Source organism: Pteronotus mesoamericanus, unplaced genomic scaffold (assembly GCF_021234165.1).
Source record: "Pteronotus mesoamericanus isolate MK-2021 breed Mesoamerican mustached bat unplaced genomic scaffold, CSHL_Meso_final scaffold_174, whole genome shotgun sequence".
Lineage (NCBI taxonomy): Eukaryota > Metazoa > Chordata > Mammalia > Chiroptera > Mormoopidae > Pteronotus > Pteronotus mesoamericanus.
In genome coordinates this window covers 656787-728875 of record NW_026555309.1, presented here as the reverse complement: position 1 = coordinate 728875, position 72089 = coordinate 656787, and the positions used below count along the sequence as shown (strand labels likewise).

General features: G+C 38.0%; 1 protein-coding gene and 1 pseudogene across 1 annotated transcript; one reads left to right on the top strand and one right to left on the bottom strand.

Moving 5' to 3' along the window:
- Nucleotides 1-1450: 1450 nt before the first annotated feature.
- Nucleotides 1451-7547, bottom strand: LOC129084114 (S1 RNA-binding domain-containing protein 1-like; annotated as a pseudogene).
- Nucleotides 7548-20445: 12898 nt separating this feature from the next.
- Nucleotides 20446-55779, top strand: BPNT2 (3'(2'), 5'-bisphosphate nucleotidase 2). The gene is made up of 5 exons (XM_054590147.1): nucleotides 20446-21077; nucleotides 33090-33252; nucleotides 34566-34661; nucleotides 48055-48216; nucleotides 49769-55779. The coding sequence occupies exons 1-5, from the start codon at nucleotides 20694-20696 to the stop codon at nucleotides 50035-50037; spliced, it is 1074 nt and encodes a 357-aa protein (XP_054446122.1). The 5' UTR covers nucleotides 20446-20693; the 3' UTR covers nucleotides 50038-55779.
- The last annotated feature ends 16310 nt before the right edge of the window (nucleotides 55780-72089 follow it).

Genomic DNA, 72089 nt, shown 5'->3' with positions numbered 1-72089 from the left:
ATGTCAAGAATGGTGAAGGGTCTCAAGTGTCACTCTACTTGCAAGCTACCAAGTAAGCCTGACGCAGTGTCGTGGATTCTGCCGGAAGCCTGAGGTTCCTGGAGCAGAGACAACGGAGCTTGTTACCCAAGCCACAGCAAGCAGCCAAAGCTCCACATTCCTGTTGTTTCCATGTGCCCCTCATGTCCCACGAGGACAGTGCGGAATGGCACATGTGGATGTCTAGAACTCAGTGATTTGCCTCACAGATGAGAAACCCTGGGCATAAAAATCCCTCGATCTTTTGTAATGGACTGCAAGCAAATTTACCAATTTTTCCCCTACAGGGTGATATTATCTTTACTATCTGGACAGCAAACAAATCTTCCCTCTGCTCCAGTAGAGTCACTATCCCTGTTTCCTAGGCTGTTCAACATACAAACTTCATTGAAAAATAAATCTAAAACAAAAGCTTTCAGTGCCTATGCTCTGAGGATGTGAAGTACAAGAAACCCACAGAGAATCGTCTCCCAGTAGACCATAATTTCTTATACAATACATAGGATCTTATTAGGTGGAATACTTAATATCTCTAGAACATTAAACGAATGAATAAGTATTTGTGGAATGAACACTGTGTGCTGAGAACTTCTGTAGGTATTATGGAGGATGAAAAGTCCATGGTTTCCAGATTCAAGAAACTTAGAATTTACAGGGACTACTTGATCCAAAACAATAGGGAACAATACAGGATAAGCTAAAGTTAAATTAGGAATAATTTACCCATTCACACACAGAAGTATTAAATTCTTAGTATAAACACTAAAATCTACCTAGTGCTGACTGTATGGCGGGCACTGATCAAAGCCATTTGCACCTGTTATTTTCACTAGGCACACAACTTTATTGAAGTGATCAATACATATATCCTCCTGAGTGATGTTTTGAGCCATCCACTTGATGGTTACAAGCACATCAGGATCTGTTTTATTGGTATATTTTTGGTTTGCTCGACAAGGGAAAATCAAGAATCAAATCCAAAAGGCCTGTTTTTAAAAATCTATGAAAAGGGAGAATTAAATGCTTCACAATTCAAATCAAGAAGACAATTCCATACAAGTCCAGTAAGACAAGCTGGCAAGTACAAGTAAAATAATTTTTTATACAAAATGCAAAAGGAGTAGTTACAAAAGATAAAACTCTGGTCAGAAAATCATTACTACATAAAACTACATAAAGATGCCTATTAGTTGCTTTCTTTAAGAGGAAAAGAAATCAAATTATTAGCTTTCTATTTATTTAGAAAGAAAAACTAGGAGAGTGTCCAGAAAATACTTCTGATAGTAAGTGAATTCTTTCTCATCTGCTATCATCTGACATATTCTTGCCCATCTGTAGAGATGAGGAAATAACATAAGTGTTTGGCCTTCAGTGGGTCACTTGCAAAACCCAGATGATTTCCTGACTAATCCTAGATCCAGTCACGGGGCGGGCGGCGGGGCGCGTCAATGTTGAGCACTTGGACTTCCACTCTTTCTCCAGGGCCCAGTCCAAGATTCCTTCTCTTCTTCATTTTAGGAAGTTTTGCTTCTGTCATATTTCTTATGGGAATCAGCCCTACTTTCCTCACTTCTATATCCACAAAAATTCCAAAGTGGTGTTCTCAACTGTGTCTGTAAGAATTGTCCCAACCTGCAAATCTTACAAACTATGCTTTTCTCAAAATCAAGTTTATAAAAATCTGTTTGAAAGTCAAAGCTTCCAGGCTGGCGAAGACCATCTAAGATGATCTGTAAGGTATGTGCTGTTGTTTGTAATTTTCCTGGAGTTTTCTCTATTCCTTCCGTTTGAAGGAATGACTTTACTGTTTGTTGCATTTCAGACTTTCCAGTCTCACACAGTGTTTGTTCCTTCAATGAATGATAAAAACCTTGTTGCTGTACCATACTATTCCAGGTGAATACAGGCTGGATCCGAAGGCTCTGGCTTCAGCAGAGCATTCGCCGCGGGTTTGCTCTCCTTGCCCTGCTTCTCATTCGTGACCTCCATACCTGCTGGGGATGTCACGGCAACTCCCTGACTGGGGTCTGCAGATTCAGGTGCTGACTACTGCAAATTTTTTTAATACAATGCTGGTTACTTCTGATGAAACCAGAACTGGTGGAAAGATTTTGAACCCAGTCCTTTCACTTTCTTCAGCTGTTCTCGGTTGATGAAGGGCCCATTTTTCTCTCGCCATTCAATACTACTAGTATTTTTGGCTCAGAAGGCACCAAGTCTTGTAATATGCCTTAACAGAACTCCTGAACAGATGTTAATATCCACTCCCACAAAGGTGACACATTCTTCTACAATACTGTCCAGTGTTGGCCTGAGTAATGTCTGGGATGTATCATGCTGGTATATTCCAACTCCAACATATTTCGCTCAATTTTCACCAGCTCAGCTAATGGATCTTGTACACATCTTGCTGTGGAAAGTACACCTCTCAAATTAGAGTCCAGTCCTGGCATCTCTTTGTGAGCTCCAGGGCCGACACTGTAGGCTAAAGCTCCTGCTTCACTGGTGATGCACTAAACAACATCCAGTATTACAAAGTAATTTTTCATTACCGTATCAGCAAAGTAAGCTTGCATTCCCCAGCAGGCAGATTCATTTCCAACCACCACTGTGCTGCAGTTGAAATCCAGCAAAAGCCATTTTTATTTTCTTTGCCTCTTGGAAGCCTTGCCCACAATGCAAGCAAACCACATCAATATGAAGTATCTGACTGGTAAGAGAAATTATAGCTCATTTGCAACTATGTAAACAGGATCCACAAGCCCCAAAACAAGGCCTGTTAAAAGGAGCTAACAAAGTTTCCATCCAAACATCATTACTGACTCCTCTGCATCTTATGTTAGTTTGGCTCTGAACTCTCTACAGAGGAGAGGATAAATAAGGCATTTAAAAGAGTCATCCATCGACTTGTGTGAGATCTTCATTAACTCCTGCCTTGCAAAGAGACATGGTCTCCACCTGTTTTGGATGAATCACCTACAGAATTCACTCTTTTAAAAAATATTTTATTGATTTATTTTTAGAGAGAGGGGAAGGGAGGGAAAAAGAAAAGGAAACATGGATCAGTTCCCCTTATATGCACCCCAATGGGGGACTGAACCTGCAACCCTGCATGTGCTCTGATGGAAATCGAACCAGCGACCTTTCGGTTTGCAGGATGACATCCAACCAACTAAGCCACACTGGTCATGGAAGAATTCATTCTTACCTCCATCAAGAATGTTGACCTTGACTGTAGTATCTTCAAATTTTCTCCACAGTTAATTGCCAGAATCTGGTGATGTTGGACGTTTCTTATGTTGCATGAAAAAATTCCGGTAGAGATGACACTTATCAACATCTTTCTTATTTCCTTTTTTAAAGAACACTTTGCCAGAGATGCTGGAATAGAAATATATATATATATTTGGGCACAATTTCCCTTTGAAGCCATGTGTGTACCTCTCTTTAGCAATAATGTCTGCTAAAGTAGGGTGCACTCCTGTAGCAATGCCCTAGAGTGCAAGGCCCTTTTACAGTGGGTTGAATGCAGGACAGCAGGCTGAGCGTCCCTGGATTCTCAAGCAGGGTCATGGCTGCTTCCTCTAACCTAAACTGCCTTTCTTTCTGGGCTTTGGTTCCTTTGGTCTTGGTTTACAAGAGGGGCATCTAAAAAAAAATTATTTATAAAAAAAAGTGTATTTAGTCTTACATGTTTAAACTTCAGTCACTTTCAAAATACTCTCCATTTGATGCAATACACCTATCGAGATGTTTTTTCCACTGCTCAGAGTTTTTGAACTTGTCGCTTTTGATGCCATCGAGCTGCTTCTGCCAGATTTTGTTTAACCTCTTCCGCATAAGCAAAATGTTTCCCTTTGAGGACTTTTTTTTTAATCTGGGGAAACAAGCAAAAAAAAAAAAGTCACTTGGGATGAAATCTGGTGAATAGGGAAGGTGGGGCATGGGGGTCATGCCGTTTTTGGTCAAAAACTGCTGAACACTCACTGCGGTGTGGGCAGATGCACCAGTAAATCACCGATCATGAAATGGGCAAATGCATTGAAAAGGTCTTAAAAAAAATTCACTGAAGCCGAACACAGCCTCTCACAGCAACGCCAGCTGTACCATGATACAGATGGGTTCCTAGAACACTCACTTAGTGGGGGAAGCCTGTACCACAAGGAGTCTGCCCTCCAGAAGATAATTTTGGGTTCTGAGAGTTACCCCCTCATCTATGGAGGTGACACTTTCTAGTTCTTCAAAAGTTTTACAGTTCAGTAAAGCTGTTAACAAGCATTCAGACATCTGCCCTTTCTTCTTAATTTTCTGGATTGTACTACAAACCTTCTTTGCAACAGCCCATAGCTTTTCTAGGGTTTGTTGAACTTCTCTCAAATAATCAGTATCAAGATTATTAATGAGCTCTTTCCAATAATGTACAATGAAGGGAATTCTGTTATCATCATTAAGGAGATGAATGATGGCGCACACACCAAAAGATTCAATATGTTCTCTCAGATAAAACCTGTACTATGTCCCAGATCATTTCCACCTTTATAATATTGTTGGCATTTGCCAGAAGACTGACAGGTTTCTTAGGACATGTTTCAGTCTTCATTTGCTTTAAAGGGAGCTGATCAGATGGACAAGCATCCTCATTCCCCTCCCTCTTGCTCATCCCTTCCCACAGGGTGCTTGTGGATAGTGTCTCTGTATTATGACTCTTTGAAATTGCTGGCTTTGTTGGTTTCTTCATCACCTGTCAGCTTTTTGGTCCTCTGAGCTGAAGGTGAATGAGAATAAAAATGATTAGAAATGCTCCTTGCTTCACAATTTTAGAAGACATACTTTCATTTTTAAAGCTTGATAGTTAATTCACATTTGCATACCAAAAACATTGTTTCTCCTTTAGAAAAAAAAAATCCTATATATTTCAAAATCACTAGTCAGGCATTTTTGTCCTGACCAGTTAAAGCAATCCCTTCATTTAAAAAAAAATGCTATTAAAAATTGATTAGGGCAGCATAGTTATCTACTAGTCTTACTAAATTTACTACTTAAAACTACCAAAAGAGAGAAGCAATATTTATTTTAACAACTACTGGGAGATTATTTGATTCTAATACAGCACTCATTTAAAAAGTATACGGGTAGATGTGGATGCACATAAGGGTGTTTGTGTACACAATCTGAGTTAGTGGCCTGATTAGAGGTCACACCTCTAAATGTAGGGAGCTCTTCAAGGTCTTCCATGGCCCTTCTGCCCCTGTTAGCCTCTGCATAGAAAGAATCCACTGATTGCATAGCCAGTCAGAAATAAGAATGATTTCCCTATAGTGGGCAAATGAGCATCAGTAAAACAAAAATAATAATATCAACTATTAAGATAACTGTTACAGCATGCTTAATATTAAAAATTAGTTTCTGGACCCCATACTAACAACAACAATATTATTTACTCACTCTAGAGTCAGCACATTTCAATAAACAGCAATGATAAGATAGTATTATAATCATGTCCTAGTAATGAATACATGAATAATGCTGCTAAAATCCTCCATTTTTATTTAAGTCCTCTGTAAATAAGAACTGAATTAATTCCACTCTTAGCCATGAATTTCCTACATAAGAATGAATTATCAAAACATTGTGGTAATAATAGAGAATCTTTGGTTATTTTTAAGAAAATGTTAAATTCTTTGAAGATAGAACAATTCCTTACAAATTCTGACAGCAGAATTTCACAATGCTGTGATTTGAAGGGTACCTCTTTGATAAAGGCCATCCCGGATGTCTTTACATACCTCCTTCTACATGTGGGTTGTAGTCAGTGGTGCTGAAGCACCGATATTGGGCTTTACTAAATATTTAGCTCGCTCAGACTACCTTTGTGTACCTGGCAGTGGGAAAATGGCTCCTCAGTCTCCTTTTCCTGCCAGCCAAAGCTCTACCAATTGACCATTCTACCAACTGTGCCAAGATAAGTTGTAAATTTACCCCTGAGCTTAGCAGATGTTTACTGATGGCAAACGAATAGAAAGGCATCTCAAATAATGCTGGCTCAGCTGCTATTCTGGCATCTTCTCCTAAACACACTTCATAGAATTTTTTCTCTATACATGTCTTTATTTGAGTATCCCATTTTTGTTTAAACTGCTGTAACTTGACAAGAACTTGGAAGAGGGCTACAAGACTACACCAGAACAGAAATTTGAATGTTTTGGTTTTTGTCCTCAAGAAAGAACAATTGTATAGATTCACTTGCTTGCCTCTATAAAGAGACTAGCTATTTCACTGCTATGAAATGAGAGTGCCTGCAGCTAACACCACATTAGCACAGCTACCGCAACACTGCAGATGCAGGCCTGGGGTGTGCCGATGGGGCAGCACTGGTCAGCGAGTTCTATCCGCAAGTAAAGGACTAGCCTGGCCTGATGTACCCTCTTAAAACTATCTTACACCTCTATGTCTGTTAATTCTGTTTTGCCTTCTTTAAAGGTCAGATTTGAATGTAGGCCAGAAAAATGTTTGTGAATAACAAATAACAGGATGTATCAGAAAGCTATTTTTAAATTATGTTCTTTTAAGAGTTACAACATCTATAATGTGTCTTTGTTAAAATGCAGTGAACTGAGAAGCAACAGAGAAAAGTGGTGAAGAGTATGTGTTTTGTATCACATGCGTGAGCTTTGTGACCCTGGATAATTGGATAAAAGGCTCAGATTCCTCAGATGTAAAATAGGTAGAAGAAGAAGAAGAATGCTTTGTTCATAGTTTTGTTTGCACATTATGATGCCTGGCAAGGAGTAGTACTCAATGAGAGTTAATTGTGATTATTATATTTATTCAATATTTAAGGAACATTCATTTATTTTAAAAACATTGACCAGGCATCTACTGTGTGGCAGGCACTCTCCCAGGGGCTGATGACATGGCAGTGAATGAAACAATCGCCAGGTTACCATGGTTTGACCATGTGCCAGGCACTGTGCTTAGTGCACTGCGTGCATTGACACACTTCAAGCTCACAATTCATTAGTATGAGCATTATCATTTTATAGATGAAGAAACTGAGAAAAAAGCCAGACAGCAGTAAGGGTGGAGCCAAGATTTGAATGTAGGTGCTCCAGCTCGAGAGCTTAACCATCATACAAGTTCTAGCGTGTGAGTCACATCCTAAACAGTAAATGAACGAGTGAACTGAGAGACTAATTATAGCTAGCAACAAAATAAACCTTTACATGTTACAACTCAGTATTTCGGAGTCTAGATAAAAATAGAAACACGTTTAAATGAATAGATAAGCACAATATGGTTATTGTTTGCAAAGTGGCCACCATGTCTGTGGATAAGCCCACAGGTTGGGCCTCCCACACTGATTCCAAGAGGATTTCCATTTTTTTTTAATTCTTGGAACCCTTTTACCCCATGTGCATAAGCATGAGCTCACTTCCTGATGGAGAATTCCAGTCTTCTAAGTTTTCCCACCATCCTGGATTAGGTTTCAGATCCCTAAGTGAAGCCATCCTGGACTCTCCAGCTATAGCCAAGCTGAACCAGACAAAAGCACTGTTTATCCAGTATATAAAACAGTGAGAAATAATAAATGTTGGTTTTATGTCACTGAGTTTTGGCATGGTCTTCTATACAGCAAAAGTTAATTGAGAAAAGTAATAGCATTTTCTTCAGGTAAAATGCTTGAAAGTAAATATACTGTCATAATCAACATTATAAGAGTATTCTTGATAAACTAGTTTTTCACTAATGTAACTGGTTCATAATTTTATTAATAAATTTTCCTCAGAGTATAGAAGGATGCTTATTAAGTGTGAACAGGGCAGGAAATTGAAAATGATAAAATTAAGATGAGATATATATTTGAAAAGCCTAAAACATAAGATATATACAAGCGAAAATTTATTAATATAAAATATGGCATCATGTGTTTTGTTGTATAATATCTTTAGCATACATATAGCATGGCTTCCTGTGTCTTGACTGATATATTTGAGAGTAAACATTTAGGGCAAATTCTCTTCCTTGGTACAGAGGAGATGAGGAAAAAAAACACAAGAAAATACCAAGGTTACCCAGAAAACATTACTGAATATTACATTAAGTTAACTAACTGATCTAATAAATAGATCCCAAAATATGTAATTGCTGACACACAAGAAGGGACTATTTTTTGTTTATGTAGCAGTGTTAGGCAAGTGAGTAGATTTGGTGGAGTGGCCTTCCTCCATACAGTCCTTCAGGAATTGAAGCTGGCTGACCAAGCTCTTCCATCTTCAGCATGTGGCTTATAGTACCCCTTGTCCCCAATATACAATTCAACCCAATATCCCTTTTCCATTTCAGCTGCTAGAGTGGGAAGGAATCATGAAGGATCCTGTATGAGAGGCTTTGCAATAGCCAGCATTTCTCTCTTTTCCATGGGCTAGAACTCAAGTTATACGATTATCCAGCTATAAGAGAGGTGGAAACTCTAGTCTAGTGATGTGTTAGGAAGAAGGGAACAAGGGATTTTGCAAAAGGTCAGCCTTTTGCACCCCAGCATTTTATAAGTATGCACACCAAACCACTATTCCTTCTCATCCTAATCTTCGGATGAACACACCCTTCCCTGCCACAACTATGCACCTTGAGTGAGCCACCACCATTAATAAGCTCAGGGCTACATTACCCAAGGGAGTTGCAGAGAAAAAAAAAACTATTAATATCACATTAACTTAGAGAGCTTTATTCAGTACAAATCAATAGTGGATATGACCGCAAACAAGCAAAAAGTTCACTAATATCAATATAGCATCCAGAATGAGAGAGGTGAACAATTTTCTTTTCAATAATTATCTCAGACATAAAGTATTTTATTCAGTTGTTTATATCATCCCTGCAAAGGATAAGGTAGGTCAGAAAACCAAACCACAGGAAGAGGGGTTAAAAGAACTGGAGATATTCAGATAGAAGACCAAAGAAGGATCAATGCAGAGGCCATGCCTGCTTTTTCTGACTATGCAATTGCACAAGAGAAAAAAAGAAACGTTAGCCATATTTCTACTACCTAAAGACAAGCACTGTTAACATAACTTTACTTGCAGTTTCTTCTGGACTATTTCCATGCATGGTCTTTTAAGATATTCTTTCATTTGATCAATTTTTCTAATTTTTGTGTGCTTTCATCATTTATAGGGGCATATACATTTGCTCATATTTTTAAAAGGTCATTATAAACACCATTTCCCAAGAACAGAATACATACAATTTTATAGGGAAGATATATCATAGCCCTCACTTAACTGCTGAAGATTTAGAATGTTTTCAATGTTGTAAATATCATTGGGATATATATTCATGTGCAGAAGCCTTTTTTCAATTCATTTAATCAAAGTGTTGTCTATATGCATAAAGTCTTTTCGTACATATGCTAACTAGTTTTTTAATATTTTTTTTGCCACTGGGAAATGCCTAAGAACCCATGTTTTATCAAACCTTTAGCATTTGGTATCTTGTTTTGTTTAATCTGTATTATCTTCAATTATTAGTGAGGTTGAACATTTTTCCAAGTTTATTAGCCACTTATTTCCACATTTGTGAATTCTTATTTACATAATTTGGCCAATTTGTCTTAGTGTTTTCCTTATTGGTTTGCATGACATAATTATGCCAAATTTTTTCAGTTTCTTTGATTTTGTTATTATTCATTATCTGTCAATAGGAGCTTTAAGTTTTAGTGTATTTAAAAATTTTAAACTCTTCTATTTTTCCAATGTGTTTTAACCTAAGAAAATTATTTCTAATTTAAAAGATTAATAAGTATACATTAATTCTTTCTTCTATTTTTTGGAGTTTTGGGGGTTTTGTACATTTAATTTCCTAATAAGCTATAAAAGTATTTTCAAAATCTTAGGTTACCTAAAGCTTTATTTCAAGCTTAGCAGTAATTTCACCAAATAGTCATCTTCAAATATTTAAATGGATGCTATGTGTGCATAATGTGTTGGAGAATTAAATTGGCCTCGCATAGTTCAGAGAAGGAGGATTAGAACCAATGAGTTAAGTTATAAATTTTGGTTTCATAAAGAAAGAACATTCTAAATGGCAATGATATTTAAAATATTTAACAACTGATATGCCATGTGCTCCAAACATCCAAGTAGATTCCAGCTGTAGAAAACTGGTAATAGCATTTAAGTGTGACAGGATGAACATCAAGCCTGATTAAAATTACCTCACTACAAAATGGATCACCTTGGGGTTAAAGGTACAATCACACATGCCTCAGCTTGGGGGTTTTGGTTTATGACTGTTTATGCTTGTACGACTTTTTAATTTTTTTAACATTGTCCCAGTTTAAATGGCCTTGTTACATACGTTAATGCAACGGGGCATTGCCCCTCTCTTTTTTTCCCAGGCATAAGGCATCATGTAATCAATCATCTGGCCAAGTCTGTGCCAGGTGCTGAGGAAGTTATAAAGACTAGATTACAAGCTTTTGAGAACTAACTAATCATTCCAATAAAGAAAACAAATAAAACACGTTTAATGAAAAGTTAACCTGTGCCAGCCGGCACTGCCCAGTTAGGCTGGTCAGGCCAGGCAATGTAAACAGCAGCGGAGAGCTGGCTTTGAGGCCAGGGCCCCTGCAGGGAAGTGGTAGAAGGTGATGTCATCCTTGGTCATCGAGAATTCCCCAACAACCACAGGACAGTGGGCCAGAGGCCAAGAGCAAAAGCCTTGCAAAGGGAGAGGGCATGAGGAAGGGAAGCAGGGGGCAGCCTGCCCCTCCTCCCCGCAGGATGACATGGAGCGTGCAAATCCAGGGAGCCTCCCAGTCTCAGTCTGTCCAGGGTCCAATGGATCACGACAGCCTGACCCGGGGTCCCTTGTCCTTAAAAAAGGGCCTTCCTCAACCAAACTAGCCTAGGGCATGCAATAGGTACCAAGTGTTTGAGGAAAGTAGATAGAAAAGTGTGGCCTTTATGGTGTATGAGAAATACAAGTAAAGAATGAGCATTTGAAGAAAACAAGCTTTTGGCTGCTGGACTGTGTTTCTTTGATTGTGTGAGACTAGGTCTTGTCGGTGGAGTGTAATGAATTCTGTCCGTAAATAATTAGGAAGACAATGCAGTGCCAAACTGAACAGTAAATGTTCGGAGCACAGTAGGCATTGAGCGAATGGGCTGGTGAGAGTAGGCTGGCGTGGGAAGAGGGCCAACTCCATGGGCTCAGAGGACTGCTTAGGCTTGGCCAGGCAGAGGAGGGCAGGAGAGTGCATAGCAGAAGGGAAAACAGCTTCAGCAACCAGAAGAAGCACCCATTGTTTACAATCTCAAACAGTTACTGGGGGAAAACAGAACACTTTTCTTTTGCATCTTTGTTCTTTCTTTGGCTGCAGCCTCAGGACCCCTTTCCTGGACATCGAAGTTTTGACTGAAGCCTACCTTAAGTGCTCTAGCAAGTGTGCATCTATCTCTCCTCCTGTTGCAACCTTGCTGTGATTGATGTCCACATGTGGCTTCACTTTAAGATGTCACTCTAGTTTTCCTTATCGAGGTCAATCTTCGAAGGACCTTAGGTCACAGGTCCAGCCAGGCTAGGAACTTAGTTGATCCTTAGTTGCTCATTTGCCGTGTATTGCTTCAAGAGGAACATCATTTGCCCAATCCCTAGTCATCTACATTCTCGCTGGCCTAGTGGAAGGGTTAGTTGTCTTTTCTCCCTTATTTGGCATTTATTTCTACCTTTACATTAGTGGGGAGAATGGGCCTGCAGACTGTGCTAGACAGGAATGGAAGGCATTTCATACCTTCTTAAAACATTACACTGTGATCATCTTGTTGGGACATACAGTTATAGCATATCATGATCTTGGCAGAAATGCAGAGTCAGCTCTGCCCCTCTGCTTGGTTTTGTCCCTGAGAGCTTTATTAACATTACGTGTGGAATCTATTTCTTCACTTAGTTTTCCCCCCTCCCTCCCTCCCTTCTTTCCTTCCATCCTTCCAAAAAACCAGTTTGAGTTATATTCTATATATAGTAAAATTTACAAGTTTTAACTTTTCTATTTGCTGAATTTTAGCTGATATATAGTCAGGTCAGCAGTCCCACGATCATACTATAGAACACTTTCATCACTCCAGGTGTTCCCTGAGGGTGTCTTGCAATCAGCTCCCTCCTCCTAGCCCTGCCCTCCATACACTTTGTCCTTTTCTGCAAGATAAAGAGGGATGTCAGCATAGACATATAAATGCTCCCAAGGGTTTCTTGTTCTTAATCTACAGTAATTGCACTTTTCTGATCATTTCCTAATAGGTATCCTGAAGAATCAGGAATCATTAAAATCCACCTACCTTTTGTCCACTTACTAGGAGCCATCAGTTGGACTCACCCTCTTTGTTGACTTGCTCTATGTATATCAAATATATGTTTGCTCCATATTTCCAAAGATATGTCACTATCATTGACATCTTTCCAAAGGCTGAATGACAGAAGGCCGAGCTTAAAGAAGAAGAAATGCACAACTGAAACTAAATGTACATAGTAATCTCTAGCTCCTACTTTTCTTCCTACCACCTTTAGCTAGCTAGATTTTGATAAGGTTTTGTGTCTGAAAGGTTGTTATACTTATTCTATTAACCTATGGGAGTAATAAAAGATAAGAAGTAATGAACGAGGTTCAGAAAAGAGTATGGGGATAGGCAATGGCATTGTAAATATGGTGGGGTGAAAAAAAATGCATTATAAACCACTTTTTGAACATGAGTTAAGAGTAGTGCTCGGTTCTGGGGTACCACACCACAATAAGCTGTGGGTCTTGTCCATAAGGAGCTCACAAGCCCAGTGTGGGAGGCAGCCAGATAATCAGGCAGTGACAATATCATGGGATACACACAAGGACTTTTTGCTATGGGAGCATACGCAAAAACGCAGGAGGTCTATTCTTTGGTCAGGCAGTCTCCTGGAGACAGTGATCTGAGACCAGGACTGAAAAACATCCAGGGTATAAAACCTGAGAATTTATTTCTCATGGTCGTGCATGAAGTAGAAATTAGAGAACACTGAAAATTAAAAAGTATCATTCAGAAGCATTCAAGAGGTGAGGAAAACTAAAACTGCAATGTGAATCAGATCATATGCAAATCTAAAGTGATTCAATTGAGAGAGAGAGAGAGAGAGAGAGAGAGAGAAAGTGCCGTGCCATGGAACAGACATGTGGCAGGAGCTGAAAGCCCAAGTCAGTGCTCTTGCTGCCTTCCCAAGGAGGGTTCTCTTGCCCATATCTAAGCATGAGGTGGGAATTATGCTGAGCAGAAAGTGGGAGACCATGATTCCTGATCCAGCTTTGGGGAACTCAGTTTACTCACCTATAAATTCAAGAAATGGAGCTGAAGTATCTCTCTCGTGCTTTAACCTCTAGAGTTTTCTGATTTGATGTTCACCTCGCAGGTGTTGTAGCTTTGCCATTAGGTACAAGGATGTTAAGATGTTACCTGAGGGACTTTAATACTTGGGGCAGTGATGGTTATATCTGCCCTGGAGCTCTTCAAAGGGAAACAACATCAGGCTCTTCTTCCTCAAGCAGCTATGGCTTTTACCATGTGTAGGGAATTCAAATGAAAGTAACCCTGTTACCCTGGCTGAAATGACTCATCCAGAGCCAAAAACACCCACGTAGACATATGTAAGAACTACAGCACGACACAAATAACTCGGAGTGAAACACTGCCGGTGTGAGTGACCCAATCAGAACTCCTAGTGGTGGTGTGAACATGGGACACAAAAGAAAAAGTGGGTCACTGGAGCTGCTTTATACACTGTATGACTATGAGTCATCTTGAAGTACTTTTATGATCTGCTGAACATTACAGTTTTGGAAGCATTGAGACACAGATGACTCTAAGTTGCTGAGTAGGTTCCTAAGGTTCCTCATTACTGCCTGTACTCTTAAATAAACTCGCATCATCTAGAGTAATCTGGGTGTATTTTGTCTTTTCTAACTATAAATAATACCTCAAGGACAGGCAGGAAGCTCTCTGACTGAATGATGTTCATGGGTAAAGACAGAAGAGTAAAAGACTTCATTCTGCTAAATGAATATGTGCTTCTAGAAGTCCTGGTTGCATAATAAAGTATTAGTAAGTTGAAACTGCCAAAAAATATGATTTCTATTTGCTTTGCAATGAAGATGAAGAAATAAATTGCGAAAGTTGGCTTTATGACTTGATTGATGCTATGGGAATTGAGACTAACGAGAGCCCTGAAGGGTCTGAGATTTTACCCTACTTACAACTAACTTGTTAGCCTGTCAGTTTCCTTGATGCCGGCAGAAGAACACCAGTATCCTGGCTCAGAGACAAAGGGATTGTGACATTCAGGATGTCAGCATTTGCATCGGGTTCTCCAGCCCCAAATCCCACAGGGTGTTAAAGTGTTGAGACTCATGCATGCAGTGGGTTGCATTACAGGAGAAGAACTTTGAGCACAGGGACCTTGGATCTTTTATAATTGATGGTAAGCTTGCCTGAAATACCTGAAACATGTGTCCCTTCCTCTGGAGTGAGATACCATCTCTGTCATTGAAGGGTGTTTTTATAGCAAACATTCTTGAAAATATAACATCCTTGAAAAGGGAATCAGTGTCTATGCTGGAAAGGAAGGCAGAAACAGACTCACAGAGAACTCTCTCTCAAGTGACCCATTAATAGAATAATGAAATCAACTTGGAGAGCTTAAAATATAAAAGGGTATTTCATGTTGTAAGGGTAAGCATTGTTTACTGAAGTTTTTCTTTGTTATGCCTACATGTAAAAAATTTTTTTTATCTTTTTCATCGGCAAAAATTTGAGAAACACTTACTAGGATATTACTAAATATATTTGGTTCTTATATTCTGGGTGAAATGATATGGCTTACATAATACCCAAATCTGTGCAATGGCAGTATGTATTATGTTGGAGTCCTTCCATAATATACAATTGACCTTTGAACAACCCCCAGACAGTTAAAAATCCACTTTTGACTCTCCAAAAACTTTTCTAAGCCTACTGTTGACTGGAAGTCTTACTGATAACATATGACAGTAGATTAACACATATTTTGTATGTTATATGTATCATATACTTTATTCTTATAATAAAGTAAGCTAGAGAAAAGAAAATGTTATTAAGAAAATAAGATTCATCTGCCAGTTTTTTTAATTGTCACAAATCCCCCATCAAAAAAATTTCCAATATATGTGTTGAAAAAATCCACATATAAATGAACACACATAGTTCAAACCCATGTTGTTCAGGTGTCAACTTTAAATTATGAACATAATTTCATAGACTACCTACTCTGCTCATGGTTGATGAATCAATTCGAATGTTATTCTTTGCAGACTAGAAAATTTTAGATACTATGCACTATTTTTTTTAACCTAGTGGAGTTTTAAGAAGATCATTTTAACTTGGGTTTAAGGTAGATAGTGTGCGAAGTATGCAGTATGAATTCATACCATTGAGAGAATAAAATGTGGAAAGTTTTACATTACTGACTGAATTGAATCTTTGTCAAGCATTGCATTGAATAAAAAGCACACACACAAATTAATAAATATTTGACATATTCACAGCTACAATGCAAATATTTATTTCAGCTGACTTACATGTTTGTGAAACAAATGTTTTGAACACACAAAATAAATGTTGGGTCTTTAATGTACTTGTTAAGTTCAATATTTTTTAAAACCCTTTATATGATATACAAAATTTTGTTAAAAATAAAAATTTTGTTAAAAAACTAGAAGTCCAGTTCAATAAGTATTTACTGAGTTTGTATATGAAAAAGGATCTGAGTTATGTCAGAGGATATAAAAGTATGTAAAATACCTACCTGACTTCATGTTCATATAGCTTAGAGTGATTATAATTTTAAAGGGTAAAAGTTATAGTAATTTTCTATTGTGTGTACCTACAACATTGCCTCTAATTAATAAGTATTCACTATTATCGTTGCTAAGACCAGGACCACAGTAAAAGTTTATAATGCTAAAATAATTATTTTATATTAATTGAAAAAAGTTACCCATTTAGTTGAGTATTTCTAAATCTTGGGGGAAAACAATTTTAAGTATGAATGTAGATCATGTATTAGAAATAGACCACCCACAACCCTAACATATGAAAACCATTGCCCCCAAAATTGTATATGCTGCCAAAGATACAACCATAATAACAAAACCAAATACCATAACACTGGTCTATTAAAATACAGAATTATTGTGTTTATAGGATTGAATCATTTAAGGGAAGACTACAAGTAATACTCTTCTTGGATTTTTGGTATTTAAACATGAAAAAATGCCATCAGTTCATTGAAACTTTAATTAATTATATTATCCCCCTAAAGCACTTTGGAAAAAAAATACAAGGAAACTAACTGGCAAATACCTTCTTCTCTCTCTCTTTCTCTCTCTCATACACACCACACACACACACACACACACACACAGTTTCCCCAAGGTAACTTTTGGGGTCAGGAGTCATACAGACAAACTGAAATATCCTCATCATTTAAGATGTTAATAATTCCATTAATGTGTATTATTTACTTTACAAATAATGGAGAGCATAAGGAAAGATGGTATTTGCAGAAAGGTAGCAAAACCCATTTAGGAAAGGTCCTTTGTTAGGTGCAATCAAGACTGGAGTGGGTCAGTTAATTGAGAAAACAATTAATGTGGGAATTTATAGGAAACCTAGACATGTTAAACATGTAAAAGATGTCCATATATTATCACTTGCCTATCTTTTAATATAAGGCAAGGACTTTCTCTGAGTATATTCACTACTTGCAGTTCATTTTTTTTTTTCATAAACACTGTCTATTTTCAGAACACTTCATCATCTCACAAAGAAGCTCTGGGTTATTAGCAATCACTCCTGATTCCTTCCCACCCACCAGCCCCTTGCAGCCACTAGTCAACTCTTTTTCTCTGTAAATTTACCTATTCTAGATGTTAATATAAATGGAATTATAAATATTTGACTTTTAAAAAATTTTTATTCCCATTCTCCACCTTCCCACTTGACAATCATCAGCTGGTTCACTATAACTATGGGTCTATATCTATTTTGTTTTATTAATTTATTTTGTTTTTCTAGTGTCCATTTAATAAGTGAGATTATATGGTGTTTGCCCTTCTCTGCCTCATTGTTTATTCCCTTAGCATAATGACCTCAAGGTCCACTCATGTCCTCGCAAACAGCAAGGTTTCGTTCATTTTTTATGGCTGAATAATATCTCGTTGTGTACATACCCCGCCCTTCTTTATCTTTTTATTCATTCATCTATTTCAACCATATAATACAGTAGTTAGGATGACAGCTTGGGTTGTTTTAAGTCAAGCAATCCTCTTTCAGCACCTGTTTGAACTTTTGATTCTTTTTATTCACAATCAGCAACAATTTTTGCTCCAAATCTAATTTGATGACAATTTTTGTTTTTAGCAACTTGCCTTTATCAAGACATCCAAAGCTTTCAGCTTTATATTTACACTCATGCTTAGTTGTTTTACATGCTGTTTAACTTATATGTATTTATAATAATAACCACAATGGCAAAATGAGGCTGAAATAAAACTAACTCTAGAAGTATATAAAGCTTGACTAGTGACAGCGGAAGGGGGCGGGTGTTCGAAGGGCACCTGACCTTACGAGGCGCGAGCACACAAATGGTGGGGGCAGTGTCTGGCGAGCCAGTGCAGTGGAAAGTGATTAAAGAAATTTCTATTGTATGTCAGCTTTTGTTGCTATCAGTACTTACATGGAAGAAATATTAGGTTGTCCTCATTTTCCTCAACAACTAGAGAAAGATTTTTGAAAGACCAGTTTACTTCAATTCATGAACCATACATTCACAAATTATTTTACATTTACTTTCATATAATTTTCATTATTATAAATACATTTTTAAGGTTCTAACAACTTGTTACTGAAAAAGCAAATTTCTTCCAAATTCCTATGGAGATTTTAAGACAGTATCACTGTCCCACATGTAATTAATTCAACTTTTTCTTCTTGTCATGAACTTGTTAATAATTACATGTTATCTTTATTTTTTAATCCTCACCTGAGGACAAGCTTATTGATCATAAAGAGAGGGCAATGCAGAGAGAGAGAGGAGAAGAAACATTGATGTGAGAGAGAAACATAGATCTGTTGCCTCTCGTATGCATCCCAACCATGGACCAAACCTGCAACCTAGGTGTGTGCCCTGGCCAGCAATTGAACCTAAGACCTGTGGTTTACAGGACGATGCTCCAAGCAATTGAGCCGCACCAACTAGGGCTACATGTTATCTTTTATCAATTATCACCTGAGTACTAGAGCATCTCTCAAAACTCTGATCTTTAAACCCACTCTCATTCTTTTTACATGCCTTGGCATTTTCTCCTTCAACTCTTAAATCCCGTTCTTGTAGTGTTAATGCTCCAGAGCTTTTAGTATCTCTCTAGTTGTCTCCCTGATGCTTTGTATAGTGTCACAGAGACCTTGGCTTAGTATTTCTTTCCAATATCCCTGGAAAACAATATTCATTTTTACAAACCTCAGCCAGGTTTTCCAATGATGCTTTTAATAGTTTCATAACTACTACGCAACCCATACATTTTGTTTGTATCATAGTGTGGCTTCAGGTGCTTCTTTGGAATTTACGCCTTTATACTTCAACCCTTAACCTTTATATTTATCCTTGGATTTGGTGACTTTTGCTTTCAGATTTCTTCTTAAAGGAGCTTTGTTTAATTTGGAAAATGCTCCCAAAACTGGCAAGGACAGAGCCAGTTCCCTAAGATCTGGTGCTGCCAACATTCCAGGAGCTGTTTTTTCATTGATTTGTATTTGTACTGGATTTTGTGCTGTGATCATTTTTAAGCTTGTTACAGATTGCTGACAGGGAATCCAAGCAATCAATAGTCTTTGTTTATTGTATCTGTATAACCATATGTTTATTTATCTGTATAACCCTCTGCAAACTATACAGATGCCCTGAATTCTAAGGAAATGGCAAAGGTCAGGCTATCTCTAATCACTTGTTTAGCAATAGAAGTTCAGAATCTATTCTGTATACTTGCAGTTTTTAAGGTCGTTAACATTAAAGCCACTTCAATGACTTCTGGCTATGAACAGTAAAAGAGGCTGCATTTTAAATTCATTTTATATAACTATTCTAACATTTTAGAATGATACTGCACATCTTAATATTCACTTTTAAGATGGAAGATAAACTTGTCAATACTAATTATAATACTAATTAAAATTTAAGTATTCACTATTCTTGCTACTATTCTGGCATAGTAGAAGGGAATTATTTCTATTAAATGCTTCTGTAAGTACATTTGGAAGGCCTATGTTGACTCAAAGATTATGTATTCTAGCTTGACTGAACATTCTGGGACAACCTTTACAGCAAGCGTTCTTGCTCAGGCAATTCCTCTCCTTCCTCAAACTCTGGGAGGAAAATATAAGTATCCTTGGAAGAGAGAAGAGGCTGGAATGCTTTTTTCATTATGAAAGCCCAGCATCGAGGCATGTTTTTCAGCTACATAGAGCAGTGATTTTCACCTGGTGTGACCCAGAACTGGTGGGCTGCAAATATTTTTAAAACGTGCAGTACTCAAGTAGTCAAGGGCACTGAACTCTTTTCCCTTAGATTATCAAATTAAAAAAAACAAAATGACAACAGCCAACAACACAGTGATAACCGTCCGATGTGAATGAATCAAATTCATACTTTTTTTTGGTCAGGTCGGCAAAAGTATATATTTTTTGGTGTACCACAGAATGAAAAAGGGTGAAAATCGCTGACATTGAGGATGGGTTATATCGTCAGGTGGAGGAAACGTGCGGTATCTATGCCTACCGATATACAGCATAAGCTTTTAGATTACAAGAGATGCCAGCAGAATAGAGAAAGCAGCAAGTAAAATTCCTCCTGTCACTGCTTACCTCCTGTTCTGCCCGCAAGAGCGCAGAGGCGTTTTAAAAAGGCAATCGCTGAAGGAAAAAGTACACAGATCTCTCTTAAAATGACCTATTTTCCTTCATCCCTCAAGAGTCAGGACTGTCAATATGGCTTTATTTCAGCCATCCATTGACCTTCCAAGGTCGATTAAATTTTCACAAGGCATTCACTATCCTTTGCTGTGTGTAAGGTAGCTTCCCACATCCAGAAGCGATTTGAAAACCGAAATACCGCGGGCCTCAATGAAAAGCGGCAGCCAGCCCAACACTTCCAAGCGCACGTAGACGTCCGCCCCGCCCCAAGGGAGGAGTCCCTCTTACCCCGCCTCTTACTCTCACCCCACCCCACTGCGTAACCCGGATACACACCCACGCTACCCTTTCACCTCCCGGCAGTTGGCTAACGTGGACGTGGGAGTCGCTGGCCGGCTCTAGCAGAGTTGGGGCTCTGCCGCCCAGGGCAGTTGGGCGCGTGGGACTGCGAAGGTGTGCTTCGCGGCGCGGCTCATCCTTTCCAGGGGAAGAGCTATGGGGCGCGCGGGCGCCGGGGAGCGGGCGCCGGTGTAGTACGCACGGTGCCTGGCGGGGGAGCGCGGCGGCGGCGGCGGCGGCGTGCCCTGGGAGGCCTTTGAAGGCCGCCGTCCGGATTGCCCGGCCTCTGGCGACATGGCCCCCATGGGCATCCGCCTGTCCCCACTGGGGGTGGCCGTGTTCTGCCTTCTAGGGCTCGGCGTGCTTTACCACCTCTATTCGGGGTTCCTGGCAGGCCGCTTCAGTCTCTTCGGCCTGGGAAGCGAGCCTGGCGGCGCGGCAGGACCCGTGATCGCGGCCGACGGCGGCACCGTGGACTTGCGCGAGATGCTGGCCGTGTCTGTGCTGGCCGCTGTTCGCGGTGGCGACGAAGTGAGGCGCGTTCGCGAAAGCAACGTCCTAGAGGAGAAGTCCAAGGGGAAGACGCGCGAGGGAGCCGACGACAAGATGACCAGCGGGGACGTACTCTCCAACCGCAAGATGTACTACCTGCTCAAGACTGCCTTCCCTAACGTGCAGGTGGGTCCCGCGAGCGCCGGGCACCGTTGGGGCGGCGGGTTGAGCTTTCCGGCCAGGGATCACGGAAGCCTTGGAACGTGTCTCATCATGTAGACTCCTCACAACCGCCCCAGGTGTCGGGGTTCTGGCTCCCATTTTACAGATGTGGATGGAGATTGAGATGCCCAACTTTAGGTCCTCAAGGTCATGCAGTTAGTGGAAGAGCTGGGTAAGATTGCAAGCAGTCTAACTCAGGAACCGTGCCCCCGGCCCCTGTTCGAGTGTATGTGCGGTTTTTGCACCTGGGTCGGGAGCTTTGTGTTTTGGGAGGGCTTTCATATCAAAATGCTACGGTTAAGTTCTTACGTAAAATAAAAGGGATTGCACTTGAACCCCCAAAGTCCTCTACCCTTCCTTGATTTAATTACTGGAACGTTCGTGACTGTATAATGGACATTTTTTTGGCCGATGTACGAGGAGCCAACTGAAGGCGAGCAACTGTGGAAGTGTTGCTGCCTGGCCTTTGTGGGGTGGATGCTTATGAATTGACTTTAGTTGTAGTTATCAGGACCATCTTAATGGCATATATTTTGGGGTTCCTTCAAGGAGGTGTTTGGAAGTGTATTTCTCAGCAACTTCATTTCAACCATCTATCCCTTATTTACTCCATAAAATAAAAATTGAAAAACACTTGCCTTTGGGTAGATTTCTTGATATTTTCTTAGGGAAATTCAGACATTTTGACTATTGGAGGAATAAATTGTTCCAGTGGAATTTAATTAATTAGATAAACAGTGAAATCTAACTCCTGGCTTCTTTGGAAAGTATTTGACCTTAGTACTGTTGTTCTTGAATGAGTTAGGAGAGTATTGTCATCGTTAGAATTCCATATCATGTGTAACCATTCTTCTACTCTGTCTTCTTCCTGCGGTTTTCTTTCTTTCTGTATATATTTTTTTTAATTTTTATTTTTTTGTGACAGCAAGGAACATTGAATTTCCCATTATTAGCTGCTGAATACCAGATGTAATTGATACAAGAAGTCTCAAACAAAATACACATTTTCACTTTTGCTTTTGCCCTACCCTGCTTTATCACAGACTAGTAAGTGTTTGCACCTCTCCTCCAAAACACAGCGTTTTGTGGAATAAACAAGAGTTTCAGACAAGTTGAGGTGTAATAGTTACAACAGTAGCCATAGTAAAAATTTATTGAGTGTATTCTAGGTGCCCCAATACTGAACAAGGCAGGACTTTATTCCATCCTCACAGCAACTTTATAAGTAAATTTTATTTATGCTCACTTTACAGATGGGAAATCTAAGGCTCCTGAGACTTTACTACACAGTTTATATCAACTATCTCACTCTTCATTTTAGCTAGATCCTCATAGAAGGCTACTTAAAACAGAATTTATAGTATGATTTCCTAGGGAAAAAGTAAAATTGTAGAAGCTTAAAGTCAGTAAGAGTGAAATATAGCAAACAGAGGTAAAGGTAAAGATAAAACTATTCTTAAATATTGAAAACATAAATCTGTTTGTGCATGTGTGTTCACATGCAAATACAGTCCTACTCTTCATCTGCCAAAGCTTTTGTCTTTTGGGTGACTTCCACAGGATTCTGAGTTTGCTCTCTCACTTACTAGCAAACACTTTAAGGGAATAACTGCTAAGGGTAGTGAGCTGTGTTTTATTAAACATTACAGCTAAGCTTTCGGAATTGTAGATGTTGAAAAAGTATCTGCCTTTTTGTTTTCCCAGGGTTGTTTGAATATTTGCATGTACATCTTTGTGTGCGTGTTGGATGGTGATTGAGGTTATGTTCATTATACAGTAGCAATATAGGACAGTGTCACGTCGAACTATCCCCTTTTGGTCATTAGGTAGTTAGACTAGAAGCCAAATGTAGCCATGTAAGTAGAGACTCAGTTAGAGATTCTTTTTTTTTTCTTCACTCCCTTTGCTCCACACCCAGAAGTACAGTCTTAAATGCCTGGCTGTTTTTGAAGCCTCACCTGAAGTTTATGGTAAGGACCTCAGATTGAATCCTACTCAGTTTATTTCCTTATGGAAAGTTAGCATCAAGAAGCCACAGACATTCTTTTCTTTTATAAGGGTGCCCTGTGCAAATGTAGAGAGGTCTCTTTTCTCCCGCAGCTTCCTAGAGTAAGGTGCTTGAAGCTTTCCAATTAAATGTTTCCTCTCAGAAAAACGATATACCAGATTTCACTCTAGAGCACTAAACAGGACAGTTTTGCCCCCAAGGGTCATTGGGCAATGTCTGGTGATTTTTGATTGTCACAACTCAGGGTTAGAATGCTGTTGGTATCTAGTAGGTAAAGGTAAACAGCACACAATGCATAGAAAGACCTGCAAACAAGAAATTATCTGGCCTAATTTTGAACTTGTGCCCTGGTTGAGAAGCCCTACTCTAGAGAAGTGAATGTGGTCTTAAGAAAACTCAAGTTTGCCCTGGGATCCCCGGCTTTACTTTTGTTTTCAACCTTTCTTATGTAAGGAAACTTGGGAGGGTTCTCAGTGCCCCAGTTCTCTTTTTAAACATATTAGCAGTGCTTGATTTCACGCTATGAAAAATAACAGTAACTGCAGCGTTGTCATTACCTGTATATCGTATCCTTGTGGATAATGATGAAAATGAAGGCTGAAGATAGTTTCTTGGATTGAGTTTGCAGGCAAACACAGAATAAACTTACAGTTTCACTTTAAAGTAAAGGGAATCCTTTATTTGAGGCACTCCTGTTCTCGACTTTTTCAAAGTTCTGACAGTGATTTGAAGATGAAGCATAGTATTCCAAGCTGGTAGGAGCAGCTTGTGTCTGTGCCTTCCCCATCCTTTACGGTGGGAGTACTCGCTGGAGGAGTTTAACGTCTAATATATTGCAAAGAACACTTGCCTTGACATCTTGCCCAGTCTCCAGGCTAGGTGATTCTGACCAGTCATTTAACTTGAGTTATGGTTTCCTGTTCCTTAAAATTGTGATAACTAGTGATGTGATAATCAGTGCAGAAATAAGTACTGCAGACAGAGGAAAAATAAAACCCAAATTATCTGGGGCAGACCTAATAGAGGTGTTACTTTAGTACTAGCTTGATAAGTCTAAATCAGAAGCACATGAAGAAATTAAGAAGGTAGGCCAGAGCTATATCATAGGCCAAGCTTAAAGAAGTTTGGACCTAATCTTTAGTTTAAACCTAGAGTACTAAAAGATTTACCTGACTTTTATTGAAGCCTGCAAGTGTGCCATACTTTATTTTGGCTTTGGGCATTTGAAGATTAGTGAGACTGGTTAGGAGACTTTTAAAATAGGCTATGGGAGACATGAGCACCAGAACTTGGGCAATGGGGAAAGTTACACTCAGCTTGTTTTAATAGCTAACATTTATTTAGTCTTCAGTAAGTGGCAAGCACTTAATTAAGTTTCTTATTACCACCATTAATTTATTCTTGACAAAAACAGGAGATGAGTACTGTCGTCTCCATTTTGCAGATAAATTGAGGCATGGAGAGGCCAAATAATTTGTGAAAGGATATACAGCTAGAAAATAATCTTAGGTTCACAGAGATTTACTTAATGATCTGAGAATCATCTCAGGTCTGTCTAATTCTGTGTATGAGGTACTACAAGACGTATAACTGAAGTATACTCTTAAACTACAGTTTTTTAAATGATTGGAAGGGCTTAGGGTAGATGCTTGGAGAATAGTTTGAAGGAGGAAGACCAGTTAGGAGGCTTTTTCAAGTGAGAGATGATACATTTTGAATTTGAGTTTTGATTGTGGAGAAGTTAGATGTGGAAGGATATGAAAAAATGTCTAGGGATGTGTCAAAAATAACTCCTCTATTTCTGGCTTTCACAACTGGTGTTTCGCTGATGGTGACAGAGAGTGAGGGATGACATGGCAGGTACTAGAGGGCACATTAAGAGTGCTGGGTTAAATTAGAAGTGCCTTTGGTATGTTCAAGTGGACATATTAGGGAGGTAGTTGAATACATATGGGCTGAAGCTCCTGAGATTTCTGAATGAGACATACAAATCTGTAGGTCATCAGAATTGTGATATTAATTGAAACCAGTTGTGGACAGGATTGCTTAGTGAAAGTATATTGTGTGAAAGTGGAAGATGAGGACCTATGACCAAGGAGAGCAAAAACTGAAAGGAATCACTTAACAGGAGTAATCGCAGCTAACTTTTATTAAATACTTACTCTGTGTTAAGCACTGTACTGTTTTACCTTTCTGTTTCATTGAGTCATCCAAAGAACACTGTAGGGATATATATTTGTCACTCACTTTTAGCAATGGGTAACTGCAGCTGAGAAAGACTGAGGGACTAGCCTAGGTAAATCACATACCTAATAAATCCAGGGGCTGGAATTCTGATGATAGAATACATACTCTTATTAATGGTTCTTTGTTGTGAGAGTTTGCTCGGTGACTTAATGGGAAGGAAGCAAAATCGAAAAAGATGCCAGGTAAAGAAGTGGAGGCAGTGAGTAAATCTTTCAAAAATTGTGTTCCTCAGGAACTTGGCTAGGGTGTTGTGTAGGGCTAAGAGTAGGTTCTATGGATTTTTTTTTTTTTTTGCCATGTTTATGTTTATTTTTAAGATATGAGACACTAGAGCCTGTTTATTTATGGGGCTATATTTGAGAGTAGGAGTTGATAGTAAAAGACTTCTGAAAAGGTAAAAGAATAAGACAGCAATGTTTATCTGTTTTGAAAATAGTTATTGAATGCTTACAGTGTGATAGGTACAGTGTGAAGCATTATACCCAAAATTTATTAGGATCTAATGATTTATGGAGAAATGCAGTAAATGGTACCTTCTTAAGTACTAACCAAAAGCCTCTTTAATCTCAAAGTAACAGAACTGTTATATAAATAGCATGAATTGTGTTTTGGAATCTTGATTTCTTATTCAATTCCCTGTTGAGGGCTGGTACAGATAGGCGGCAGTGATGAGGGAGGGAGAGTAGATTGAGTGGAAAAGGTTATGGAGACGAAATGGAACTACATTAGTGAAGAATAATGTTGTCAAGCAAGAAGTTTTTATTTAGTACCTGTTGTTACACTGGCTTAGGCTGTGAGGATGGGGCTACTATGGTAATGGAGGAGAAACTGTGTCTATGAACTCACAGGTCTTAAGTTCTAGTTGATCAAGATAGATAACATGGAAACAAATGAGTTGAGTTTATATGCATAAGGACTTTGAAGAAATAAAAATAAGTACATGTGGGAAGCCTGATTGGGGAATCCTGCTTTGGCCATGGGTAGTCAGGGAATGCCCCTCCGAGGCACTATCATGTGAGCTGAGACCTGAATGATGAGCAGATCATCATGCAGAGATTCGGTAAAAAAAAAAAAGTATAACCTCGCATGTATAATGCACATGCACATTACCCAAATATTTAGGAAAAACCTTCATTTTAATTTTTTTAATTCAATTTTTTATTTATTGATGTTTAGATACTCGTTTTTTGTATTATAAAGGAATTATAGCATTTATCTTTGGACATATTATGGTACAAGAAGTTTTATGTAACAAATAATTACAAAACACAAGAACAGATACAAGGTATTTCAGGTACTATCCATGTATAATGGGCATCCTTATATTTCCCTGCAAAAATTTGGGCAAAAAATTGTACGTTATACATGGCAAAATATGGTATATGACCAAAAGAGTACAAGTATGAAGGCCCTGAGGTTAAGGGACCAGAAGACAAATAAGTAAATAAGGGTGCAAATAGAGAAAGGTTACTGGGACCAGATCATCCAGGCCTTTCCTTGTAGATGATAGTAAGCAGCCTGGATTTTGTCTCTATGTAATGAGAATCATTGGGAGGTTTTAAGTAGGGAGTAATATAGTCTTACTTGGGAAGATTGTGGGTTGCTGGGTTGAGAAGGAAGCTCCATAAGACCTGTTATTTTTGTCTCTTTTGTTCATTATTATGTCCCAGTAACCAAAGCACTTTAGAATAGGTAGTCTTGAAATAGTTGTTGAATGAGTGAATGAATGAATGTATAAATCAGAGAATGCACTAGGAGGCAAGAGCAATCAAGGGCTATTATAGGAATCCAAGTAAAGGATAGATGGCAGTTTAAGCCAATATTTTCTTAGTATACTGTATATGGTTTATTCTGTGGTTTTTACATGGTGATACTCTTACATTCTTTCATCTGAGGTGGCCTAACATTGTCATTACAAGTGTGGGCTCTAAAAACAAAATACTTGAGAGTGATGTCTGCAAGATGGCAGAAGAGGAGTTCTCTACTCTCATGTCCTCAGAGTACGTAAATTTTGGTTTTTACTCATGGGCAAGAGTACTTCCTGAGAGTGTGAAGGTCCAGCAGAGAAGTTACAGCACACTGCTGGAGAAAAAAAAAATAGATGCATTAATTTTTTTAAATACATTTGTTTGATAATGTTTTTGAAAATCTTGCATCTAATTATTTCCAGATAATTTATTTCTGTTGTTAGTGTAAGTGGTTTCTTTTTTTTTCTCAAGTATTTTAAATATTGTTGCTGATATATAAAAATGCAATTGATTGATAATTATTGACCTTAAATCTAGCAACTTGGCTACATTTTGTTCTATAATTTATCCACAAGTTCTTTTGAATTTTTCCAATGATCAGATTTCAGTTGTGTATTTTGCTTCTTCCTTTCTAATTCTTATACCTCTCCCCATGTCCTTACCCTTCTTTAGCTTTGCACATTGGCTAAGACTGTCTGCCCATTGTTAGTAGTGATTATGATGGAGGACAGCTGACTCTGTGTCATTACTGCAGGGCCCATCATCATCTGGTTTCCATTACTCTCTGACCTCAGAACTCGTCTTTGGCTCCTTTCTTGCCTCACTTCTTCTAGCCATGCTTGCCTCCATTGCATTTTTTATTTCATGGGCTGGGGTGTGCCTCCTTCAGACGCCTGCTAGGCTCATTCCTTTAGATCTTCACTCTAATATCACCTTTTTAGTGTTGCCTTTCTTAGCTACCCTGTCTTTTAAAAACAAACAACTTTATTGCAGCATATTTTACATATCATATAATTTGCCCACTTCAAATGTCCAATTTAGTAGTTGTTTGTGAATTTGCCGAGTTATGCACATATTGTCATTAATCAGTTTTAGAAAATTTTTATAACCCTAATAATATCCCTGTACCTATTAACTACTAATCCCTGTTCTAACCCCTGCACCAGATAACCACTAATCTGCTGTCTGCATAGATCTGCCAGCTCTAGACATTTCTCATAAATGGAATCATCCAGTATGTAGTCTCTTGTGTGTTTTTTTTTTCACTTAGTGTAATGTTTTGGGGTTCATCCATGCTATAGTATAAACCACTACTTCATTTTTTATGGCTAAATAGTATTCCATTGTTTATCCATCCATCAGTTGATGGACATTTGGTAGTTTCTAATTTGGGGCCATTATGAATAATTCTAGCAACCCTATCATAAAGTAAAATCCTTCAACTCTCCTACAACACTATTTCTGTTCTGCCCTACTTTATTTTCCCCAGCTTACCACATGGTTTGCTTATTTCTCTTGTGTATTGTTTATCTTCTTCACTAGAATCTAAGATCCACAAAGACAGAGATTTTTGGCTCACATTGATCACCATTGTATATAAATGACCTAGCACTGTGTCTGATATATAGTAAGCAATCAGTAAACATTTGCTAAATCAATAAAGGAACAAGTGAATGGATGAATTGGATGTTTACTATACACTATGCTGAAAATACTATATGAAAGACTTGGAAGCTAAGTAACATGGCATTAAACAACAAATGAGTCAACAACGAGATCAAGGAAGAAATCAAAAGGTTCTGGGAAACAAATGAAAATGAGAACACAACAATCCAAAATATATGGAACACAGGGAGGACAATCCTAAGAGGGAAATTCATAGCATTACAGGCCTGTCTTGAAAAAATAAAAATAAAAAGGTCAAATAAACAATCTAACTTTACACTTAAAGGTACTGGGGGCGGGGAGCCCAAAATCATTAGAAGGAAGGAAATAATAAAGATTAAAATAATAAAAGAGTAGAAATAAACAAAACTAAATAATGATTCAAAAGATCAGTGACTCCAAGACTGGTTCTTTGACAATATAAACAAGATTGATAGTCCTTTAACCAGACTCATCAAGAAAAGAAGAGAGAGGAACCAAATAAATAAAATAAAAAGTGAAAGAGAAAATAAAACTAACACCAAAGAACTACAAATGATTGTAAGAAAATATTATGAACAACTATATGCCAACAAACTGGACAACCTGGATGAAATGGAAAAACTCCTAGAAACATGCAATCTTCCAAAACTAAGTCAGGAAGAATCAGAGAATCTGAATAAACAGATTACACCTAGTGAAATGGAAGTACTAATAAAAAAACTTGCAAAAAACAAAAGCCCTGGATGGATGGCTTCACAGGTGAGTTTTGCTGAAAATTCTGGGAAGAACTGACACCTCTCCTCAAGCTATTTCCAAAATTCAAGAGGAGGGAAGGCTCCCAAGCTCATATGATGAGGCCAGCATTATCCTAATTCCAAAACCAGATAAAGACACTACAAAAAAAGAAAATGATAGGCCAGTGTCCCTGATGAACATAGATGCTAAAATCCTCAACAAAACATTAGCAAACTGAGTAGTACAGCAATACATCAAGATCATACACCATGATAAGTGGGATTTATTCTGGGAATGCAAGATTGGTACAACATTAACAAATCAGTAAATATGATTCACCATATAAACAAAATGAAGGATAAAACACACATGATCATAGCAATTGATGCAGAAAAAACATTTGATAAAATCCAGCATCACTTCTGATAAGAACTCTCGGCAAAGTGGGATTAGAGGGAAAATACCTAAATGTAATAAAAAGCATAATAATATTACAAACCCATTGCCAGCATCATACTCAATGGGCAAAAACTACAAGTGTTCCCTTTAAGATCAGGAACAAGATAGGAATGTCCACACCTCTGCTATTCATCACAGTACAGGATGTCCTAGCCATAGCAAAGAGACAAGAAGGAGAAATAAAAAGCATCCAAACTGGAAAGAAAGAAGTAAAACTGTCTTATTTGCAGATGACATGATACTGTATATAAGGAACCTCAAAGATTCCACCAATAAACTATTAGAACTGGTAAATGAATTCAGCCAAGTAGCAGAATACAAAATTAATATCCAGAAGTCAGTTGCATTCTTATATGCCAAAAACAAACTAATAGAAAGGGAAATTAAGAAAACAATCCCATTCACAATTGCTTCAAAAAGAATAAAATACTGAGGAATAACCTAACCAAAAGTGTAAAAGACCTGAAAAATATTATAAGACGCTGAAGAAGGAAATCGAGGAAGATACAAATAAGTGGAAGCACGTGCTGTATTCATGGATAGGAAGAATTAACATCATTAAAATGTCCATATTATCCAAAGCAACATATAGATTCAGTGCAATTCCTATCAAGATTACAATGACATATTTCACAGAACTAGAACAAATATTTCAAAAATTTATATGGAACCACAAAAGGCCCCACATGGCAACAGAGACCTTGAGAAAGAAGAACAAAGTTGGAGGAATCACGTTGCCTAATACCAAACTATGCTATAAGGCCATAGTAATAAAAAATAGCATGATTCTGGCATAAAACAGACACATAGATCAATGGAACAGAATAGAAAGCCCAGAAATACAATCAATGGAATGGAATAGAGAGCCCAGAAATAAACCCATACCTTTATAGTCAATTAATATTTGACAGAGGAAGCAAGCACATACAATGAGCTAAAGATAGTTTATGCGGTAAATGGTGTTGGGGAAATTGGACAGATATGTGCAGAAAAATGAAACTAGACCACCTTCTTACACCACACACAAGAATAAATTCAAAATGGATCAAATATTAGACCTGGAACCATAAAAAGCAGAAGAAAACATAGACAACAAAATCTTGGACATTGCTTGTAGCAGTATTTTACCAGCTATGTGTCCCTGGGTGAGGGAAACAAAAGAAAAAATAAAATCAAACTAAAAAATTTTTGCACAGCAAAGGAGAACATTAACAAAATAAAAAGACAACCCACCGATACATCTGATAAAGAGTTAATATCCAAAATTTATATAGAACTCATAGTTTTGATTGGATCAAAAAACTATGGTACATTTACACAATGGAATACTATGCAGAAGAAAGGAAAAAAGAACTACTGAACTTCGCGATGGCATGGATGGAACTGGAGAGCATTATGCTAAGCGAAATAAGCCAGGAGATGAAAGACAAATACCATATGATGTCACCTATAAGCGAAACCTAACCAACAATACAAAGATGCAAGGAAAATAAGACCAGCAACACTGAAAAGAAACCAACAGACACAAGAGGTGGCGGGGGGGAGGGAGGAAGAGGAAGGGAATGGGAGGGTTGGGGAACGTGTAGCAAGGTCTCATGGACAAAACCAAATGGGAAGAATGGAGGGAGGGAGGGGGAGGGGTCAGGGAAAGGTGGTGAGGGGTAGGCAGAGACAAATGTATTTGAAAAAATAAAGAAAATAAATTTTAAAAAAAAAACAGTAAAAAAAAAAATAAGAAAAACAACCCAGTTAAAAATGGGCAAAGGACTTGAATAGACACTGCTCCAAAGAGGACACACAGAAGGCCAATAGACATGTGAAAAGATGCTCAACATCGCTAATCACTAATCATCAGAGAAATGTAAATTAAAACCACAATGATATATCATCTTACACCTGTCAGAATGGCTATCATCAGTAAATCAACAAACAAGTGCTGGTGAGGATGTGGAGAAAGGGAAACCCTTTTGCACTGTTGGTGGGAATGCAGAATGATGCAGCCACTGTGAGAAGCAGTATGGAGATACCTCAAATAATTAAAAATAGATCTGCCTTTTGAACCACTTCTGGAACATGTATCTGAAGGAACCCAAAACACTAATTCAAAACAACATAAGTACCCCTATGTTTATTGCAGCATTATTTACAATGACCAAGATATGGAAGAAGCCTAAGTGTCCACCAGTAGATGAGTGGACAAAACAACTATGGGACATTTACATTTATACAATGGAATACTACTTGGCCATAAAAAGAAAAAATTTTACTCTTTGCAACAGTATGGATGGACATGGAGAACATTATGCTAAGTGAAATAAGCCAGTCAGAGAAAGAACAATACCATATGGTTTCACTCATATGTGGAATCTCATGAACAAACTGAACAACCAAGCATTAAGTAGAGACAGACTCATAGATAGCAGGATGACAGCTGGGGCTCAGGGGGAGGTTAAAGGATGGAGGGATTGAGCAAAAATGAAAAAGGACTCCTAGACATGGACAACAGTGTGGTGATTGCTGGGGGGCGGGGGATATAAGGAGACTAAATGGAAATGGAAAAAAATACAATAAAATTTTTTTTCAAATACAAGAAAAGTATCTTATGATTTAAGTGGCTTGATGTTTCAGGAATATTACTCTTTTTAACCTCTTTGATGACAGTTTGGGATATTTCAGGGTGCTTTCCAGAGATTGCTAATAGTTGTGGGTTTTCACCCTGTATAACTTTTTGCTCATGTACTGCCACCACTATCACTCTGACACTGTACTATGGGTCTAGGTGTGGCATCACATTTAGGATATGTACATTGATCTTCTCTGGAAAAAGATCTTGTCAGAAAGCACAGTATCCTGCTTGTTTCTTTGACGCTTACTTTATATTCCTTTATAGTTGGATTCTTAATCTTGGACAAGTTTGAGTGTTTGAATGGAAGTACTTGAATACAAGATGTTGCTGGAACTTCTTTTACAATATAGTTTTATTTTATAATGAAACATCTTGAAATAAACAAAAAATATTGATTTACCTACTTTTATGTAATTTTGTCTGAAATGTTTTCTCTTTTGTGCTTTCTCAGGTAGTGATTTTTATTTCTTTAAAAATGTTTTAACTGTCATGTATTTTTGATACAGATAAATACAGAGGAACATGTGGATGCGAGCGATCAGGAAGTTATCTTATGGGATCATAAAATTCCTGAGGACATCCTGAAGGAAATAGCCACCCCTAAAGAGGTGCCAGCAGAAAGTGTTACTGTCTGGATCGACCCACTTGATGCTACACAGGAGTATACAGGTAATTTTAAAATTAAAATTGATCTTAAACGTCAGATTGCCACTGTGTATCAGAGAACCACTATATATATAGTGGTAGATATTATATCAATCTCAGGCAACTTTTCCATTAGATTTTAAGACAGAGAGCTGGATTAAGGCAGTGTTGTATGAACCATTTGCACTATGTTCCCAACATCATCCCCAACCAGTGTATTTATGCCATACTCTAACGGTGATAGTGGCTCATTATGTCACTAATTATTCAGTGAAGGGAAGTTTTAGCAGTTACAGATAAATGGTTTGTATTTGACATCTATTTATTGAGGTGTTTGTGTATATACTGAGGTATGTGTTAATGAGTTATTTATGTAGTCGGAATATAATATTTATCTGTGATAGTGGAAATTTTGATTTTATTGCATATACATCTATCTATGGAATTCAAAGTAGTAAACCCTGGTCACCCAGAGAACAAGTAATTAGCAAAACAGAAAATTACCTCCCTATCCTTTACTTTCATTCTTTTTACCTAGTCTTAGTTTAGATTTGAATTCTGTGGATCCTCTCCCATGCCTTGTTTCTTACCCAGAGATATCTAATTCATACCTTTCCTCTGTTCTTTTATATATATGTTAAAGATGGTTGCTTACATATTTGTCTCTCTCCTAGATGGTAAGTTCTCTGAATATGGAGACTTCTCCTTTGTCACCTCGGTATTCTAGTGCTTAAGCACTGAGCTTGACCCTTAATAGATACTCATGGTAACTAATTGGAGAACAAGGAGAAGACACTAGATTGCATATCTAGTAGTAACTGAAATTATAAAACAGTATTTTGCAGGAGTAGATAATAGAAATATAGAATATTAAGTGGTTTGTTTATAAAAAGTTTTTCCTAAACTGAGATTGGCCTAATCATATTATAGTGATAATATTTAGTGAGCAAATCCTTTGTGCAGAGACTGTTCTAAGTACTTACTTGATTTTTTAATTTAATAGTAAAATTAAAAATTATTTTAATATTTTAAAGTGGGTACTGAATTCATGCCTGTATTTTACAAATGAAGAAACTGAATGTAAATAATTTGCTCAAAGAAATGCAGCTAATAAAATGGTAGACTGGGGTGATAACCCAGGTTTATTGCTTACAAAACCAAAACTCAACTACTTCCTTAAACTGATTCTCATTGCTAGACTCTGTTTGCTTGAGGGGATTGTTGATTATGAAAGACATTTTATAAAATGCACATGCATTTTTAATGAAATAAAGTATAACAATGTACCCTGAATTTACATATGTTTCTTTTACAATTGTGTGTGTTATTTCTCATAGAGGATCTTCGAAAGTATGTCACTACTATGGTTTGTGTGGCTGTAAATGGTAAACCTGTCCTAGGAGTAATACATAAGCCATTTTCTGAATATACAGGTAAGAAATAAGTTAGAGCAAGAGTTACTGTTATTAAATCATTTGTCTATAATACTGTCCTGTCCGAATCTCAACTGTAGGTCAGTAATTATTAAGAGTCATTCCCTTACCCTACCTTACCTCTTCACTGGATACAGGGAGGATTTTATTGTTGGCACTCAGAATACATGACAGCAGGGCTTTCTAAACTTTCTTTAGAGGAAAGCAACTGTTTAATGAAAATGAGAAATTCTTAGTGTATTGAGGAATACTACTGGTATGAACTCCCCAGCAGCTGTCTGTCTCTGCCATGCTGTTGCTGGGGATAAGGTCCAGGGCTCTTAAACACTGGATTTTGTGTGGATTTTGGTGGATACTCTAAACTGGTCTTAGCAAAATCCATTGTCATAGCAGGAAATGAGCTTGATCGTAGGTGGTTAAGGGCATGTTATGGTGCCATTTTGACGCTGACAACTGCAGCATTGAAAATGGATGGTGTCACTGTCAAAGTATTAAAAATCAGGCCAATTCCTTTGTAGCGCTGGTTGCTCTTCAGCATTCCCTTCTGACCCTTGCTTCCTTACCTTCTGAATGCAGTCATATTTGTTAGCTTCCTACACATAGCAGGCCAGATCCTTGATTGTGTGGGAGTGAGAGTATGGAAGAGCACACCAAAGAGCTTCGCATTTAGTTTAGGAGTGACCTTGCTCAAAGCCTCCCCAAAGCATTTTGGTATCACTGCAGCTGTTATGCTTTAGTATGCCTGCCTAGAGGGGCTAGCCGTGGTCTTCTGGGTAGCAGTGATGGCATGGATTGTGGTCACAAGTCCACAATTATACCACGAGTTGTCATAGTGGAGAAGTTGAGGGAAACAATTACTGGTATAAGCAATATTGCTAATAGTCTGAAGGGAATTGTTATATATTTCGTTGGTAACTCCCTAACTCCCTTCAAAACTGTGAGGCAAAGATCATGCTCTTTGGTCTCCACCATTCTCCAAGATGATGAGCTTCTTGATGGTGACAGTATCGTCTTGCCAGTGTTGAAAGTAGCCCTACTAATCAGGTGTAGTGGGTTAGATAGTATCCCCATCAATTCATGTCTACCACTATAGTATTAGTTTCCTAGGTCTACCATAAAAAACCCCACAAACTATGTGTCTTTAAACAAATTTATCTTTGACAGTGTCGGAGGCTAGAAGTTCAAAATCAAGGCGTTGATAGAGCTATGCTCTCTCAGACCTGTAGAGCAGAATCCTTCTATGTTTTTCTCTTAGCTCTTGATAGTGTGTCCATGGTGTTCCTTTGCTTTGTAAACACATCACTCCAATCCCTGCCTCCATCATCTCTTGGCATTCTCCCTGTGTTTCTGTGACTCTGTCTCGTCTTTCCTTGTACAGACACCAGTCGTTGGATGAAGAGCCTTGCCTACTCCAGCATGACCTCATCTTAACTACTTACATTTGTAAGGACCTTGTTTCCAAATAAGGTCCATGTGAAGTGCTGGGGGTTAGGACTTGAAGGTATCTTTTGGGGGATCAAAAAATAGTCCATAACAGTGTGGATTTCCAAGTGCGGCCTTATTCGGAAATAAGATCTTTGCAGATGTAATTAAGGTAAATATCTAGATGAGATCATCCTGGATTAAGGTCAGCCCTTAAACCAATGAGAGTGTCTTTATAAGAAAGAGAATACACAGACACACAGGGAATAAGTGATGTGAAGGTGGAGACAGGGATTGTAGTGATGCATATAAGCCAGGGAACACCAAGAGTGCCAGCAGTCACCAGAAGCTGGAAGAGAGGCTGAAATGGATTCTCCCTTAGACCATTCAAGGAACAAACCCTGCCAACATCTTGATTTGTAACATCTGTCCTCAAATCAAGACTGAGAAAATAAATTTCTCCCGCTGTAAACACCAAGTTTGTGGTAGTTTGTTACAGCAGCTCTAGGAAACCAATACACCAGCCATCCCTATAATTTCTTGTTTACTCCAGCATCCCTTCTGTGTCTCAGTTATGTGGCTGACACTGCATAAAAAGACTGTGAAGTGGAGAGAAATAGAGACAAGGTTAAGTTTGATTACTCTAAATTTATTTGCTTTGCAGAGTATCCGTGTATCCCCAATTGGTTCGTTCTAAGATAGGCTAAACATATGACTATTGGTTCTGCATTTCAAAACCAAACCTTCTTTGTGGAATCTGATGTTTTATCTCATTTTAATAATTCAAATAGTTTTTAATATTGACAGTTTGATGAGCACAAAAGTTTTATGTTATTGCTGTGATAATGTGCCTCAAGATTAATTATAAGCAGATCAGGGCAGCCACAACAGCTTCCTGTACCAGGCACACTGACCATTCTCTTTTTGTTTTGCTTTGCTAAAAATTGTTTCCCTTTTTTGCATGACTAAGGACGGCTCACTGCTTCACATTTCACCAGCGAAGAGGGTAAAAAGGGAGACTTGAAGGACATTTCACACTGAGGGTTTGATCTATAAGTTTCACACATCAGCTCACATCCCGTTGATCAAAACACAGCCTCAAAGGAGGCTAAGAAATGTAGTTATTTCATTGTCCATGCAAACTAAAATTCAGGGATTCTTGCACTCAGGGAAAATAGTAAAAATGCATATTTGGAGTATAATTTAGCAGTACTCCTACACCCAATATAGCTCATTAGTGAGGGGCACAATTACAATTATTGTTCCTACTTAGAGATAAGAAAATTGAGACTCAGAAAATTGATACATTTCTTAAGCTTATACATCTAAATGAGAAGAAGAATCAACCAGGAATATTAGGTAAATCAGGGTAGCACATCACTTTTATAATAATAATTCCGTGATTCCTTAACATTTGTATAACATTGGGTCGGCCAAAAAGTTTATTTAGTTTTTTTGTAAAATAAAAGACACATTTCTAATTTTCACCAATAACTTTATTGATTTGGATATTTTGTGTATGTTGGCTCTTTTCCCACATGGTATAATGTTGATTGTTCTCAATTAGTGTCTTGATTTGATCACTGTCAACTTTAGATGGTCTGTCCGACCATGGAGCATCATCCAGCAAGAAGTCTCTAGCATGATACTTCACAAACTACTTCTGACAGAGTCAGTCACAGCACCTTCTCCATACACTGCACAAATCTTTTTTTTTTGCCTTCCAGTTGCATTTTTACCTTCCTTGAAATAATGAAGCATAATATTCCAAAAACATTGCATATCTTCCATCTTTAATATTAAAATAGCTACACAAAAATTCACCAATTTTGGTAAGTTTTTTTAAAATGCACACTGATATATGATAGTTATCTCAGTACAGTCTAACAAAATTGTTTCAAATGAAGTAAGAGACAGCAAAGTACTACTAAAGCCATCCTACGGAAATAAACCAATATTTATTTGTTTAAATGTTAAACCAATTTTTGGCCAACCCAATATTTAGCAATTTGCTATATACATAATGTTAATCACATTTGAATCTTTTTTTTTAATTCTTTTCTTTCATGGTTTTATTTATTAATTTTGCTTTTACATTTTTACTTATTTTTTAATTGCAGTGGACATATAATGTTATTAGTTTCAGGTCCTACCACAGTGATGAGACATTATTTAACTTATTAAGTGATCATCGTGATAAATCTTGTACCCATCTGACACCACACATAGTTATTACAATATTACTGACTATATTCCCTATGCTGTATTTTATGTCCTCATGACTATTCTGTAACTACCAATTTGTACTTCATAATCCCTTCACCTTTTTCACGCATCATCCCCCAACTACCCTCCTATCTGGCAACTGTCAAAATGTTCTCTGTATTTATGAGTCGGTTTCTATTCTGCTTATTGGTTTATTTTGTTTTTTAGATTCAATTGTTGATAGATATGTATTTATTGCCATTTTATTCATATTTTTATCTTTTTTTTCCTTATTAAAGAAGACCTTTTAATATTTCAAGTAATACTGGTTTGGTGAAAACGAATGCATTTAGCTTTTCCTGTCTGGGAAGCTCTTTATATGTCCCTCAATTCTAAATGATAGCTTTGCTGGATAGAGTAAACTTGGTTGTAGATCCCTGCGTTTTATCATCTTGAATATTTCTTGCCATTCCCTCCTTGCCTGCAAAAGTTTCTGTTGAGTAATCAGCTGTGAGACTTATGGGCGCTCTCTTGTAAGCAACCAACTGCTTTACTCTTGCTGCCTTTAAGATTCTTTGTCTTTAATCTTTTGCATTTTAATTATGATGTATCTTGGTGGAGTCCTCTTTGTTCAACTTATTTGAGCCTCTCTATTCTTCTTGGACTTGTATGTCTATTTCCTTCACCAGGTTAGGGAAGTTTTCTGCCATTATTTTTTCAAATAGGTTTTTAATTTTTTGCTTTATTCTACTGGTATCCTCATTTTGTGAATATTGGTATGCTTCAAGTTGTACCAGAGGCTCCTTACACTATTATCAATTTTTTGGATTCTTCTTTTTGCTGTTCTGATTGGGTATTTTTGCTTCCTTATACTCCAAATTGCTATTTTGATTCTTGGCTTATCTACTGCTGATTCCCTGATTCTTCATTTCAGTTAGTGCATTCTTAATTTCTGATTGGTCTTTTTTTTTTATGGTTTCCATGTCTTATTTTATGCTGTTGAAGTTCTCTATAAGTTCATCTACTCTTTCCCTAAGTACATTGAGCATTCATATAACCAGTTTTTTGAACTCTGTATCTATAGTAAATTGCTTGTCTCTATTTTTAGTTCTTTTTCTGGAGTTTTGTTTTGTTCTTTCATTTGGGACATGTTTGTCTCCTTATTTTGACAGCTTCCCTATGTTTGTTTCTATGTATTAGGTAGAGCTACTGTGTCTCCTGGGCTTGGTAGAGTGGCCTAACGTAATAGGTGTCCTGTAGAGTCCAGGGGCACAGCCTCCCGATCACCCAGGCTGGGTACTCTAGATGCACCCTCCAACGCCCCTCTACGGGCTATGTACACCTTCCTGTTGTAGTTGAGCCATTGATTGCTGTTGGCACATCAGTGGGCCCTCCCTTTTGGGGGGGTAGGGGGGTAAATCCCTTTTACCCCCAAGTCGATTGCCTGCAACCACCATGGAGGATTGCCTGTGTAGGGGCCAACCCCGCAGAGCAGGACTGACTTCAGTGGGTCTCTAGTGCCTGCTGAGTCTGCCCCGTGAATGTGTTGCTTGTGGATATGGTTGGGTGGTGGTGCTTTGATGTGGTCTGAAGTTCAAGGTGTAAACTGTTTCTGGTGCCTCCCAGGAGGTGCAGCCCAAGGTCAGCTGCCACCTGTGTTCTGCCAAGGGCCATCCTGCATGAGCTACAACGTGATCTTCAAATGGCCGCCTAGAAGTACCCATGAGAGGCCAAGCTGTGAACCAAGGCCAACTAGGGTTGCTGTTGCTGGTCCTGGAGTCAATCAGCAAGATGTATGGGGCATGCTGAGGCCAGATGCTGCTTGTTTGAGAGATTTTTAAGTAAGACAGGCTGTTTGTATGGAAAAGTCACTGGAAACAGCTGGAGTTGGTCTACAAGTTGGGTGGGGCAGGGTCTACAGGAATCCCCAAGGTTGCACAAACAGTGATAGCCAAGTTGATGGAGACTCAGATATAGAACTCACCTGCCACCTCTGTGGAGGACGGACTCAAAAGAGGGACAGTATGCTCTGCCAGCACCCCTCTATCAGGGAGAAAACTGCCCCTCCAGCCCTTTCTTTGTCAGACAATTCAGTTCCTCCCCATATATCCCTGGTGCCCCTTGAGCTGTTGCTGCAGTGCTGGAATTCACCTGGAGTAAGTGTGAGCAAGTCCATGTATGGGCCCTTTTAAGAGGAATGCCTGGGACTCCGGAAGCCTCCATCTCACTCAGCCATAATCCTCACTGGTTTTATACCCAGAAATTATGGAGACTTCTCTTCTGGTACTGGAATCCTGGACTGGTAGGCCTGGTGTAGGGCTGGGACCCCTTGCTCCTCAAGGGGAACGTCTGTAGCTAAGATATCCCTCTCGATTTTCATCTGCCACACATGGGTGTGGGATCAGCTTGTTCTGTATCTCGGCCCCCCTGCCAGTCTAGATGTGGCTTCTTTATATCCTTAGTTGTAGGACTTTCCATTCAGCTTGATCAACTAGATTTTAGATGGTTCTGAATGATGGTGGTTCTGTAATTTAGTTGCAATTTGATGGCTCATTTGAACCTTTTGGTAACTCTTTGTGACAAAGAAAAATGTTACTGTCTTTTATAGATGATAAAAGGGACTTACCAGCTCTTACCATGAAAACCATATATTTAAAAATGTTGCTAGAAGAGCTCACTTTTTAATACATTTTTTAATATATCACATTTGTTTAGTATTTTCACAATTTATGAAGTGTATTGACATAAATTCACGTTAGCTTTAAAATAATTCTGGTAAGAAAATAAAACAGGAATTAGAGTGAAATTTTTTTTAATAAAAAAGAAAACAGACATATAAAAGTTAAGAACAGGGCTAAGTCTTTGAAGCCCTCACATTCTTTTGACAGTGTCTCTTATTGCCTCTTCCATATCAGGATTGCATTTAGCTATATAGAAAGTAAATCTGATTACAGTGGTTAAACAAGTTAGAGCTTTATTTTTCTTACCTAATAAGATGGCCAGAGAGTAGTAGGCATTATTTAGTAACGTTATGATACTGTTAAGCTGACTTTTCTGTTTTTGCTTTTTTTCTTAAAAGATGGCTTTTTAATTGTACTTTCAATGATGGGTGCTTAACAGTTACCGTAGGTCTGTTCTCAGCAAGAAAAACAAGAAGAAAGACAAAAGGTCTATGCCAGCTATTCTTTGTATTAACTTGAACCCTCTGCTTCATCTCATTGACCAGATGTCACATGTCACCCTTGCTACAAACAGAGACTGCTACTTCAAAGAGAATTAGAACCATAATAAAGGAAATGGAGAGGAAATTGGTATCAGATAGGCAAACAGATTCACATTCTTTGGGCCCTGTTTTTCACATCTGTTCATTTTAGGGGGTAAAACTGGACTAATATATGCCCATTTTTTAAAAATCTGTATTTTATAAGAATGTATTTTTCCCCATAGGTTTACCTCCCTTAAAATAAAAAACCAAAAGTCTCTTAACTTACAGGAGTAAGTCATGTTTCAAAAATGTCTTTGTAGGTTGCCAATAAAATGCCTTGTTCTTCTGTGATGCAGCTTTCTTGCCCAGTATAGTGGAACATAAGTTGCTTACTGGTCAGCAGGTATTTATAAGAATTAATGTCCTTAATTAGGTGTAGGTTGAGTTTTTATTCCTGGACCACAGGTTTGTTTGGCATGCCCTTTTCTTGGACTATTATTAATATTTTCAGATATAGACTGTATATTGATGCTGGCAGAGTACCAACTATCAAATATTGTATGTTTACCAGAATTTAGCAACACTTGACTATAAAAAAATGGAAGGTAGATATTGTTGGCAGCAGTTATACCAAGCTGGCCAAAATTCTCATCATATTTAATTAAGATTAATTCATTCAGTTTGAAAATCTTAGAAACGAGATACTTCAATAATATATTAGTAAGTAATATGTAAGTATATGTGTAGTATATCAACTCAATAATTTGTATCTATTAAAATGTTATAATGTCTGAAGTCTGTGTAGCAAAGTGCCAACTACTTTATATTTCCTGCTGGACCTTTTTTTTTTTTTTAAGCATATCTTACAAAGAGAATAAAGATATTCTGATAGTTGTTATTTTACCTTATCACTGTTACCTCATCATCAATCATTAATATTTAGGTACCTACTGTATTTTTTAAGATGATTGAAATAATTTTGTCCATGCAAGTGTTATGACTGAATGTATTGGCTTTATGTAACATGAAATATATTTTTAAAAATACTAAATTTGTAATTCTTACCTAAAATTATTCTGGTACTATGTACTGAGATAATGCAGTCTTTATTCTCTTACACAATACTGACCTCTAGAGGTACAATGTAAATTCACTTAGTAAAATCATATTTTTGGATCATTTCTGGAATGAATTTAGAGGATTTTTGGTTTTTCCTCTCATTTCTCTTTTTAAACGTATTATAATTTCAAACATAAAATTGTGATAATTTTATATACAGTAATCTCCCCTTATCTCAGTTTCATTTTCTGTGGTTCAGTTACCTGAGGTCAATCTCAAGCATAAAATATTAAATGGAAAATTCCAGAAGTAAACAATTTATAAGTTTTAAATTGTTCTCCCTTCTGAGTAGTGTGATGAAATCTCATGTTCTGCTTTGTCCCAGCCAAGATGTGAGTCATCCTTTTGTTCTTACTGTAAACGCTTCCCACCCATTAGTCATTTAGTAGCCTTCTCGGTTGTCAGAGAGAACTATTTTCACATAACTTTTATTGTTGTAAATTGTTATAATTGTTCTATTTTATTGTTAGTTACTGTTGTAAATCCCTTACTGTTCCTAATTTATAAACTTTAACTTAGTTATGTGTATCTAGGAAAGAAACATAGTATAAAAAGTGTTCTCTATTACCTGGGGTTTCAAGCTTTCAGTGAGGGTCTTGGGATGTGTCCTGGGCCATGAGGGGGGACTACTGTACTCCTCCATGTAGATTTCACAGTTGGTAACACTTTTATATTTTTGCTTCTTATTTTAATCTTTGCCCGAGGATATGGGGTTTTTATTGTTGTTGCTGTTGCTTTACTGGTTTCTTTAGAGAGAGAGAGAGGAGTGGGGGGAAGAGCATGAGAAAGAAACATCAATGTGAAAGAGAAACATCAATCGGTTGCCTCCCGTATTTGCCCTGACTGGAGATTGAACCCATAGCCTAGGTATGTGCCATGGCTGGGAATCAAGTCCCCCTCCTTTTGGTGTATGGGGTGATGCTCCAACCAACTGAGACATCCAGACAGAGTGTTTATGTTTATGTTTATGTATATGTATTTTTCGTCTGCTTTTTTTTGGCCTTTGTACTTTAAAGAAAATTACAGTGATCATGACATTTTGCCCTGGTATAGTTCAGTACATATCTCTTAAAAAGGATATGTTTCTATGCAAGAACAGAACTATTTAATAATAAAATTAAAAATTACTCCTAAATTAACCCAATATTCACAATTATCCCAGTTGTTTGAAAGATAATTTTACAACTGATTGCTTCAACCCAAGATACAATCAAGTGGCAAGCGTTTCTTTTGGTTGTTAGGTTTCTGTGTTACAGTCTCTTAATCTGAAACAACTTCCATTTCCTTTTCCCCAATCACAGTGAGTCCCTGAGAAGTCAAGGTCAGTTTTCATAGAATGTCCTGCCTTTTGGATTGTTATCTTTCCTCGAGGTGTCACTTAACTTATTTTTACATCTTCTTTTTCTTATAAAGTGCAAATCAGTTCTGAGGCCTTAATTGAATTAAGATTAAACATTTCCGTCAAGACTTCATGTACTTCCTACTGCATAATATGACATATAATATCATCATTGGTTACGCTAAAAATGGTTAAGGTGGTCATGACAAGATTTCTGTTATAAAATTATTTTAATTCTCTTGCTTCCAGAAGGTAACCTAGAGAGATTTTTGGCATCATTTAAAATCAAGATTTCTATTAAACTTTTGACATAGTTTTATGATCCATTAAAGATGTAAAATGGGACTTTGTAATTGCCTTTTTGTCCCTACTTATACCAGCTAGAATTCTTATATAAAGGAAATTTCTCCATCAACAGAAGTAATTTTGTTTATCTTGAAATGTTGTTCCTACAAGATAAACGTTTAACTCTTTTCCTATACTAGTTTTCATGAAAGAAATTAGGGTAGAAACTACCTCCAATGAGAACAAATGTTATTTTGGAGCCAGAGGAAAGAGCAGGCTTTTCCCCTTTTTTTAATATATGTTTATAATCTCATGGATTTTTATGTATTTGTTTATAATCTCATAAATTTTTATGTATTCAGTGCAACTCAAAGTAGAATTATTATTATTTAAATTTTTTTTGTTGTTGCTCACCTTTACTGAGACCTTAATATCAGAGGTCTGTCTGGAAGGTCCAGCCATTGTTAATATAACAAGAATGGTTTGCACGACTTCGATGTAACCTGGGCAGCCAAGGAGAGAGGACTAGAATGTGCATGTGTGAACAATGACGACTTCACTAAACTAGTCAGTGCGGGTTGTAGATGCTGTTCACTGAGCATCAGAACACTGTGGCCATCACATTTCAAGATGACTGAGCAAGTAGAGCAGTGAATCTGCATCAGATTTTGCGTTCATCTTGAACATTCCTCTGTGGAAACATCAGATGATTCAGAAGGCTTTTGGGAACAATGCAGTGAGTGTAGAGATGCCATGCAACAAAAATGGCCGCAGCTGTGGGCAGCTGGTGATTGGCAACTTCATCACTATGATGCACCCACTCATGCATAATGTCTTGTGAGGTTTTTTGGTTAAACACCACATCACGCAGGTGACCCAGCCCCCCTACAGCTCGGATTTGGTGCCCTGCAACTTCTGGCTTTTCCCAAAACTAAAATCACCTTTGAAAGGAAAGAGATTTCAGACCATCAATGAGATTCAGTAGCTCTTGGCAGCTCGGGGCATCTCTTGGTGATTTCAACAAAGGATTTTGCAGTGTTGAACAATAGAAGAGATGCTGCAAGAACCGTGTGAGGTCCCAAGGTGCCTACTTTGGAGGGGACTGAGGTGTCATTGTCCTATGTACAATGTTCTTGTATCTTGTGTCTTCTTCAGTAAATGCCTTTCTTTCTTAGTACATGGATGCATGCTTTCCGCACAGACCTCGTACACCATTATATGGTCCTTTTCTTTATGTAGTGTCCGTTGGTTTTTTCCTTTGAGCAAAAATTAAGTCAGCTTATTTTAGCCGCCTTCTTGACCACCGTTCCATTTTAATCAATCATATCTTTTTTGATGTTTATCTTTCTTCTCTGTTACTTAACTCTCTTCAGATTTAAGTGGTATCTTTTGACTCTCAACATTCAGCTATGACACATTTACACACCTTTATACTCCCACCTTTTTCCTATCTTCGGTTTCTTCTAAAATTCAGTTAAATTTATTCAGTGCACCCATTGTATGCCCTTTTTTTGTTTGTTAACGTAGAAAATGTTGAACTGCTATGATATTTGTGGGCATGTGTTAATTCTTGTTGGCAAAAAGGTTAATAACCTGCTTTTGCAAGGGGCTTGATCTTTTTGCCTGGGGTGCCAAAGAACTTTGAAGTCCAATAATAGAGCTATGATATATCTGAGATTCGGAGCTGGCATCTGGACAGGTGTCCACCTAGTATCTCTCTCAGTGTGAACACTTTGGTCTTCTTTTATTTCAGGGACATTTTCGTGAATCATAATTTCAATGGTTAGCTCTATTTCATTATTTTGTTTTCCTTTTTCAGTGACCGCTAATGGATGTTTGCCGACTCCTCTTTCACTGACTTTTGTATCTACCACTTTCTCTCTTGTTCTTTTTATATGTTTACTTGTTTCAGTTTTTGCTTGTCTCATAGCTTGCTGTGCTTTTGGACAAGTCTGTTGTCCTTTGTGTATTCTATAATTCAATGCTAAGTCTTCAGTGATTTTCTCTTTATTTTCTTTCTTGTCTTACAAATTCCCATTTCATGTCTTTTTATTGCTTGTTCATTTTTCTTGAGTTTTTGCTTATATTATAGCATTCTTTTTTATTTTTTGTTGCTTATTTTTAATCATGTCAAAATGTTGTATTGCAGTTTTCTTCTGCTCTGTAGAAATTTTCAGGTATCCTGAAATGTTTTAGTGTTTATTTTCTTTCTTTTTTAAATCTTTATTGTATATTTTTTCCATACCATTTAGTCCCCTTACACTCCCCTCGCCCCATAATCTTTATTTTCTGTATTTTCTTCTTGTAGTTTTCAGTGGACGTTGCGGTTTTACTTTTTTTCCTCTCCATATTTGGATCAGCTTTTCTGGAATCGGTTGGAGGCTGGTGATTGTCAGTTCAGGAACCACCTTTTGTTAGCATGAAGAAGGCATTATCTTTATTTTCAGGAGTCTTTTGTTTGTTTGTTTTGTTTGTTTGTTTTCACATTTCTTCTTTCTTGTTTGATCTGATCTTTTTCAACCCCTTCCTTCTCTCTAGTTCTATTTGCTGTCTTCCAAATTGCCTCTGTTTTGGAGAGACGTCCTAAAATACGTTGTACGTCATCCATTGTGTTACTAAGACTTCACTTTTGATTTCGTATCTTTTCTAAGTTTTAGGCCTTCTTTTAGCAGTTCTCAGTTTGGATGGGATCTTTTCCTCCTGGGAAGAAATCCTGTCTGACCTCCTATCGCCACTGAGACCCTCTGACCTCTTGGCACCTCTGTGAAGTTACTGCTGTATTCCCCACACTAGGGTCACCTGGAGCACTTACTCAGCTGACCCCCTTCCTTCTCAAAAATTTGGGTTGATAGCTATCTTCTCTCTTCTACTTGTAGATATTGACTAAGGCTGTGTGTATTCCTCTCCCTGCTCCTGTGTGGGGTTTTTAGAAAGAAGTATGAGAAGTGTCCAGGAGATTCCTCACCCTTAAGGAACTCAGAAACCCAGACTCTCTTAATTTGTTTTTGATCTTGCTTTTTCTGTAGCCAAGAATATGTAGTAATCCAGCTGCTTTCATTGCTAGCCGTGGTGACTATATTTTATCCCATAATGAGTGACTGCTAGAACAACAATCTAATTGGGATAGTTCCAAGCACGTTTGTTTTCTTGAATAGTTGGGTAGACAATGAAGAAAACTTCCAAACCAAGAAAAATATTTCAAACCATCTCTGGGGTCTCCCCTCCTTCTTAAAAACTTATGTTTTATTTTGAAATCTAGAATGTTTTCTTTTTATACTGTTCGATAAAGCAGATATGTAAGCCTAACTCACCTCTTCAGCAATTTTAAAATTTAAATTATTCAGGCTAATTAGTTGTGCTTATGTCATAAGTTGTCACAGGTTGGGTTCTCCAGGAATCAGATTTTTAGATGATGATTAGAATGCAGAATATTTTCTACGGGTGTTCTTGGGATAAAATCTGTGGAAGGGCAATAAGGAAGCTGGATTAGGTATGGGGAGAAGTTGAGTTGCAATGCAATTCCAGTGAAGACTCAGCCGCCACCCTACCAAGGAGCTCTGGAGCCTAGGAGTTCTTAAGCCAAGTGTTTAATAGTTGTTATCTCTGGCTGGGCAGGGTTATATGGACTTTTTTTAGCTTTGTCTTAATACAATAAAGATACTGCTCTTTACACAGAAAACAAATAAAACTTCTGTTTTTGAATAAAAGTACAAGTAACTCTGTGGAAGAAAAAAATTTTTTTTCAGTCACTCTTGGTACTTTGAGTTGTAGTTGTAAAAACTCCAGTACTATTAATGGATTTTATGTTTGCTTTTCAGCTTGGGCAATGGTCGATGGAGGGTCAAATGTGAAAGCCCGCACTTCGTATAATGAGAAGACCCCTCGGATCGTTGTGTCTCGCTCCCATTCAGGAATGGTCAAACAGGTTGCTCTTCAGACTTTTGGAAACCAGACTACAATTATCCTGGCTGGTGGTGCTGGTATGTTCCTACTCCCCTGTGATGCCTGCAAAGTATTCCCATCATGGTCAAGGCTTGTGTTAGGAGAAAGACTTGGCTGCTGCGTGCTAAGGAAGAAACTGGGAGTAGACAGTATCCTTTCAAGAAAGACAGGGTCTCCTGCTTGGCTATGTCTAGGGTGGGATTTCAGTCACATATGCCTTCTTGTTAAGAAACAATCTCCCAGTAGAAACAAGCAAATTCATGGTAGTGATGTCTTTTCCTCTGATACTTCAGAAGCATCTTCCTGTCAGTGGAGTACTGTCCAAATGTTTTTTTATAAAAATATATGATCTGATTTCAAAATAACTGTCCTACTAGTTTAACTCTAGGAATATCAGAGAGAGAGAGAAAGCTCCAAGTGTGTTGCGATGTTTCATATATGGCAGAAGGATGCCAGGAATCATCATAAGTGTCACTCTAATGGCTAATCTTGGATCACTTTTGACACCTGTGAACTTTTCGGCTTGCATGTCTGGGATGAGCCAGAGAGTCGAGTGCCCACCCAGCTAGCTTAAAGTATAGTACGGAACTGTTGTATTGCCCGTATTATAGCTCCAGTGTTAATTGGCTTTTCTGAAAGGCCAGATAGTATGTATTTTAGGCCTTGTGAGCCATATATGGTCTTTGTTTTCTTTTGTTTTGTTTTGCTTTTCTTTTTAAACTACTCTTTCAAAATATAAAAATCATTGACAGCTTGAGGTCAGTATAAACCTGCATTTGGCTCACGGACTGTTTGCCCACCCTTGTTTTGAATACTATTTAATGTCATAAAAGTAATTTAATTCAAATAAACAGCAAATAATGGCCCGGAACATTTGTATTCAAAAGCCTTTCAGCACAGTAATAAGAGGAAACCAATGCTTACTAACTTTTAAGCCTAATAGTTTCAGTTTACAGCCTTTCTTAATCACATATATCTGCCTTTCTTAATATGACTTTATCACTTTCTAATAGCTGTCTGTTAGGTTGGTTAATAACAGTAATGGCCAAAATACTCAGTAGGAATGGGACAAACCAGGTTCTAGATCCAGTTTCTTCTGTGGTTCTTTTATTACTTTATTTTTAAACTCTACCTCATTACAAAGAGGATGTAAGATAGTAGTGTTATTTTGTATTTTATTTCAACTCCAGCCTTACTACATATTCAAGTGAAACCTGTGTGTGTGTTTAGTTTCAGTATAATATTCAGTCGGAAATGATATGTACTGAATGTATTATTTCATAGAAAACAACCACAAAGCAGATGTAAATTTTAAAAGTTATGGACATATATTTGGTTATACTTGAGAATGACATAATAAGTTACTTTACACTATATATTTTTTTCACTGTATATTTAATGCCTGGGCTGTTAACTTAAAAAAAAAAAAAAACACTATTGAAAATAATTCTAGACTTAGCATGTTACAAAGGTGTAGGACAAAGAGTTCCTGCACACCCTGTGCTATTACTTTTAACAACATACCAAAAAGGTAAGCTACTTTCTGTAAATCTTTCCCACAGTGACCTAATTCCTCTGTTTATCTTTCAGGTTATAAAGTTTTAGCACTTTTGGATGTGCCTGATAAGAGTCAAGAAAAAGCTGATCTATATATTCATGTGACATACATCAAAAAGTGGGATATATGTGCTGGCAATGCCATCTTAAAAGCCCTTGGGGGGCATATGACTACCCTGAGTGGTGAAGAAATCAGTTATACTGGTTCTGATGGCATTGAAGGAGGGCTCCTGGCGAGCATCAGAATGAACCACCAAGCTCTAGTCAGAAAACTCCCAGACCTGGAGAAGACGGGACGTTAATAAGCAACGTTGATTATAGATCACAGCTCTCTCGGAGCTGATGTGGTCAGCCTATGGTGGGAGTTCAGATGATCGGTGGAGACTATGCATGGTTAAGGCCATCCCAAAAAGTGTTTATGAAACATCAGAGACTTATTTTCCCTGTACTAGGATGCAACATCAGGGAAGATGGATTGCTTCGTGTCTCAAGTATTGTCTTTATTTTTGAGACTATTTTCGTACAGTTGTCACACACAAGGTATATATATATATGTATATGTATATGTATATATATTTGTGAGTTAAAATCTATAACTGAGTCTACATTGTTATGAGTCACCATTTTCATACATCATGAATCTTCACTGTTAGTACTTTCATGTAAAATTGGGCTGAAGAAAGGATTGATTTCGTATAGATATTTAATATTACTTTATACTTACATCTCATTGAAAATAAAGTAATTTGGGGTTTTTAACCCCTAATTCAGATGGAAAGCACAAGAAGCCACATGTTCGTTAATATGCAACAAATGCTCTCTTTATCTGTTCCTGAATATTTCTTACGGATTAAAACAGAAAAATTTTAAGTTGTTTTTTTCTTTGAAATTTTAATAACAGGTTCACCAGCTAGTAGAGAATATAGATATATAGTAGTTGTGTTGTAATTTCTGTGTGTGTGAGTGTTTTGTTTCTACAATGAACAATAGGTTTGTACCCACAGGTTCCACTTTACTCACATTTTGCTGTTGATTTTCATTTGTCCTATAGACAGTGCATGATTCCATCCTTTCCCTCTTGACCAACATTTTAGCCTTTTACTTGTTAGGTTTGGAGTAAGATTTCAGGGTTGGCATAGCATTTTGGTACATTTTCTCATTAGGGACAAAATATGCTATAAGGCACTACAAAAATATAAAGAATTCTCTTATTAATTGAGCATTATTTGACACTGTATGAATTGCGGTAGATTTCATTATTTTCAAAAGCTTTAAGTACTTTCTAAGAAATTTTCCAGGTCTGTATATAGGAATTCTCTCATTATCAAGAATGAGTTATGGTTGCTGTTACCATTAATAAATGGATCTAACCTAATCAAACTCTCAAAGTAGTAAATTTTGAGATATTTGATAATTGTCCTCCAGATTAAAATAATGAAGGTTAAAGTTAAATTTTCAAGTATTATTTTTCTAGTCAGTATACAGCATCTGGCTGGAAAAACGGTTGTGACATACTCACTGTGTCAGTGTAATTGGGACCTTGCTTTGTGAACTACCGTTGGAATGTCTGATTTCTCCCATTGTGATGTCTGAAAACTTCATGTATGCAGACAGTACCATTATTTCATGTGACTTTGATGTCGTTTTATTCTGTAACACTGATAAGGAGAGGGATTTCTCACATTTTCTTTTCCTCCCTCCCTCCCTCCCTCCTTCCCTCCCTTCCTTCCTTCCTTCCTTCTACCTAAAGCAACTTGCCATTTATTTCCTATCTTGAAGATAAAATTGACCAAAGAATGAACAGCTTCACCTAGTGGGATGTGCATACAATTTTAGGTTTGTGGATAACAGTGTCATTAAAAGCCCTTTAGTTCCTCGTTAGGAAATTGAATTTAGTATGATGCGCATGTTTTCCACTCAATCTCTAGCAACTGGCCATGAATCCAGTAGAGTAGTTGGCCTCAATAGGTAGGCTTTTATTCAGTGGAAATTTATTCAGAATTTTGGTAGTGGGAATACTAGGTATTTAAACAGGACTTAGGAATCCTGAACAGATTATTAAAGACTTCATCTTTTTACTTTGCAATGAGATGAGGGAATCCTCTTTTCTCAGGAGACATAGCAAAAACACATATGCTGTTTCCAGAGTTTTGTAGTATAAAAGCATTTTTGTCATGTAATATGTCAAATTTAGGGAAATAGGACTAGCATAGTAAAAAATTGAAATTCTTTAATTGGAGTTGTTTTTTTTCCTAATATATGGGAGTTTTAGCAAATATGATTGCTTTGGTTTTACTTTTAATTTTATTAATTGCATGTAGATAATGACTTTGTGAAGGATTTGTGTGCAAAACTTAAGATATTGACTGTCACTTAAATGCATTATTTTTATAATTTGGTATAGTCTAGTCACTAATGACTTAAGTGCTTTTATAGAAAGTCTGTTTAAGTATTTTTGTTTCTGAAAGTCAATATTCATTACAGAACTAATATAACTACAAAGAACAGTATTTATATTTATTTATATGAGACATTATTATGCCAGAACATAGCCAAACACCTTTATGAATAAGTGAGGCATGTAATGTCTCCCAGGATTAATAAATTATTTCTAAAATGTAGCAGAATAACTAGAGTTTACTTTCAGTGACTCTCATCTCCCCAACTCCTGGTCTTCCCTTTCCCTCATCTTTGTCCTTATTTAGAGGATCAGTTTCCCTTAAATTGCGTTTTACACATCACATTTAGTAAAAGCAGCAACATCAGTAACCTCAGTAGCCATCAGCTATCCCCGTTCCCTGCCTTTCTTCATTTCTACCTCATTCCCTACCTCCCTAGCCCCTTAATATTCTCATTTTATTTCAACTCTTCTTTCTTAACCAGTATACCCTTCCCCAAACCTTATCCAGGAATTCTTTCACAGATGTATTTCTCTTAAAATTGGCTGCTGAAATCTTACAGTAGAATTGAGACTCCATAGTCAAATTTCCAGTGATCAATCCTGGAGGAATCCTAGTTGACCATTTTCAAACTCCCCGGAAAAGTACAGTAAAATCACTTCAAAACTGCAGTGCTTTATGCTGTCAAATCTAATCCAATGCCCCTGTCTTTACAGTGCAATTCTTCCAACCCATCCTTCAAAGAATAAAAATGCAGGAAATACAAGAGAGTTGGGTATATAAGTCTGTTTGAGAAACTTGCTTTTTCTTTTAGTTTTCATACTTGAATCCTTATTTTAGTTGAGATTACAAGGACCTACAAGGTAGGTCCTATCTATCTGTCCTTGGTATTAAATTGTCCCTTTAACCCCAGTTTTAGGTGGGTTTTTTTTTTTAACAATTAATATTCAAGCAAATTGTTTATAGCTGTATAATGAAATAAGCATTTTGGGCGTATGTGTTTTAAATAACAGTTGTGCATACTCTTTGCTGGGTGGGTGCTCCCTTTCAATATTGTGCAAACTGGGGCAGAGGAAGTGCAGGGTGAGGGTCAGTGGCTAAGAAAAGAGTGGGAAAGAGGAAAGACAGCTCAGGGGAAGGTTAGCAAAGGGAAGAGGCAAAGCAAACTTCTCTCTGCCCTGACCCTTGTGTGATCAGGAACTCTGCCCTTGTCTCAGATATTTAATCCAAAAATTGGATTTCACTGAGGCTTTGAAGGTGACAACTATCCCTGATAGCCCAAGCATAAAGGAAAGCAGGAGTGCACTCCAGTCCTCCGAAAAGAAAATACCCAGCTTGCTCTCCGAGGTAACACCTTGAAAATGGCCTTAAGGATACAATCTTTGGCAAGTTAAAAACAAACTATTTGGGTTATTTTAGCTGCAATTACTTGGTTCTGTGCTGATTGTTCCTGGACAGAAACAATGATTTTTCATTTTAATTATTTTCAGTACATGCCTACAAAAGTCTATTTTGTAACTGTTGCATAAAATAAACCTAATCTATGGTTTTATTTTTATCCTAAAAAAATGTTGTGCCTTAACAATAGGGCATTGTATGTTAATAAGGGAAAACAAAAACTTTTTTTAACAGACGGGGAAAATAGGAACTTTTCGCCATTAAAATTTAAGTTCTTTTAAAATGTTTTTAATATTAGAGTTGGGAAAAACTCATTAAAGTTAAATAAAATTGATAAAAAATTATTTTTGCATAATCTAGCATTTACAACAAAAATACATTTTTATAACTGGCATCTATCTTGATACATAGGTTTGAAATAATACTTTATCCTCTGGTTTTTAGTTTCAATTAATATGAGACCAGGATAGATTACATTTTTAAAATTTTTACTTTGAAATCATTTTAGTATGCTATTATTATATGTTCTCCTAGTATTGAGTCACTTTGGTGGTAAAAAAATAGCTATTTATTCATTGTGCCATATCAGTAATTTATTAGTGTTCAAAAATACTGTATGTTGTATTACATAACAAACCAGAGCAGTTCCTAGGTGGAGAAGGGTTCTGATTACCAGTTACTATGCAGGCAAGAATTAAACTTTGTACTTCAAAAGGAGGTTTTGTTTTTGTTTTTTGAGGTGCCGGTTATGTAAGTTGTTGATTTTTATTTCCTCAAAGCCTGGCAGGTGTTTTCATTGCAATTTTTCATTGGTAAAGGCTTACAGGAAAGCTTTTTCTTTTGTTTAATTATTTTTAAAGTTTGGTGGTGAATTAATTCTGCAAGAAAATGAAATACAGTTTTCCTTTGAGATAATATACGCCAAACCTTCAGAAGTTAAGGATGGTGAATAAAAACATCTTGTTATATATGTGTGTGTAAGACTTCTCAAACTATTATAATTAAGGTAGTTTGTGTAATTACAAAAGCAGAAAACAATGTTTGATTATTATAATGTTCTGTTAAAATTCTCTTTGAGGTGTATGTTACACATAGTAAATTATTATTCAAGAAAGATTCTGTATTTTTTTTAAATAGGAAATAGAAATTACGAAGTCACCATTAGATCAATTAGTCTACAAAGACTTCATCTTTCTCCTTAAGATGAAGCCCTCTTCTTCATTTATGTCAAGTTGAAAAGAGAATATTTATGGGATTGAACTTACGTATAAAATATGGACTTCGAATTCATCTACCCTACGTCCACTGCTGGCAGTAGCTAAAGTTAGTTTCATAGTCTAACAGAAGAGACCGTGAGCTGCCATGGTGAACTCTGGTGCTGCTGGTGGCTTTTTCCCCCGTTTGCTGGTATTACTTGAGCTACTATAAGATGCATATACACAAGGGGTTGAATTTACACTAAAACTATGAAGTGGTGTTTCCAGTCTACGTTCCTGCCTCTTAAACTTTGTTTTTAATCACCCTCACTTTCTCTCAGTCTTTTTCATATAATGGGCTATCGGTGATGACAGGGATTAAAATAGTATCTTTGAATATCCTTTCCTCCTCACACATTTAAAGCTGTAGAGGAACCAGACCACTGCTGTTGCCAAGACATGCTTAGACACCAGCATTTACTTCGCATGCTGTACCCTGCCTCACCCACACTACCAAATTGAAGGGTAGAAAGGGGAGTCCCAACTTCAGACTTCAGTCTGCTGGGAAGAACTCTTCCTCTCTCCCTGTTTTTAGAGCATTTATGTTTGTTTTTTGTTTTGTTGTTGTTCCTTACCTATCACACTCATTTATTGGTGTGCTGTTGTAGACTTTTAAGGACAGGGATTATGTATCTTGGTGAATTTTGTTTCTACTTCAACCTTGGTAGCTAGCCCAATGTTTTGAACAAATTAGGTGCTTAATATATGTTGAAGTAAGTTAAATAAAGGGTAACTATTAGCATTAGTATTTCTCATGGCTCAGTTGTGTAAACTGGTTGCTTATTTTATTTCCTCTGCAAATATTTATGATTATCACCCCCCACACACACTAAATTACTTACTAAAGTTTTGCTTTGGATACTACCTCTCAGGCAGTTAGCTCTAGAAGATGTGATTGCCTCCAATGAAATGGTTATATCAAACTCTCTGCCCTTGAATATACTTTGCCAAACAAATTTGAATTTTCTGAATAAATTGGCCATGTCTGAAATGATGTGTTGCATCTGCTTTTTTTTTTCCGTTTTTTCTTTTACTGTGAGATTTTATAAATAAAATTTACCCTAAGTATACAATTCTAGGGGCATCAGATAACATTCACAATGTTGTACAACTGCCCCCACTATCCATTTGAAGAACCTGTTCATCGTCTCAAACTCTGTTCCCATTAAACAGTCACTGCTAATAAACCCTTCTCCAGCCCTGATAACACCTGCTTTTTGTCTCTGAATGCATCTACTTTTAAACTCCTAATTATATGGGATTTTGTCCTCTCTCACCATTTTTACAAAAGTCATGTTTGAGAATGGGTATATGTGACAAAAAATAGCTATTGCACAACTATAACTTGAATCCATTAGATTTTTTTTTTTTAAGAGAAAGAACAGAGCAGAAGACAAGAACAAAATTTTAGAAAGGTGGTAGTAGAAAAAGTACAATGAAAAAGATAACCAAGGCTTTTGTTTTCCTCAATCTTGCAGATGATGAGGGTCATCCAGATCCCTTAAGATGTTTTAGTTTTCAGTTTCTTCTGAGGATAAAACAAAGCAAACTTCGGAAGAGTAGGACCTTTCATTTTATCACTGGCAAAACTACACATCTCCACCTCTGCTGGGTTGCTTTTAGCTACAATGTTTTAAGTTCATTAGCTACACTTTTAAAATATAAAGTGGTATTCTTTCAGATGCTACATAATTTTTCTGAAATTTTGGTTGGTAGGCTTTCTGAGTATTGAAAAATTGTCAGTTTTGCAGATCAGCATTTTCCACTTAACAAAGTTGATTATAAAAATGACAGGGCAACATACAACATACTATAGTTTCAAGTGTACAACATAATGATCTGACATCTAAGTACCCTACAAAGTGCTCATCATAGGTCTTGTAACAATCTGTCACTGTACAAAGTTACTAAATGATATTCTTGACTATATGTCTTCTATGTCAACTATAATTTTTTTTTAAATGACAGAGTAGGAGAGACATGGGTTTGTGGGCTTGCTCTTTCTTTTCTTTTTTAAATCTTCCGAGGATATGTGTATTGATTTTAGAGAAAGAAGAAGGTAAGGGGGAGAGAGAGAGAGATCAATTGGTTGCCTCCCATGTAGGCCCTGACTGGGGATACATAACCTTTTAATATATGGGAAGATGTTCCAACCAACTGAGCCACCCAGCCAGGGCTATATGGGCTCGCTGTTAAAACTAGTGAGCCCTGTTCTGGCTGGGAATTTCTAAGTGGTTGATATTCTAGAATGTTCTACCACTCTTTCCAGATCCAGGTGTTCTCTTGGCTGCTTTTACGTATGAGGTCTTTCCAGAAAATATCCAGCCATGTACTATGAAAAAGACATCTATTGAAGAAGATAAAAGATACAAGAAACATTGTATATAGGACAATGATGCCTCAGTTGCATTCGAAGTAGGCATCTTAGGACCTCACAGAGTTTTCCCAGTCACCATCAGCTGTCCTGTCCTATTTTCCTGAATCTCATCAACCATTTGAAATCTCTTCCCTTTCCAAGGTGATTTTAGTTTTGGGAAAAGCCAGAAGTCACAGGCTGTAGGGGTGCTGGGTCACCTGGGTAACTAACTTGCTGTTTCACCAAAAAACTGCACAAGATGATCCATGAGTGGGTGTGTTGCAATGAAGCTGCCAATCACAAGTTGCCCATATCTGCAGCCATTTTTGTCATGTTGCATCTCTCAACTCAGAAGAACATGGGAATAGTACTTATTAATCATTTGGTCTAGACGGGCATGCTCATGATGGACAACACCTTCCCAATAAAAAAACAGTTAACAGGGTCTAATAGGGTCTTGATCTTAGTGCAATTTTGCTGTGCCTTCTTCAGGTGTGGAGAACCAGGCGATTTCCATTGGGGTGACTGGGTCCTCACTTCTGGATCATAGCCATAGACCCATGATTCGTTTCTGGTTATGACCTTCTTGAAGAAATCTGGTTCATTGGTGGTGGTTTGAATCAAGTCATTAGCACCAGGAGCACAATTTTCCTTCTGTAAGCAGATGCTGCAGAACAAATTTTACCATGACACATTTCATGCCAAGATCCTGCGTCAGAATCTCAGGTACAGTAGTTTTTGGAATCATCAGATCAGCTTCTAGTTCTTGCACAGTCAGTCGCCAGTCGTCGTCGATTGCAGCCTGTATACATTCAACAGTCAGGTGTTCTGCTTGATGCTGGCCTTTCAGAATGCGGATCACTTTCAACAGATTCTCAACCACTTTGAAGCATTTGTGCTGCACTTTTATTTGTGCTGCACTCATCGCATTGTCTCCAAAAGCCTTCTGAATTGTCTGAATAGTTTCTGTGGAGGTATGTTCAAGCTTAATGCAAAGTTTGATAGAGATGTTTTGCTCTACTCAGTCATTTTAAATGTGACGGCCACACAGTACACATGCTCAATGGCATCTACTGCCCCCACTGACCAATACAGTGATGTTGTCCTTGCTCATGCATGCACATTCCAGTCCATGCTCCTTGGCTGTTAGGTTACATTGATGTCGTGCAAACCATTGTTATATTAACAGTGGCTGAACTTTTCTGAACAGACCTTGTATAGGCAGCAGAAAATAGCTATTTGATTACCTGAAGAAGCAGATATCTTAGTGATGCTTTTCAGAACTCTGACATACATGATTTTACATTGTTTGAGTCCTTCCCAGTTTTGGGTTTGTGTTACTCTATAAATATACCTTAATGGACATCCTTATTGTAAGTGTTCAGCTCAGGAAGGGTAGTGTGTGAGTGCTGTATTTTGTTTATCTAGCTACTCTCCACATCTTTATTTAACAACTGGTAAGACAGAGAAAACTTAAATTCCTACCAACCACCTCAGATTCATTCCGTCTAACCAGAAAATATCAAGAGTTTCCATGATTTCTAGTGAGCTTTCTTCATAGTACATTTTAATTTCATGGAGTATTGGATGAGCTTTGTGGCCCTCGTGGGTACTTTTATCGCTATGCCATGTTCATATCCTGACATGAAAAAGATTTTTCTGTTCCTTGAAAACAACATAGGCTAGTGGCTTCATTTCTTATAGCCCTCATCTCCTCCATAGTAGGAGAGACTACTTACAGTCAAACATCTTGCACTGAAACAGGTTTTGTCATGGATTATGGGAAAAGTTGTACCTGGAAAAGTCAAGATCAAGGAAAATAAGGTGATCAAAAAGTAACAAAAAGAGCACAGTGTGTTTTCACCAATTATTTGAGGAAAGTAAGTGATGTGTATATGCAAGGGAGGAAAATTGGATTATGTGCATTTGAGGATTATTAGATAACCTAATTTGTGTGGCATTTTTACATTTCTTCTTTCAATCTCATTGAAAGCCCCTGAAGGGGAAGACAAATTCCCATTTTTAGAGATGGTCTCCCAACTGCCAAACTGCCAAGTGCCAGTGCCTGTCTGGCTTGGATTTTACTGTGGTTGATTAGTCCTTCCTGGAAACTGTCTTTACCCCTTTGATGTCAGGAACTTTATTATCTTCTGGTTTTCCTCTTACTTCTTTACTTCTTTGCAGTTTCTTTCCTGGATCCTGTGTACTGTCCATCCCTTCTATGCTTGTGTTCCTGAGGTTCCATTCATGGGCTCCATCAGCATATTCTCCCAGGGCAATTTTAAAACTACCCACTATGACTCATTGCTAATGACCCCAGCTTCATTAGTGCCCATTTAAAATTTCTTCTGTGCTCTAAAGCAGTGTTTCAAAATGCTTATCTTTTTTGTTTTTAGATTTTGTTTATTTATTTTTAGGGAGAGAGAAAGGGAGGGGGAAAGAGGGAGAGAAACATGAAAGTATGATTGCCCCTCACAGGCCCCCATCCGGGGCCTGGCCCACAACCCATGCATGTGCCCTGACTGGGAATTGAACCAGAGACCCTTTGGTTTGCACGTCAGCACTCAATCCACAGAGCCACACCAGCCAGGGCTCAAAATGCTTATTTTTAATTGAATATCCTGCATGCTCCTCAATGTAAGCATATTCAAATTGAAACTAATTATATTGGATTGGCCAAAAAGTTCATTTGTTTTTTTCCTGTAAGATGGCCCCAGTAGCACTTAATTGTCTTTAACTTCATTTGAAACAATTTTGATAAATTGTATTGTGATTGTTGTCATATCAGCATGCATTAAAAAAACATCAAAATTGGTGAAATGCTGTGTAGCCATTTTAATATTGAAGATGGAAGAAAATATGCATCAACTGAAATGGAAAAAAAAAAAAGATTTGTGCAGTGTATGACGAAGGTGCCGTGACTGATCAAATATGTCCAAAGTGGTTTGCAAAGTTTCATTCTGGAGATTTCTCTCTGGATTATGCTCCATGATCAGGTAGACCAGTTGAAGTTCACGGCAATGAAATCAAGGCATTAATGGAGAACGATCAATGTTATACCACAGGGGAGATACTCAGAATACCCAAATTAATAAACTTATTGGTGAAACTTAGAAATGTGTCTTTTATTTTATGGAAAAAACCTCATGGGCTTTTTGGCCAATGCAATTATCCTATACCTAACTCCTGGCAGTCTCCTTAGCTAAGGACATCAGTGTCCCAAAATACCCACAAACTAAAACCCAGAAATATTTTCATCATCTGTTTGGAATTGCCTTCCCCAGTTTTCACCCAATCTCAAGTACCTGTCAATATACCCACCAAATGTCTCATGAATCTGTCTTTCTTCCATTTCCACTAAGAAATGATAGACTCTATCATCAAATTGGTTTAAGTGACTTTAAAATTTATTGTAGGGGTGGAGCTAGAAATAATATTTTAAAAATTATAAACATAACACACGCTTACAAATAATATGGGTAAAACATAAACACAAAGCAAAAAATTAAAGCCGCCCCAATTCCACTACTCACAGGTACCCATGATATACACTTTTATGTACTTTTTTTAAATATTTTTTCCTCTATGGAAATATGGATTATTTATACATACTTTAACAGAAATATACTTACATATTTTTACTCTACTTTATTAATTTAGCTTTTTTTCATGTTAGTGCTCTTTTACAGCATAAATTTTAATAATTATCATGTTCAACTAGACAGACATACATGACACTTATGGTAACCCCTATTGTATATGTAGATTATTTTCCCCTTTAATAAGTACAAATAACACTACAATGATTACCCACATGTGATTACTTCCTTAATCTTCTATATCAAATGATATACATGTTTAAAGGACATAAACAATAAGTGCATTTTTATTAAATCAGCAATATATGTTTATTATACAGGGTCTAGTAGAAGTAATGCCTGCTTGAGTGTGGTTGGTAAGGTAATAATATAGGTATTATAATTTATAGTTTTAATTTGGACATTTCACCTAAAATGTCATATGGTGTGCTTGACTGTTATGTTACAGAATTACATGCTTAAGATTTTGTAATAAAATGTTTTGTAATAAAGAAGAGGCATTATTTGTGCCAGACTCTATAGAAAATTATTGGTCAGCCAAAATGGTAGAATCTCACACACATAATCAAACACGATTAACAGACTTGTTGTAAGTTTGGGAGGTTCCAAGACGATCTCCAGGTTCAATAATTCACTAGGAAGACTCAGAACTTGGTAGAGCTGTTTCACTTGTGATTATTACTTATTACAGCCAAAGGATACAGATTAAGATCAACAATAGGAAAAGACACAGAGGGCAGGGGCCAGAAGGGCTCCAGGTAGAAGCTTCCAATTGTCCTCTCCTGGGGGAGATATGTAGGCAGTGTTTATTTCTCTCATCGACCATGTGGAGCAGTATACACAGAGTACTGCCAACCAGGGAAGCTCACCCAGGCTTTGGTGTCCAGGGGTTAGTCAGTGAGTATGACTGACCTCCTCATGGCTGACTTTAGTCTCCAACCCCTCCAGAGGTCAGGTTGGCACCATGTGGCCCAAAGGCCTCACCATAAATCACTTGTTATTGTTAACAAAGACTTTCCAGTATGGCCCAAGGCCCCCTAGTTCTTCATGTCTAGTACGTGCTAATTTCAAGAAATAAGCATATGGAGCAATGAAAGATTTTTTTTAAACAAAATTTAAAATTAGGACAAGAGAGCACACATCCTCTAGAAGACAATATTAACTATTATTTTAAATTATTTTTTAAAAATCAATATTTTATCACTTGGTTGTTAAGAAGCATCAGAAAACTATGTGAAAATAAAGCATGGTCTAAAAATATTGTAGTCTTTTTACTAATTTTTTTTCTTTAAGAAATTGAATGGTCAGGAGATTTATAAATAATCAAATTTTATGATCACTGTTTTGAGAATTAATATGTACTTTTGAGATTAAATATATGTAGCTTAACCCAAATATTGGGATAACTGTGAGGCAAATAAACTATATAGTCCACAAGATAGTTTATACTCCAGACTTTTGTTTCCTGGAGATAAACCTCCTCTATTTTTATAATTTGCATGAATTTGGGTAGCATATTGAATTAAAAAGCTACTTATATGGTAATAAGGAAAATAAAAGTGAAGTTAGTACTTGAGTTCTATTATTTGTGAAGTCAATAACAAGTGCTTCCAGCCAGAAAAAATAAATTTATTTTTGCCCAGAAAGAATACCATTTTTTATCTTCATTTTGCTCAGAGACAATAATGATTCTAGCAGTTTAAGTATTAAAGTCCTGAAAAAAGAATGTCTCCGAGTAAGTCACAATGGTCCCAAGGCTACTTCTTGGGAAAAACTTCCTGGCCTAAATGGGGAAAGAGATTAATACAGCCTGAGTGCACTGGACACAAGGAAAGATGTTTGGGGCAGCAAATGTTAAAGTAAAAGTAAAAAAAAAGTCAAGACCGAGTGAATTCTGGGCAGCCAGACAAAGAATAGCATGTGGACACCACCTGTGACACCAGCCAGCTGTGCCATGGCCTGTGTCTTCTACTCCCTTTTCCCTCCTGCTCTGAGCACTGGATTTGTCCCACAATGTCCACAGGAAGAGCACCATCTAGATATTTACGTGCAATAATAACTAGAAAGGATTCAGTCAGCACTTTATGAAAACAACAGTAGCTTTCCAAGGACTGCTTCCCTACCCTGTAAATCAAGGACTTCATAAGTTTTAGGTAATGTGTGTTAATCATGCACAACAACCATAAAGGCTATTTGGTGGGATTCTAAATGTAATTTATTCTTCTATCTCTCACAGAAGTATTCAAACAACAATAAGCCTTTGTGGCAGGTAAAGCAGCCCGGAGAGATTTTTCTTTTTTGAGGAGGCAGTGTGGTGTAGTGGTGAACACAGACCTTAGAATCAGGTAGGGCAAACTCAGATCTGGTTGAGTGACTTGGAAAAATAAATTATTCTCTATAGGCCTTATATATGCAAAAAGAGGATAATGATAATATTTTTCCATAAGACTAATCATGAAAATAAAGTCTCTTATAAAGGTTGGCTACTATTAATATTTCATTTTCTTAACCTGAGTCTTTTGTTTCTCCTTGAGAGTTGTCTTTTTTTGTATACCTCTCTTTTTATTGTATTTTACTTATTTTATATTTTTTATTGTTCAATTACAGTTGAACCTTTGTTCTTTAAGATCCATTTTTCAGCATATATTATCACAGAAGAGGTTTTATTTCTTTGCTTTAAGAGAGCTAAAATCCTTCACATTGGGTATAAATAAACACCCTTCCTGGAGTCTACTGCAGCTCAGCTCAAGGTTTGTCATTTCATCATTTAAATAACAATGATTGTTCACATCATCATAGGAGCCTCACAAGTGGCTTTTCAGGTCTCTTTTGCCGACATTAACTTGGAAATTTAAAGCCTGGAACTTTATTTTCCCCCAAACGTTCTGTAACACACTAGAAGCAACCGATCTGCCCCATTTTACTCCTTTCCTAAGCTAAAATGCTTAAGTATTTAATCACCCAAATACTTCTCTTCGATAGGTACTCGATTATAGTCATATACAAATAGTAATCTGTATTACTGCTTTTGCAATGCTTGCCATTTTTTTAAGTGTGCATTTTGCCACTGGAAACATGGACATTAATACCTTTAAATCTAATCAAATTGAAAACCGTCTCTATATAATCCAGAATCAATTCTAAGAACTTATCCTTAGGAGTCTGTTCCTCTTGAACCATTCTTTGTATCAAATCCTGCGCCATTCTGAGTTTAGTCAGAGAAGCAGGGCCACTGGGAATGCATATGCATATGTATATGAAAGTGTAAGTATATATAAAATAAGAAACTTGTTTATAGGGATTTGACCTTAAGTAACTGCGGGAGTTGGTTAAACAGTCTCTTCAAAGTTGCCGTCTTTGTGCTAATGCTGCAGAGTAGGGTAGTCACATACAAGTTATAGCACCTAACACTGAAAATCAACAACACCATCAGCATATGCTTTTATTTTTTAAAAAAGCCAGGGACAAGAAGGACCTCAGGGAGCGTTTGACCCGGGGATAAGATGAAACATTTTCCAAGGCTACAGCAGGAGGGGTTCAGCAGAAGTTTAGAAAGTTTGGGGACTGCTGGTCAAGGACGGTTCCCTGAGGAGGAAGAGGTTGTTCCTGTGGCTGTGCGGGCACTGTTCCGGAAATTTGGATTTTATCTGGTGAGGACCAGCTGTAGGGTCAAGCACATACTGCAACCACAGTGAAAAACTCTCAGTCCTTGTCTCTCCCAGCATGTTTGAAGCCAGCGGGAGGTCCTTTTCTTCTCCCCTGAAAGGACTCCTGACCACCGAGAGCCAGGGATCAGCGCGACACTGGACACAGAGGACAGGCTCCAGGACATATTTGTTGACCTAAAATGACACAAAGAGGGAAAAGAGGAAACAATTGAAGAGTCAGATCACAGAGGATCAGAAGGGGCTGTCTGGAGCACAGACGGGGTGGGCTTGACTTAAGAAAGGAGAGGAAATCTCTCTTTTTTTTTTTTAAGACAAGAGGAGAATTCACATGAGAATAAAAGTATTGGAAGTGTAGAGAAAGCTAAAAGGGGATTATTTAGCAGCTCTGGCATTTTTATTTTGGGGAAAGTGGAAGTAGGATGAACAATTTTAAGGACAACGATAATGTTATTTTCAAAGCTGGTATGGGGAAAAGTGTCTTTGGAGAAGTGGTGTCCTTGAGGAGGAGGTAGGAGATTACCTGCGGGAAATGCTGCTCTTACTTGGGAAAGCCATTCCAAGGGGCTCTTCCCTATGCAGATACCTATCCTTCAAGGAGGTGCTGGGACTTGGAGGAGTCAAACCAAGGATCTCTGTCGCAATGCACAAGGCAGTCCTCACCGAGGCCAGAGAATGCCAACAATATGGACAAGGAGGCTTAGAATTTGCAGTCATAAATCAGATGTGCAAAAATGTAAATTCATTTATAACTGAGTGCAACTTAGGACATCCTTTTGGTTAATGCAGAAAAGAGGTAAACTTGTGAGAAATTGAATATATGTGTGGGTAATAGGTAGATCACATAAAAACAGAACTTTGATCCACAACCTTCAGCAACCTGTGCAGAAAACCAACCCCTTATCTACAGTAAACATCCCAGGAAGCCAGTGTGCAAAAGTTAAGACTTGCAGGAAGCCAGTTTGGTCTCTCTAGTGACAATCCAGGAAGCATAACAATAACTTCTGTATTAATCAGCTCCAAAGGTCCAGGAAATCATTAATAACTGCCAGCTTTCCCTAATTTTTGTTCCTGCTTTCAGCTTAGGGTCAAGCAGAGAAAGCCAAATATGCTTCTCTGACCCATCACATAGGATGCTCCATTCCTAGTCAGCCTGCCCACAGCTTCCCCAGGCCAGTGGCCTCCAATAAGGGCACCTCTGAAGCTTCCCTTTTGTTCTACTATAAAGACTTCCCACTCCTCTGTCTGCCTTTGAGTCTATGACAAAATGCAAGTGATGATAGCCGGAACAAATATCATTTGCTTTGCTTTTTTCATTTGGTTTGTCTTGTTTATTTCCACGTTTGTCAAATCAAGATAATACTGTCATTTCTGATAGAGGACTGGGCTTGTTAGGGTCTATAGGTTGTCACACTCAAGAGTTCTCCCTTTCTTCTGCTTTCAGCTTCCTGTGGTGGACCAAGTTCCTCGAGGCTTCTATTACCACCGTGGCTGTGGGGAGGGGCATTTGACTTGAGTACCACCCTCCGCCACAATCTGGTCTCTGCTGAGACCACCATGACCGTGGTCTTTGGATGTTGGCATTTGTTTCTGATGTCTGGCGAGTCCTGGGAGCCCACTGCAGAATCTGGCTGTCAGCCTGTGCGTCTGCACTCCCCTGCCCTGACCAGGGTCCCCCAGCCTGCTAAGCTCTTCTGTGCCTCCTTGGAGGTGTGTGGGACTCTGCGTCTTTCTCCTCCCCTTACTGATGTATAAGTGACTCTGAAAGGCTGTCCTCAGGCTCATACATGGGCAGGGTTATTTGTTTTGATTCCTTACTGCCCAGAACTTTGGGTCACACTCCTTCTGTTTGTGGCTTCACCTTCACATGGAAGAAGCAGAAACTCTTTTTCACAGTCTCCTTTGTCACCATGACTCTGATATGCAATTTCATATGTGGCTCTGCCCTGCAGAGCAGTGGCATGAAGGAGGCAGCATGATGTGAGATAAAGAAATTGAACGTGACAATGAAATATCCTGCGTATGCCATCAGCCCTGGCAGAGCTCTGAACAGCAGCGTCTGGTGTACCATACACAGTGAGCTAAGGTTCCTGTGCCCAGCAGCAGTGGCTCTAGGGTCTTTAATGAAGGGTGTGCAGTACATTTTTGGTATTGCTCCTGTCTGTGTGGCCTCAACCCTGATTCTCTGACCTTCCTGAGATTCTGGAAGCTCCCTGTTGTTCTTCAATAATTTCTCCTAAGGTTGAAACATGTTAAGGAGTGTTTGGTTATTTTCCGTTAAGAATCCTATTAAAAATTTCCCCAACAATTGCTGATCTGTTATTCAGGGACTCTGTGGCTCCAACAAACACCCAGCTCAGATATTAATTGCTAAGGGGCTTCCTGTCTTTCACTTTACACCCTGAGAAGGAAGGTACCTTGGGCAAAGCGGTTAAGTTCAAAGAGAAAGAGCTGCATTAGAGTAAGAGGTGACCCAAACACACGTCTGTTGGGTTTGAGCAAGAGATAACAAGTGACAATCAGACTGTCTTAGAGAGCACGTGTACTTTCCTTAGATTCTCAGAAATATCCATTTTTGTTTTTCACAGACACACAAGTTGGGTGGTGCAGCTATATTACTTGAGTATTAAAGTACAGGACAGCAGCCTTCTGATCTTCAGAATTTGAGGAAATTCAGGTTCCAGAAACTACTATATTGAGTATTGCTATGAGCCAGGCACTCTTCTAAGCACTGCACATTCTCTGTCTCATTTAATTTTCTCTACAAGTCCTCAGAAGTAGTATCATACCCTCATTTTTTATATAAGAAAATTGAGGCATAGAGATACTAAGGTCAAAGTCACATAGCTGATAACTTTGGAACCATGACACAGAAAGGTAGGAAAGATGAGTCAGAGAGGGATAAACAAAATGCCTGCTGTTATTTTAAACTTGTGATATATTTTTAAATCTAAGAATAGAAATACATTTAATTAAATAAAGGTTCAAATAAGGCTGCAAGGCAGATACGCCTTAACCCCTTACCTGAAAGAGAAGTGATATATGAGGGAACTGGGGCCTCCCTCCGGAGTGAGTGAGGAGAACACCTTCCCTGAAAAGCTTAGTCTGTTCTTCCAGTTCCAGGGATTAGTAATACACAGCTTTGTTCACAGCTGTTAATAAACAACGCCCAAAGCTGAACCTCCTCCCTAGTGTGTAGCAATGTGTCAGTATAAGGCTAGCTGGGTTTTACTTCCTCCTACAATATTGTTTGATTTGGCTGGGCTCTGGTACCCTGCAACTTCTTTTATCCTCCCAGGCATCAACCTATGCATATCCATAGCCTATGTAGTAATAGGTGGGAGGTAGGGTTTTGTTTGTGGCAAGTGCTTTTTTTTTTGCTTCAAAAGTTGGCTGTTTTTGAACAGCGGTTTGCAGTGTAGCCCCCTGACCAGAGCCTCAGGATCACCTGGGAACGTAAGTATGCAAACTCCCAGAACTACTGACTCAGGAGCAATAGGGAGAGGTCCAGCCATCTGTGTTGAACACATTTTCCAGGTGACACTGATGTATTTTCATGTTTGAGAACATTGTAATAAAGGTTAAATATAAATCCCTAAGTTATCTTTTTTATTTTTACTATAACAGCTTCACTGAGATATGATACACGTACCATACCAAATCACCCATTTAAAGTATACAACACAGGGGATTTTAGTATATCTGCAGAAATAGGCAACCATCACCACAATCACTTTTAAAGTACTACCATCACCCTGAAAGAATCCTCCTGTGCCCGTTAGCAGTCCTTCCCCCTTTCCCCCTCACCTTTCATCCCTCTAAGCTCTAGGCAATCACTAATTAATTCTGCTTCTGTAGATTTGCCTATTCTGAACATTTCATATAAATGAGATCATACAATATGAAATCTTTTGTGAGTAGCTTTTTTTCCATTCAGCATAATGTTTCAAGAGTGACCCATGTTGTAGTTGTATCAGTACTTCATTTCTTTTTATGGTTGAATAATATTCATTTATGGATATACCACAATTTATTTATCCATTCATCAGTTGATGTACATTTTGATTATAATTTGGTTTTGTTAAATCTCTGTGGTAAGCTTCCTTCCTCCTTGTGTGAAATACCTACATGTGAAAATTCTATATTTGTACACATTAGTAATTCTGAAATATTATTTAGTACCAAGTGTACCATGAGCTTTTATGAAGGTTCTGATTGCATAGTCTTCCTCTTCCCCAATAGATTTAGGGTTTTTAAGACTATTCTTAAAGCTACTACTACTGACACCAAATTAGAAATAAACTGAACATGTTGGATTCATATGATGTCCCTGTGTCCATCAGCAGGGCAGCCTCATTGGTGCTAGGGGCCGGTGTCCAGCTGCTACTGAGCTCCTGGTTCCAGTGCTTAGGTGAGTAAGGCACAAGTGACTTGCCTGGGGATCATGACTCCTACCTCTTACTTATAAATCAGAAGTTCCTTAGAGATTGTGGCACCAGATATTTAACTCAAATAGTAGAATAACATTATCCCAAATTCCCCTTTTCTGTAGCATGTCAACAAGTGTATTTAAAGCTTATGGAGTGGAGACATATATGTTCCTTACCGGTGGAGAGGCAATTCTGAACTAAGTCATATATATATGAGGGGGATGCCAGATGGCAGGGAGAAAGTATTCAGAGGACTTTCACCCCAACAATGCATGGGCACTATAGGAAACCTAAATAAAGCCAGGTGAATAGTCTGTCTCCACAGGTTGAGATTATCCAATAAAAGGAGGCCACAAAAATATTTCTTCACCTGAAAAAATTATTTCTAAGCAACAGATAATTAGGGGTACCTCCGAGGACTTACTGGTTAGGGACATGAAACTCAACTCAATGTGGTTTTGCATTTTGGAGATTTATGATCTTAGAAATCACTGATGCGGAAGTCATGGATATTAAATAACCAAAATATTAATTGAGCCCTGCTGTGTTTCAGTTGGTTGGAGCGTCATCCATAGATGGAAAGGTTGCAGGTTCAATTTCCGGTTCAGGGCACATATTCAGCCTGTGAATTTGGTCCCCAGTCAACGCACTTTTGAGAAGGTAAACCAATCGATGTTTCTCTCTTTCCCTACTTCTCTCTCTAAAATCAATGAAAAAATGTCCTTGAGTGAGGATAAAACTTTCTTTAAATCATAACTGAAATTTTTAAAATGCTTTTATTTGTTCTCATTTAAAAAGTAATAAAGAATTCTATTCTACACCCTAATAAAAGATGAGGAATTAGACCATCCTCTTAAAAATTGCTTCTAAAATTTGAGTATTTTGAAATCGCAGAAAACATTTTAAATGCTTCAGCTATTTAATAACCTCAAGGACTATTTCTTCCCTCCCTTTTAACTCCTTTGGGTGAATCTTTTCAGGAATATTATTGCAGAATTCCAAAGACACTTCAACATGAATTCAAGTTTTCCTAAAAGAGGGATGACCTGACACTGTGAATGTCAACACCCTCCTGATAGTTCAAAGATCATATTTGATTTTTTATTTTTTTGCCATTTCCCAAAAATTTAATGTCTTGCTGAACAGTTGGAAGCGTGGGGAAAACGGAGAGCAACGTGATTCACAGTGGATTCATCAATGAAGTCCAGCACTTCCAGAGTCTCTGTTCACTCTCTAGAACTTCTTTTCCTTCCTCCCTGCCATCTCTGTTTGCTAGCCAATGGTGCTTTGGAAATTCACATGAGAATATCGGGAAAGAAGGAGTCCATCCTTTTGGACAGAAAGCAGAGTGGTTTCTCTCCCAAACCAGATTTCCGATGGTGAAACAAAATTTCCACGGCTCTGGTGGGAGTTCTTCCCAGATCTGTATGGGCGTAGGATCTTATTTCACAGTAGGAATGCAAACAGCACATTTGCAAAAGTTTCTCTTTCTGTTGTCAGTGAATTTAGCTCTCTAGCTGGATTAAGATCTTTGGTTACATCAAATCTCCAATTGGCAGAGGACCAGACCTAATTTTTCAAAGAGAACATTGTCATGAGAAATATTTTTTAAAGAGGCTGTAATTTTGCCTAAAGCAGCTGTCGGTAGGTAAGCAGTGGAGTGGCATGGGGCCGGAGTGAAATGTTCTCTCTCAAAAACACTTTATTCTCTGGAGAAGTGATAAAACATTCTTCAGCGTGTCAAACAGTTGTTTTGGACTGCAAGCCAAATACATCTTGGAAACTCCAACAGATTAAATATCTCAACAAAAGGAAACATGTAAAATTGTAAGTTCTGTCAGACAACAAAATGATCCCCCCGCCAGCAGTAAAAGCTGAATTGCCAGTGTGATAGGTCACCCTCAGCTCTGGACCCCTGGAGAGTGACAGGATGGATCACTAAACCAGTGGCTGTGTTAAATTCAGCAGTTCAAGAACAGTGGTTTATTAGCCCTGTCAGGGACAGGAGTTAAGAACCTCCAGAGACGAGGGTACTGAGTATGGAAGTTCACCGCCAGAACACCGGGGCCGTGGTGTCTGCTTTGGAATAGCCCTTTGCCTCTTACTAGCTTCATGGTCTTGGGCAAGGTAATAATCTAGAAAGAGACATAAACACAGTACCAACCACACTATTTTTTTGAGGATGAAATGAGATAAAATAAGGAAAATCACTCAGTGCTGAAAATGAAAGATGCGCATTCTCTCTTCTGAGTCCTTCTCTGATCCGAGGCCTTTCCCTCATAATGTGTTTATTAGGCAGAACTCTCTTGCTTCCTTGTGACAGAAATTAATTCACCTCAGCAGAAAATAATTAATTGGCTCAAGTGTCTGAAAGAGATGAGGTTAGGGATGAGATCGACTGTTTAAACGATGTGGTCATCTCTCTCCCTCTCTCTCTCCCCCGCCTGGTGTGTTGTCTTCATTCTCTCCTTCTACAGACTGCCTTTCTCTATGAGATGAGTTTATCGCTCTCAGTGATCCCGGATCCACATTTTTCTAGCAGATCCCACCTGCATGGAAAAGTTTTCCATTTTAACTTCACAAGAAAGTCCTGGAAAGGATTGTGGTTGGGCTGGTTGCACACTCTCCTGGACAAGCGGCAACACAGGGTTTGATAAGCAAGGAAGGAAAGTTAGGCAGAGGAAACAAAAGCTACTAAAACCCAGGCAACAAGGATTTATCTGTGAGGATGATGTGGGCGAACCTCCCCCCTCCCCCAGTCAGTGCCCGTAGTTGAGAGCTGCTGACAACTCTCATCTCCTTGGGCTTCTCACTTGGAAGGCCCAGGTCTCAAAGGCATATCAGCTCTGCAGCCACAGATTTCCTTCCCTGTTGCCTAAGACCATGCAGGACACTTTTTTGGCACCATACTCTTCTGTGAGGTATTGGCTGGGCATGAACAGGAAATCTACAGATTGGACTGCACCTCTGTTTTTATGGTATGAATTTATATCCCTATCAATTTCCCTGATTCTTCTTCTGTAGATTTCCAGGAGTCAAGGCAAAGCCATTATTATTCTGTTAGTCCGAGTAGTAGATGGCCATGTCCCCTACTGGCCTGTGGAAATCCGTGTGGAGGGAGGTGGACAAGGCAGATTGCAAGTGGGAAACAGTGAATATTGTAGGTTTGGGTGTGCTGAGTACCAGTGCCCAGGGGCCCGGGTCTCAGGTTTTCTTACTTATCCGTAGGAGTTGGCTCCATTCCAGTGAGA

Excerpts from the sequence above, each read along its gene's own strand:
- BPNT2 (XM_054590147.1), top strand. The coding sequence starts at position 20,694 with ATGGCCCCCATGGGCATCCGCCTGTCCCCACTGGGGGTGGCCGTGTTC. Across the intron at positions 33,253-34,565 it reads TGCTACACAGGAGTATACAG|AGGATCTTCGAAAGTATGTC; the intron begins GTAATTTTAAAA and ends TATTTCTCATAG. Across the intron at positions 34,662-48,054 it reads GCCATTTTCTGAATATACAG|CTTGGGCAATGGTCGATGGA; the intron begins GTAAGAAATAAG and ends TTTGCTTTTCAG.